Source organism: Dendrobates tinctorius, unplaced genomic scaffold (assembly GCF_039654945.1).
Source record: "Dendrobates tinctorius isolate UK_male_01 unplaced genomic scaffold, ASM3965494v1 ptg000126l, whole genome shotgun sequence".
Lineage (NCBI taxonomy): Eukaryota > Metazoa > Chordata > Amphibia > Anura > Dendrobatidae > Dendrobates > Dendrobates tinctorius.
Genome location: NW_027361794.1, coordinates 28,482,595 through 28,554,683, shown reverse-complemented (window position 1 = coordinate 28,554,683; position 72,089 = coordinate 28,482,595). Strand labels below are relative to the sequence as shown.

The window sequence follows — 72,089 nt, the reverse complement described above, 5'->3', positions numbered from 1 at the left end:
GACAAGGGTCCCTCTAACCCTCCGTCATATCAAAATAGGCTTAACTAAAATCAAAAGATCCACATCAGTCAGGGATGAATCATCCATTTTCACGGGATCTCACTTCCTCTATTGTCCTCAGAATTCCTCGGTGACTGGCGAGCTTCAGAGCTTCTCAGGGAGTGGTTGTTCTTGGGGAGGTTTTTTTAATTTGAACAGCTCTCTAGTAAAAGCTTCTGCTTTGTCAGGGGAGACAAAAGTGTGAGATAATCCCAATCTCTCTCTGCCCAACAACGTTGCAGGGTATTCAAGTTGATATCGGATGCCTTCCTTGTACAATTTCGTACAGATAGGGCTAAAAGCCTTGCGCCTCCTTATAACTTCAGCTGAGAAATCATCAAAGATGAGAGTTTTGTGGCCACAGATCATCAAAGGTTGGTTGCATCTCTGGTATGCTTGCAATATATCAATTTTGTCATTGTAATCCAAAAAGCGCATGATCGTCCGGCGTGGGCACTTCGGGGCCCTTCCCTCAGATGTAGTCGAGGGTGCCATAGGCGCTACTCTGTGGGCCCTCTCCACTTTTTGTCCCGTGGAAAGATGCAAGGCCTTGGGAAGATCAATTTCACAGATTGGCTTTAGATCCTTAGGTAGAAAAGATTCTGGCAGGCCCACCAAGCGGAAATTATTATGTAGGGAACGATTTTCCAGGTCATCAATTCTATCCCATAGTAAGGTGTTTTCTTTTGCAAGCGCCAAGAGCTTATTATGGTCACTATAGGTGTCATCTTCAAGATTTGACAGTCTTTTTCCTATTTCAGAGATACTTTCGGCTTGTTCGTCCTGTCTGTCTTGCATTCCCTTTAAGGTGGAATTTAATGAATCTTCAATAGTAGATTTGATTTCCGGCAGAATTTTAGCCATAATGTTATCAACTATAGAGGGGATATTTATTTGCAAGTCTGAGTTACCAGGTGATGGCAAAGAGGTGGAAATGGGCATCACAGCTTCCCTGACAGAGGTCATATTGGAAGAAGTCATGTTAGCGGACTCCCCAGAAGGCTGGCGCTGTTTCTGCCTGCTGTGCAAAAGGTATCGGTCCATATAAAGATATGTTGTAAATGCAGATTATTGCACGTCTTTAATTCTAAGCAGGTCACCAGGTCGTATTTGCAAGGAAAGCAAGATGCAGATGTTTCCACAGGGTTAACGGAGGGCAAGGGACACCAACTACACAACTCTCACATGACCGACGCACGACTCGGAAGCCACACAATCAAAGTGGTCTGTTTCTGTTAGGTGGAAAACAAACTGCAGCAAGATTCACATTTGTCAGGCTGTGAGTGACCTCGTGGATCACAAGAGGGGGTAGACATTTGCAGTAGAGCAGCGAAGTATTGTACAATTTTATGGCAGCAGGAAGATGCAGGCTCTTCAATACAGGACACTTTCCTCTGCTGTCCAGGGAGAGGGGGACAAAACCCTTCCCAGGGAGGGTAGCTGACATTATCACCCCAGATTAGGATTTCCCTCCCTTATAATGATCGCTCTTTCCCCTTATAGCTCAGCTATCCAAAGGATAAGTGTCTCACCTCAGCCAGCAGTGTGTACTTAAGATCAACTTCGTAACATCAGCCTTGGAAAGTTCGGTGATTACAGAGAGGTAAAGCTCAGTTCTGTGTTGTATAAGAGCAAGTACAGTCCCTCATATGAGGAGAGGGGAGAATGCTCTTCCTGGCTTTAGCTGTATGAAGACATCCCGGCAGATATGCCGGGCAGGGAAGCAGCAGTGCAGTCCGATTAGATTCTGTCGTGGGTATCTCTGCGTTGCTTGATCCCACAGGTCTGATTAAGGTCTCAAAATGATCATGGGATAAGTGGCAATAATCCCTCAGTGAAAGAAGATGAAGTGGAACCTCAAAGTCTGCTTTTTTGTTGCCCTTCAGGGAAGTCCTGTGGGAGCTCCAGACCCCTACTTCCCCACACAACAAGAGCCAGATCACGCCTCTGTAGAACGTATTTGTGACCAGCTGTTAGTCCTTAAAAGGTTAGTCCAAAACCAAAAAGTATACTTCAATTAATAAATCTTTCAAAACTAATAACTTTTGTAATTCAAGTCATTTCTTGATTCCACACCATTCACTCTGTACTGAACTTCGGGTTCTGCTTATATTACCCGCCTCCTGTGATGATTCATATGAGAATCCTCAGTGCATGATGGGATATTCAACCAATTCATCATCTGCTGGCTGACACTGCTGTCACTCCCCTTTCTACCCTGAAATGTAGCATCATTGAAGGGGGCTGGGACATCCCAACACTCCGCTTACTTAGTTTTCCCCCCTGAAACGAAGCATTATCAGTCACGCTCCTTTCATGGGCTGGTCCCTGGATCGTCTCCCTTGTGCAATGTCTCCCTCAGCGTCCTGTGTGATGAGAGCAGCGTCCAGGCTGTTGTCTGCTTAGCTGAATACTAATACGCCGGCTCTGCTTACAGTCAGAAATAAAATACAACAGTGCACTTATAGTATCTGAGTGCTTACTTTATGATTCATAGCTGTTCATCTGTTCCCCCAACAAATGATTTCAGTGATAAAAACTGACATCCTGCCAAGTTTGATATACATAGGACAAGCTGTGTATTTTGTGAAGTAGGGTTATCTTGCAGGCCTCGGATGAAGGCAAGGACAGACAGAGACAGGTAGACCGATAATAAAAGAGGGGAGTTGTCAAAGAAAGGGTTAATCCTAGTTCTCTAAACTCTAGAAAAATAACTGAAAAACAACTTGTAACCCATGACACCATTTTAATTGCTATCATCTGTCTACGTGGTTAGATAATTCTGCCAATGGTCAGTTCCAAATAAATGTCTAAATATGTTGAGGCCAAATCTATTTCCTGGCAAAGCACATCAACAGGATACTGTTCCACGAATTGTTAAATTAATACAAGGGAAATGCCAAAACCCCTCCATATCCCTGTCATCCAATTTAGTGATATCTCATAACTCATCATATAGTTGACATGCCGTTATATAACTAACTTTCTTTGCCAAGATATCCTCCATTTTGTTAATTGTTACACAATAATACGGAATTGTCCATATTTGTTCATTTCCTCTTTCTGGCTCACTATAAAAGATCTACCCTGACCCTCCCAATAAAGGAGATTAACTTGAAAGACAAGCAACCTGTGTCTCTCTTTTTCTCTTTTTATTTCTCCACTCCTAGGATCCTAGGTAACAGAAGCTCTAAGTGAGCTTTACCCGAGGTTGGTGACTAGAAAAAAATCCCGACGCTGACACCCCAAAAATGATTTCAGTGATAAAAACTGACATCCTGCCAAGTTTGAGCAAGGTCTACTACCTCCCGAATGCCTCTTCTGCACAGTACAAACATAAGAAAAACTTTATAAATGCCGGCATCACAAGAAAGATTTTGGAGTGGAAGCTGAATGGCCTTTTTCGCCACAGGTCATGACAAATGTGGATGTGATGATTTAGGATGCCCCGTGAAACATTTTGTAGCTCGGGCTAGCCTCCAGAGGACATATTCAGACCAAATCTTATCTCCTCTGCAACTTTTCAACCGGAGGGAGAAAATTATTCCTAACATCCAGATCATGTAGTGTACAAACCAGGACTGTGAAGACGAGGAGAGTTTGTAAAACATTGATTTCTGTAAGCAGAGCCCATCAGAGAGACCCAGCAATACTGGACTGTCATCGCAGGTAAGTGAAAAAGAAAAAATAACAATGAATTTATCATTCAACAGTGACGTCCATGAAGGGATTGAAGGTGGCACAAGATTGGCAATGCATGACGTAACTGGTGATGTGATTTGTGAATATGATCGACACCGCTGGCAGCTGACGGACTCTCCAAAGATTAATGAAGAAGTAGAAGTGACTTTTCTGCACCTTCCATCAACGCCTTTTGTGTATCCAAGAAAACCAGATATTTTAAAAGTAAAAAAAATCAGGTATAATTCAAGTGGAGCCAAACCCCATAACAGCCGGACATACTGTCACGGGGTTACCGCAACAGTGCGGAGCCAGAAGACTGCAGTGTCTGATTGCTCCTTCTCCGGCGCTGAGAAAAAGAACTCCTGCTTCATTTTAAATGTGTTTATTCCTTCTGGCAGAACAGGGGTTAATCGGCCTTGTTGGAAATCCCTGTGCTCACAGTTGTGCTCCGTTAGCCACTCCCTTCCCCTTTATAATCTGGGTCCTGTTGCAAATCCTTGTGTGAACTACCATTTGCTGCATGGAGAGGAGTTCATATGAGAAGGAGATTTGGAAGAGTTATCTGTGACTGTCGCTTGGTTGGTATGTGTGGTAGTTCCCTATCCTTCTCTATTTTGGTTTATTCCCCTACCTCCACGCCCTGGTTCATTCCTCTGTTATATGTGAGTGAATATCTTATATGCCTGGAGTATTCCATTTACCCTTGTTTGTGCTGCCTTGTTTGTCGGGTTGGTGTACTACGGTGCACAGTAGCGCCCCCTCTTCCCTGAGTGGGAGAAGAGAGCCTTATCTAATGTAAATAATTAGTACAGAAGTGTTAGGACTGCTCACCTAATAGGGATGTGTGAGACACAACACATAGAAAGCTCTGAATCCAGATGCTGCGGCTTCCTGGGGATGTTAGAAATAGATGCCGGGAAAGGAAGTTGTTCTGCGCTCTCTGGAGTCACCACAAGCCAGTAGTGAGGATAAAAATATAGGTTTATTTGTCTACGTGTTTCACCAACTCCTTCCACAGGACGACCATACATAACAATGAGATAATCAACATACATGGTATCAATATAAAACTCTAGGAAAAGGAACAGAGGGCGGGGTGTATACAGTCACGTGTCTATTACAGTCACATGTCTATTATAGTCACGTCTCATTACAGTCGCATTTCTATTTCAGTCACATGCCTATTACAGTCTCGTGTCTATTATAGTCACATATCTCATTACAGTCACTTGTCTATTAGAGTCACATGTCTCATTACAGTCACATGCCTATTACAGTCACATGCCTATTACAGTCGCATGTCTATTACAGTCACGTCTCATTACAGTCACATGTCTTTTACAGCCCCATGTCTCATTACAGTCCCATGTCTATTACAGTCACATGTCTCATTACAGTCCCATGTCTAGTACAGTCCCATGTCTATCAGTCACATGTCTTATTACAGTCACATGTCTATTACAGTCACATGTCTCATTACAGTCACATGTCTATTACAGCCCCATGTCTCATTACAGTCCCATGTCTATTACAGTCACGTCTCATTACAGTCACATGTCTATTACAGTCACATGTCTCATTACAGTCCCATGTCTATTACAGTCACATGTCTATCAGTCACATGTCTTATTACAGTCACATGTCTATTACAGTCACATGTCTCATTACAGTCACATGCCTATTACAGTCACATGTCTATTACAGTCACATGTCTCATTAAAGTCACATGCCTATTACAGTCACATGTCTATTACAGTCACATACAGTCATATGTAAAAGTTTGGGCACCCCTATTAATGTTAACCTTTTTTCTTTATAACAATTTTGTTTTTTGCAACAGCTATTTCAGTTTCATATATCTAATAACTGATGGACTCAGTTATATTTCTGGATTCAAATGAGGTTTATTGTACTAACAGAAAATGTGCAATCTGCATTTAAACAAAATTTGACCGATGCAAAAGTATGGGCACCCTTATCATTTTCTTGATTTGAACACTCCTAACTACTTTTTACTGACTTCCTGAAGCACTAAATTGGTTTTGTAACCTCATTGAGCTTTGAACTTCATAGCCAGGTGTATCAAATCATGAGAAAAGGTATTTAAGGTGGCCACTTGCAAGTAGTTCCCCTATTTGATTTCCTATGAAGAGTGGCATCAAGGGCTCCTCAAAACAACTCTCAAATGATCTGAAAACAAAGATTATTCAACATAGCTTTTCAGGGGAAGGATACAAAAAGTTGTCTCAGAGATTTAACCTGTCAGTTTCCACTGTGAGGAACATAGTAAGGAAATGGAAGAACACAGGTACAGTTCTTGTTAAGCCCAGAAGTGGCAGGCCAAGAAAAATATCAGAAAGGCAGAGAAGAAGAATGGTGAGAACAGTCAAGGACAATCCACAGACCACCTCCAAAGACCTGCAGCCTCATCTTGCTGCAAATGGTGTCACTGTGCATCGGTCTGCAATACAGCGCACTTTGCACAAGGAGAAGCTGCATGGGAGAGTGATGCGAAAGAAGCCGTTTCTGCAAGCACGCCACAAACAGAGTCGCCTGAGGTCTGCAAAAGCACATTTGGACAAGCCAGTTACATTTTGGAAGAAGGTCCTGTGGACTGATGAAACAAAGATTGAGTTGTTTGGTCATACAAAAAGGCGTTATGCATGGAGGCTAAAAAACACAGCATTCCAAGAAAAACACTTGCTACCCACAGTAAAATTTGGTGGAGGTTCCATCATGATTTAAGGCTGTGTGGCCAATGCCGGCATCAGGAATCTTGTTAAAGTTGAGGGTCGCATGGATTCAACTCTGTATCAGCAGATTCTTGACAATAATGTGCAAGAATCAGTGACGAAGCTGAAGTTATGCAGGGGATGAATATTTCAGCAAGGCAATGATCCAAAACACCGCTCCAAATCTACTCAGGCATTCATGCAGAGGAACAATTACAATGTTCTGGAATGGCCATCCCAGTCCCCAGACCTGAATATCATTGAACATCTGTGGGATGATTTGAAGCGGGCTGTCCATGCTCGGCGACCATCAAACTTAACTGAACTGGAATTGTTTGGTAAACAGGAATAGTGACAAATACCTTCATCCAGAATCCAGGAACTCATTAATAGCTACAGGAAGCGACTAGAGGCTGTTATTTTTGCAAAAGGAGGATCTACGAAATATTAATGTCACTTTTATGTTGAGGTGCCCATACTTTTGCACCGGTCAAATTTTGTTAAAATGCAGATTGCACATTTTCTGTTAGTACAATAAATCTCATTTGAATCCAGAAATATAACTGAGTCCATCAGTTATTAGATATATGAAACTGAAATAGCTGTTGCAAAAAACAAAATTGTTATAAAGAAAAAAGGTTAACGTTAATAGGGGTGCCCAAACTTTAACATATGACTGTATGTCACTACAGTCACAAGTCTATTACAGTCCCATGTCTATTACAGTCACATGTCTCATTACAGTCCCATGTCTATTACAGTCCCATGTCTATTACAGTCCCATGTCTATTACAGTCATATGTCTATCAGTCACATGTGTTGTGAACTCATTTTCTGGTCTGCCTCTGGTTTCTGGTGAGGGAGCTGGTTGTGCTGACAGAGGAGTTGTGAGATCTCTTTCCGTGAACCCTCTGGTGGTGGCAGGAGGTAGTGAAGCTGATCTAATTAACAGAGACCTGCCACCTGATAATGAGGAAGAGGATTTGACATCTGGAGTCTCAGACTGGATTTAAGACAGCCGACTCCCTATTTTCATGCTGGTGATTTTTTCCTGCCTCCTGAGGTCTTAGTTTCCAGCTCAGTTCCTGCCTTCTCAAGCTAAGTTGTCTTTGCTAATGTTCACATTTGATTTGGTTTGGTTTATTCAGTTTTTTGTGTGGTCAGCCAGCCCCGGCTGGGGCTGTGCTAAATTTCCACTCTTTTGTCATTGTATGTGCCAGTTTGCTTTTTGTCCCTTATTAGATTGGCCTATTTTTGCTCTGTTCTCAGAATATGCCAGAGTGCTGATATAGTGGGAGAAGTCTAGTGACTTCAGGGTATTTTTGGCTACCAGAAGTGTTGGATATTTTTGCAGGGTTTTTGGCGTGATTGCAGACAGTATCTTTCCTTTCCTGTCCTTTCTAGCTAGTGTGGGCCCCATAGTTTGCTCAGCCTATTTTCCTACCTGTGTTTGTGTTTTCATCTTGTCTTACCGTCAATACATGTGTAGGGGCTGTCTATTCCTTTGGGGTCTGCTCTGGGGCAGTTTTAGATTTCCCCTTTTCTTGCTTTAGGCTTATTTAGTCCTCCGGCTGTGACGAGGTGTCTAGAATCATCGTAGGTACGCTCCACGGCTGCTGTTAGTTGTGTGGGTAGGCTCATGGGTCTGCAATCTGCGTAGTTACCAACCTCTCTGGTTTTCTGTGACTTGGCTTGGTCTTGTTTTCCTCCTCCGTGACCCATTCATAACAGAATCACCAGCCTAAACCGCAGATTCTAGGGTATTCCATAGCAGGAAAAAATTGTTAAAAAAAGTGTCATAATTTTTTTTATATGTATTTTTTCCTTTTTTTCTCTTGGGGCCGTAGGAGGATTTTTTTCTCTAATGGAGATTAAGCAATTGTCTGATCGTGTGGAGCAAGCTCGCTGCTGAAGTGCGGGGAATTTCCGCCTATCTCGCTAAATTTTTGAATTTTAAGAATAATTGTAAATTATTTTGTGCCTGGAAGCCTAACTTATCGGGGAGCTCTGTGCAGCAGGTTAAAATTGTCATCTCCTTGCTGCACGGCAATCCTCAGGATTGGGCTTTTTCTCTGACACCTGAAAAAACTATTCTGACTAATGTGGACGCATTTTTTCAAGCCTTGGGGTTGTTGTTTAATGAACCTAATGCTATTGATCAAGCTGACAAAACCCTGTTGGCATTAAACCAGGGTCAGGATTCTACAGAGTTATACTATCAAAAATTCTGAAAGTGGGTGGTCCTTACTACATGGAATGATGGTGCATTGGCAGCTCTCTTTCGGAAGGGTTTATCAGAGACTGTAAAAGACATGATGGTGGGATTTCCTGTTCCCTCTGGTCTTGATGATTCTATGTCATTAGCCATTCAAGTGTTTACGTAAACTTAAAACTACACGAGAGGCGTTGCCATCTTTTGAACAAACATCTGAACCTATGCAATGTGATAGGGTTTTGTCTAGGGCGCAACGTCAGGAGTTTAGAAGGCGTAATAAGCTGTGGTTTTTCTGTGGAGACGCCTCTCATACTATTTCTATCTGCCCTAACTGATAGAAACTATTTGCACACACATTTGCTGTGGGCAGTGTATAACCTAAGTTTCTTTTGGCAATTACTCTGATCTGCTCCTTATCCACATTTTCCGCTAAGGCTTTTGTAGATTCAGGAGCAGCTTTGAATCTGATGGATTTGGACTTTGCTAAACATTGTGGTTTTCCTATGATACCTCTGCGGACGCCTATTCCTTTGAGGGGCATTGATGCTACTCCTTTGGTGGAGAATAAACCTCAGTTTTGGACCCAGGTGATTATGCGAGTTGCCCCAGACCACCAAGAAAATTGTAAATTTTTGGTGCTGCCCAATTTGCATGATACTATTGTTCTGGGTTTCCCTGGTTGCAAACTCATAATCCAGTTTTGGATTGGAAATCTGTGTCTGTGGTGAGTTGGGGTTGTCAGTGTGTTCTTAGGGACATTCCTGTTTTCTCCACCTCTCCTCAGTCTCATGATATTCCTGTTTATTTGGCTGATTTTTCTGATGTATTTAGTGAGAGTAAGTCTGCGTCTTTGCCTCCTCATAGGAGTTTTGACTGTGCAATTGAGTTGATGCCTGGGTGTAAATTTCCCAAGGGTCGGCTTTTCAACTTATCATTACCCGAACATTATGCTATGCGATCCTATATTAAGGAGTCGTTGGAGAAGGGTCATATTAGACCATCCTCTTCACCCTTAGGTGCTGTGTTTTTTTTGTGGCCAAGAAAGATGGTTCATTAAGACCTTGTATTGACTATCGTTCCCTAAACAAGATGACGGTTAAATATCAGTACCCGTTACCCCTGATGTCTGATTTATTCTCCAGAGTTAAAAGTGCCTGCTGGCTTACTAAGCTGCCTCAGGGGTGCGTATAATCTTATTCGCATCAAGCACGGGGATGAATGGAAGACGGCGTTTAATACTCCGGAGGGACATTTTGAGTACCTGGTGATGCATTTTGGGCCCACTAATGCCCCTTCTGTCTTCCAATCCTTTATGAATAATATTTTCAAGGACTTTGTGGATACGTTTTTGATCATCTATCTGGATGATATTTTGATCTTTTCCAGTGATTGGGCTTCTCATGTAGAAAATGTCCGGACTGTTTTCTGGATTTTGAGGGAGAATTCCCTGTTTGTTAAGGGATCAAAATGCCTCTTTGGTGTACAGAGGATTTTATTTTTGGGATTTATTTTGTCTCCGTCGACTAATGAAATGGACCCGGCCAAGGTACAGGCCATTTATGATTAGGTTCAGCCCACTTCTTTGAAGGCTCTCCAGAAGTTTTTGGGTTTTGCTAATTTCTATCGTAAATTTATAGGTAATTTTTTCTGGCATTGTCAAACCCCTGACTGATCTGACCAAGAAGGGCGCTGATGTGCTGAATTGGTCTCCAGGGGCTGTCTCGGCATTTCAGGAGCTTAAGCGGAGATTCACTTCTGCTCCGGTTTTACGGCAACCTGATGTCTCACTTCCATTTCAGGTGGAGGTAGATGCTTCTGAGATTGGTGCGGGAGCTGTTTTGTCCCATAAAGATCCTGTGACTTCTAAAATGAATCCCTGTGCCTTCTTTTCTTGAAAGTTCTCCCCATCTGAACGAAACTATGACATGGGGAATCGGGAATTGTTGGCCATGAAATGGGCATTTGAAGAGTGGAGACATTGGTTGGAGGGAGCTAGACATCAAGTTGTGGTCCTCACCGACCACAAGAATTTGAATTATCTGGAGTCGGCCAAATGCTTGAATCCTAGACAGGCTAGGTGGGCCTTGTTTTTCATGCGTTTTAATTTTGTGGTCTCTTTTTTTCCTGGCACTAAGAATGTTAAGGCAGACGCCCTTTCTTGGAGTTTCTTTGATGATTCTCTTATTGTAGCCGAGCCTACTACCATCCTAGGTGAGGGGGTAGTTCTTTCTACCATTTCACCCGATTTGAGACGCACCCTGGAGGAATTTCAGGAGGATAAACCTGAGCGTTGTCCTATGGGAAAATTGTATGTTCCTGACCAGTGGAGGAAGAGAGTGATGTCTGAAGTTCATTGCTCCGCATTGGCTGGTCATCCAGGTATTTTTGGTACCAGAGATTTGGTGAGTCGTTCTTTTTGGTGGCCTGCCTTATCTCGTGATGTCAAGAATTTTGTCCTGTGGGACTTGTTCTCGGTCTAAACCCTGTTCTCATTCTAGTAGGTTGTTGATGTCCCTGCCGGTGCCCAAGAGGCCATGGACCAATATCTCAATGGATTTTATTTCTGATCTTCCTGTCTTTCAGAGAATGACTGTTATCTGGGTGATTTGTGATAGATTTTCTAAGATAGTCCATCTTGTACCACTCTCAAAGTTGCCATCTTCCTCAGAGTTGGTGCCCTTGTTTTTACAACAGGTGGTTCGGTTGCATGGGATTCCTGAGAACATTGTGTCGGACAGAGGAGTCCAGTTTGTTTCCAGATTCTGGAAAGCCTTTTGTTCCAATCTGGGAATTCAGTTATCTTTCTCCTCTGTGTTTCATCCTCAGACCAATGGGCAGACTGAGAGAACAAACCAGACTTTGGAGTCCTATTTGAGATGTTTTATATCTGCTGACCAGGATGACTGGGTCTCATTTTTGCTCTTGGCCGAATTCGCGCTAAACAATAGAGCTAGTTCTGTCACTTTGATGTCGCCCTTTTTCTGTAACTTTGGGTTTCATCCTCGATTTTCTTCAGGGCAGGTGGAATCTTCAGCCTGCCCAGGTGGGGACACTGTGGTAGAGAGAATGCAGCAGATTTGGGACCAAGTGGTGGATAAGTTGTCACTCTCTCAGGAAAAGGCCCAGCGGTTTTTCAACCAGCATAGGACCAATGGTCCATGGTTTAAAGTGGGTGATATGGTTTGGTTGTTGTCAAAGAATATCTCTATGAAGGTTGCGTCTCCAAAGTTCAAGCCAAGATTTATTGGACTTTATAAGATCTTGGAGATTCTTAATCCTGTTTCTTTTCGATTGGCTCTTCCAGTTACGTTTAAGATCCATAACGTATTTCACAAATCTCTGTTGAAGAGGTTTGTTGAGCCAGTAGTTCCTGCGGTGGTGCCTCCTGACCCTGTATTGGTTGAAGGCAATGTGGAATATGAGGTAGATAAAATATTGGATTCTCGTTTGGCTAGACGGAGACTCCAGTATTTGGTCAAATGGAAGGGTTATGGCCAGGAGGATAATTCTTGGGTCTCTGCCTCTGACATTCATGCCAATAGATTGGTTTGTGCTTTTCACCGGACCCATCTGATCGGCCTGGTGGCGTGGATGAGGGTTTGGTGACCCCTCCTAAAGGGGGGTACTGTTGTGAACTCATTTTCTGGTCTGCCTCTAGTTTCTGGTGAGGGAGCTGGTTGTGCTGACAGAGGAGTTGTGAGTTCTCTTTCCGGGATCCCTCTGGTGGTGGCAGGAGGTAGTGAAGCTGATCTAATTAACAGAGACCTGCCACCTGATAATGAGGAAGAGGATTGGACATCTGGAGTCTCAGACTGGATTTAAGACAGCCGACTCCCTATTCCCATGCTGGTGATTTTTTCCTGCCTCCTGAGGTCTTAGTTCCCAGCTCAGTTCCTGCCTTCTCAAGCTAAGTTGTCTTTGCCAATGTTCACATTTGATTTGGTTTGGTCTATTCAGTTTTTTGTGTGGTCAGCCAGCCCCGGCTGGGGCTGTGCTGAATTTCCACTCTTATGTCACTGTATGTGCCAGTTTGCTTTTTGTCCCTTATTAGATTGGCCTCTTTTTGCTTTGTTCTCATAATATAATAATAATAAATAATACATTTTATTTCTATAGCGCCGACATATTCCGCAGCACTTTACATTTCAGAGGGGATTTGTACAGAAAATAGACATTACAGCATAACAATAATCACATAGATTATAACAAATTCCATGAGGAATGAGGGCCCTGCTCGCAAGCTTACAGTCTATGAGGAAAGAGGCAGACATGAAAGGTGGGTGGTAACGGTTGCCCTGATTGTATGGACCAGCCATGTTAAGTGTGTAACAGTACAGACACAGAGGGCTAATGGATGCATAAAGCATGTGGGAACATGATGCGGGGAACCTGGTTATGGTAAAACTTTTGGCTGTGCCACACAGGAATAGATTAGGTTAATGTGGTGAGGCGATAGGCCAGTCTGAATAAATGCTTTTTCGGACGCTTAAAAGTGTGGGGATTGGGGACTAATCGTATTGACCTGGGAAGTGCATTTCAAAGAATTGGCACAGCACGTGTAAAGTCTTGGAGACGGGAGTGGGAGGTTCTGATCATTGAGGATGCTAACCTCAGGTCATCAGCAGAACGGAGGGCGCGGGTAGGGTGGTATACTGAAACAAGGGAGGAGATGTAGGGTGGTGCTGAGCCATGGAGGGCTTTGTGGGTGAGGGTAATAAGTTTATACTGAATTCTGGAGTGGATGGGTAGCCAGTGTAATGACTGGCACAAGGTAGAGGCATCGGTGTAACGATTGGTGAGGAATATGATCCTGGCTGCAGCATTCAATACAGATTGGAGAGGGGAGAGTTTGGTAAGAGGGAGACTGATTAGAAGAGAGTTACAATAGTCGAGACGAGAATGAATAAGAGAAACAGTAAGAGTTTTTGCAGAGTCAAAAGTAAGAAAAGGTCGAATTCTAGAAATGTTTTTGAGGTGCAGATGACAAGAGCGAGCCAGTGATCGAATGTGGGGGGCAAAGGAAAGCTCGGAGTCAAGTATGACCCCAAGACAGCGGGCATGTTGCTGGGGAGTAATAGTGGAACCACACACAGAAATGGCAATGTCGGGTATAGGTACATTTGTAGAGGGAGGAAACACAAGGATTTCAGTCTTTGACAGGTTCGGTTTCAGATATAGTGAGGACATGATGTTAGACACATCGTTTAGACAATCGCCGGTGTTTTCTAGAAAGGCTTGCGTGATGTCAGGAGAAGAAGCGTATAATTGGGTGTCATCAGCATAGAAATGGTACTGGAAACCAAATCTGCTGATTGTTTGACCAATAGGGCAGTGTACAAGGAGAAGAGGAGGGGGCCTAGAACCGATCCTTGAGGAACCCCAACAGTAAGGGGAAGGTGAGAGGAGGAGGAACCGGCAAAAGATACAGTAAAGGAGTGGTTAGAGAGATAGGAGGAGAACCAGGAGAGAACGGTGTCCTTGAGGCCAATGGAACGGAGCATAGTGAGGAGGAGCTGATGATCCACAGTGTCGAATGCTGCAGAGAGATCCAAGAGAATTAGAATGGAGTAATGACCATTTGATTTAGCTGTTAGTAGATAATTAGAGACTTTAGTGATGGCAGTTTCAGTAGAGTGTAAAGAGCGGAACCGGATGGGAGAGGGTCGAGAAGAGAGTTATCAAAGAGGTAGCGGATAAGACGGGAGTGGGCCAGGCGTTCCAGGAGTTTAGAGATGAAGGGAAGATTACAGACAGGTCTATAGTTAGCGGCACAGTTTTGGTCGAGAGATGGTTTATGCCAGAGTGCTGATATAGTGGTAGAAGTCTAGTGATTTGCAGGGTTTTTGGCGTGATTGCAGACAGTATTTTTCCTTTCCAGTCCTTTCTAGCTAGTGTGGGCCCCATTGTTTGCTCAGGCTATTTTAATACCTGTGTTCGTGTTTTCATCTTGTCTCACCGTCAATACATGTGTGGGGGCTGTCTATTCCTTTGGGGTCTGCTCTGGGGCAGTTTTAGATTTCCCCTTTTCTTGCTTTAGGCTTATTTATTCCTCCGGCTGTGATGAGGCGTCTAGAATCATTGTAGGTACGCTCCACGGCTGCTGTTAGTTGTGTGGTTAGGCTCAGGGGTCTGCAATCCACATAGTTACCAACCTCTCTGGTTTTCTGTGACTTGGCTTGGTCTTGTTTTCCTCCTAGGTGACCCATTCATAATACACATGTCTTATTACAGTCACATGTCTATTACAGTCACATGTCTATTACAGTCACATGTCTTATTAGTCATATGTCTATCAAAAAAAAAGAGGAAAAGAATCATGCTCTCATGGACTCTTAACATCACCACTGACCGCACCGCTGCTATTCAGATGACTGGACGACTGACTGGTTCCCCCAATCACTATCATATAGGGTGACGTTTTCAGCTTCTGTAGCCCAGCATGCAGGATGCATTTGGCATCATTGTGTATTCACTATTAACCCCTTTCTTGTGGCATTCAGCCGTTTGGCTTTTGGTAATAATCAGGGTTTAACTTTTGCACTGCATGCTCCATATATGGGGGCTACACTGGTTTATAATCTAAGATTGTTGGTTATATGCTAGCAGCATTTATTCAGAGTTATTTTTCTCTGTGCACTTTCAGCATTTGCGGTCTATTGATACATTAAAGTCTATTATGTTATATTCTGTCATCTTTTGGAAATTCCATTTATGATCTTTTGGATGTTTTAAATGTTTTTAAATGTGTGCTTTTTTTTTGGCTTGTCACTAATAAAATTTGCTCATAGTTTGTACCTATTGATACTGAGTGGTGATCCTATTTTTTTGCATGATTCTTTTTCTCTTTTTTTCTGGTTTCCATACTCATCATGCAAGACATCCCCCAGTGACTATAGACTCTAATTATTACTGTTGTGATAGTGCCTGCTTGCTCTTTTTATATTAGTCATATGTCTATTACAGTCCCATGTCTATTACAGTCCCATGTCTTATTACAGTCACATGTCTATTACAGTCAAAAGTCTGTTATAGTCAAATGTCTATTACAGTCACATGTCTATTATAGTCACATGTCTATTACAGTCATGTCTTATTAGTCACATGTCTTATTACAGTAACATGTCTATTACAGTCACATCTTATTACAGTCACATGCCTTTTACAGTCACATGTTTATTACAGTCATGTCTTATTACAGTTACATGCCTTTTACAGTGAAATGTCTATTACAGTCACATGTCTTATTGCATTCACATGTCTATTACAGTCATGTCTTATTAGTCACATGTTTTATTACATTCACATGTCTATTACAGTCACATCTTATTACAGTCACATGCCTTTTACAGTGAAATGTCTATTACAGTCACATGTTTATTACAATCACGTCTTATTACAGTTACATGTTTATTATAGTCACATGTCTATTACAGTCACATACCTATTACAATCACATCTTATTACAGTCACATGTCTATTACAATCACGTCTTATTACAGTCACATGTCTAATAATGGGCCACCTGAAGATATGCAATTACAAGTGTTTTCTACTTGGTAAGGATAATAAATATATTTTGAAACCAGAGAGGTAATATACCAGGGTTATGGACAGGAAAAGAGATAGGTAATATACCAGGATCATGGACAGTAAACCAGAAAGGTAATACTGTATACCAGGGTCATGGACAAGAAACCAGAGAGGTAATATACCAGGGTTATGGACAGGAAACCAGATAGGTAAGATGCCAGCGTCATGGACAGGAAACCAGAGACGTAACATACCAGGGTCATGGACAGGAGCATAGAAACGTAATATATCAGGGTCATGAACAGAAAACCAGAGAGGTAATATACCAGGGTCATGGACAGGAAACCAGAGAGGTAATATACCAGGGTTATGGTCAGGAAACCAGATAGGTAAGATGCCAGTGTCATGGACAGGAAACCAGAGACGTAATATACCAGGGTCATGGACAGGAAACCAGAGAGGTAATATACCAGGGTCATGGACAGGAAATCAGAGAGGTACTATACCAGGGTCATGGACAGGAAACCAGAGAGGTAAGATGCCAGTGTCATGGACAGGAAACCAGAGACGTAATATACCAGGGTCATGGACACGAAACCAGAGAGGTAATATACCTGGGTCATGGACAGGAAATCAGAGAGGTACTATACCAGGGTCATGGACAGGAAACCAGAGAGGTAAGATGCCAGTGTCATGGACAGGACACTAGAGACGTAATATACCAGGGTCATGGACACGAAACCAGAGAGGTAATATACCAGGGTCATGGACAGGAATCCAGAGAGGTAATATACCAGGGTCATGGACAGGAATTCAGAGAGGAAATATACCAGGATCATGGACAGTAAACCAGAAAGGTAATACTGTATACCAGGGTCATGGACAAGAAACCAGAGAGGTAATATACCAGGGTTATGGACAGGAAACCAGATAGGTAAGATGCCAGTGTCATGGACAGGAAACCAGAGACGTAATATACCAGGTTCATGGACAGAAGCCTAGAAACGTAATATATCAGGGTCATGAACAGAAAACCAGAGAGGTAATATACCAGGGTCATGGACAGGAAACCAGAGAGGTAATATACCAGGGTCATGGACTGGAAACCAGAGGGGTAAGATACCAGGGTCATGGACAGAAAACCAGAGAGGTAAGATACCAGGGTCATGGACAGAAAACCAGAGAGGTAATATACCAGGGTCATGGACAGGAAACCAGAGAGGTAATATGCCAGGGTCATGGACAGGAAACCAGAAAGGTAATATACCAGGGTCATGGACAGAAAACCAGAGGTAAGATACCAGGGTCATGGACAGAAAACCAGAGAGGTAATATACCAGGGTCATGGACAGGAAACCAGAGAGGTAAGATACCAGGGTCATGGACAGGAAACCAGAGAGGTAAGATACCATGCTCAAAATTATGAGGTCCAGAATAAATGCCTGAATCATTTCTTATGTACTGATGAGTATTTTTGTGGCTATTTAAATGTATAAATATTTTAACCATGTTAATTTTATGTAGATTTTATTCTAATTGTTTAAAAGAAAATAATTCTAAGCTCAAACTTCACAGAGTGAGGAGCAGGCACAGAGGGCAGTAAATCACCAGAATGAGCCGAACGCTGCATCACTTCAGAAATTGAGGTGAACGGAGTCCAATATTTTGGGATTCCGTTCTGCTCACTAATAGCAGTATGGACCGGAGACCAGAAGCACAGTGTACTAGGGCACAGAGAGAAACATGGGTTCCAGGACATATCGGCCCCCGATGTCCTGTTAAAAAACTGGAAATCCGGAATATCAAGGAATTTATGGAAAAAAGAAGAAAAGAGAAAATGTTGATGGGTAAGTTTTTCATATTAGGCTCAATATATACTTGGCTTGGTTTTAATAAGGTGGAAATATAATTTTCCCACCAGGTTCAGGAATTGACAAGGAAGTTATCGATTGTAACCTGAACCTTGGAAATTTTGGGATATTACAGACCCGCTTTTTAGTTTGACATATGTTAAATCTACCGATCTCAAAGAACAACTGCCCATAATAATATATGCTATTCACCATAAATACTGGACGTGAGGCACCATGTATCTTATCAATGGTATCTAGTGGAGCAGAAGCTATCCTCCAGGAACACAGACCAATATAGTATATCATTAATCTGCAGAGAGTTTATCACTATAGTCGGATGGTAGATATATATCTAGATGGGAAAAGATGGCTGGGGGGGAAAGGGGGAGGATGGAAGTAAGATGGGGAATTGTGGCCAGGGAGAGAGCACAGTAGGTGCTCATCCGCGCTGATTCTACCGGCAAGAATCTTCTTATGGGAGAGAAAGAAGGGGGAACGAACATATATTTGATCATATATTTTATATTTATACCTAATTTATAACCCACTTGCTGATTGTCTCTCTTAGGCCAGACACATCACACAATCACAGGGATTGAGTGTGAGGACAAAATAGTACTGTGACCCGGTCACTGCTTCACATAGAGTCTATGGTGCCTGCAGTTTAGGTGCTTCCTATGTGGGCTACGGGATCTGGCAATAAAGGCTGGTTCCGTAGTGCCAATAGGACAAGCACCCCCTTTAGGACTGTGGGTTTCGGTAACTGCGGCCGGCTCGCGGCCTTGCAACATTGTTTTTCAGGGGTACTTTCTGCTCCCCATCCGGGTTCCAGCATTGTCAGCAGGTTCTTGGCAGTGCCATTGGCTCTTGTTCCTTCTGCTGCCCCTCCGGGTTCCAGCACCATCAGCTGGTTCTCGGCAGTGCCTTTGGCTTAGGTACCTCCATCTCGGTATCTGAGGTCCAGCAACATCTGCTGGTCCTTGGTAGTGCTTTCTAGCACAGGTACCTCCTGCTTAGTAACGGTGTTCCAGTACCCTCAGCTGGTCCTCGGTAGTGCCATTGGCTCTTGTTCCTTCTGCTGCCCCTCCGGGTTCCAGCACCGTCAGCTGGTTCTCAGCAGTGTCTTTGGCACGGGTACTCCCTCCTGCCCAGCCTGGTTCCAGCACGCCAGCTGTTTCCGGGAAGTGTCAACGTCACTTTGGCACCAATACATTGTCCTGTCATGTTGCGGTCGGGTTAGCCGAATCTATGGTGCCTGCAGTTTAGGTGCTTCCTATGTGGGCTGCGGGATCTGGCAATAAAGGCTGGTTCCGTAATGCCAATAGGACATGCACCCCCTGTAGGACTGTGGGTTTCGGTAACTGCGGCCAGCTCGCAGCCTTGCAACGTTGTTTTTCAGGGGTACTTTCTGCTCCCCATCCGGGTTCCAGCATTGTCAGCAGGTTCTTGGCAGTGCCATTGGCTCTTGTTCCTTCTGCTGCCCCTCCGGGTTCCAGCACCATCAGCTGGTTCTCGGCAGTGCCTTTGGCTTAGGTACCTCCATCTCGGTATCTGAGGTCCAGCAACATCTGCTGGTCCTTGGTAGTGCTTTCTAGCACAGGTACCTCCTGCTTAGTAACGGTGTTCCAGTACCCTCAGCTGGTCCTCGGTAGTGCCATTGGCTCTTGTTCCTTCTGCTGCCCCTCCGGGTTCCAGCACCGTCAGCTGGTTCTCAGCAGTGTCTTTGGCACGGGTACTCCCTCCTGCCCAGCCTGGTTCCAGCACGCCAGCTGTTTCCGGGAAGTGTCAACGTCACTTTGGCACCAATACATTGTCCTGTCATGTTGCGGTCGGGTTAGCCGAATCTATGGTGCCTGCAGTTTAGGTGCTTCCTATGTGGGCTGCGGGATCTGGCAATAAAGGCTGGTTCCGTAATGCCAATAGGACATGCACCCCCTGTAGGACTGTGGGTTTCGGTAACTGCGGCCGGCTCGCAGCCTTGCAACGTTGTTTTTCAGGGGTACCTTCTGCTGCCCCTCCGGGTTCCAGCACCGTCAGCAGGTTCTCGGCAGTGCCTTTGGCTTAGGTGCTTCCATCTCGGTATCCAAGTTACAGCAACGTCTGCTGGTCCTTGGTAGTGCTTTCTAGCACAGGTACCTCCTGCTTAGTAACTGGGTTCCAGTACCGTCAGCTGGTCCTCGGTAGTGCCATTGGCTCTTGTTCCTTCTACTGCCCCTCCGGGTTCCAGCACCGTCAGCAGGTTCTCCGCAGTGCCTTTGGCTTAGGTGCTTCCATCTCGGTATCCGAGTTCCAGCAACGTCTGCTGGTCCTTGGTAGTGCTTTCTAGCACAGGTACCTCCTGATTAGTAACTGGGTTCCAGTACCGTCAGCTGGTCCTTGGTAGTGCCATTGGCTCTTGTTCTTTCTGCTGCCCCTCCGGGTTCCAGCACCGTCAGCTGGTTCTCGGCAGTGCCTTTGGCTTAGGTGCCTCCATCTCGGTATCCGAGTTCCAGCAACGTCTGCTGGTCCTTGGTAGTGCTTTCTAGCACAGGTACCTCCTGATTAGTAACTGGGTTCCAGTACCGTCAGCTGGTCCTTGGTAGTGCCATTGGCTCTTGTTCTTTCTGCTGCCCCTCCGGGTTCCAGCACCATCAGCTGGTTCTCGGCAGTGCCTTTGGCTTAGGTGCCTCCATCTCGGTATCCGAATTCCAGCAACGTCTGCTGGTCCTTGGTAGTGCTTTCTAGCACAGGTACCTCCTGCTTAGTAACTGGGGTCCAGTACCGTCAGCTGGTCCTCTCTTGTTCCTTCTGCTGCCCCTCCGGGTTCCTGCACCGTCAGCTGGTTCTCGGCAGTGCCTTTGGCTTAGGTGCCTCCATCTCGGTATATGAGTTCCAGCAACGTCTGCTGGTCCTTGGTAGTGCTTTCTAGCACAGGTACCTCCTGCTTAGTAACCGGGTTCCAGTACCGTCAGCTGGTCCTCGGTAGTGCCGTTGACTCTTGTTCATTTTGCTGCCCTTCCGGGTTCCAGCACCGTCCCGTCAGCTGGTTCTCGGCAGTGCCTTTGGCTTAGGTGTCTCCATCTCGGTATCCGAGTTCCAGCAACGTCTGCTGGTCCTTGGTAATGCTTTCTAGCACAGGTACCTCCTGCTTAGTAACCAGGTTCCAGTACCGCCAGCTGGTCCTCGGTAGTGCCATTGACTCTTGTTCCTTCTGCTGCCCATCCGGGTTCCAGTACCGTCAGCTGGTTCTCAGCCTTCTTGTACCTTCTGCTACATTTCCAAGTTCAAGCTTTTACCACCATAGAGTCTATGGTGCCTGCAGTTTAGGTGCTTCCTATGTGGGCTACGGGATCTGGCAATAAAGGCTGGTTCCGTAGTGCCAATAGGACAAGCACCCCCTGTAGGACTGTGGGTTTCGGTAACTGCGGCCGGCTCGCGGCCTTGCAACGTTGTTTTTCAGGGGTACTTTCTGCTCCCCATCTGGGTTCCAGCATTGTCAGCAGGTTCTTGGCAGTGCCATTGGCTCTTGTTCCTTCTGCTGCCCCTCCGGGTTCCAGCACCATCAGCTGGTTCTCGGCAGTGCCTTTGGCTTAGGTACCTCCATCTCGGTATCTGAGGTCCAGCAACATCTGCTGGTCCTTGGTAGTGCTTTCTAGCACAGGTACCTCCTGGTTAGTAACGGTGTTCCAGTACCCTCAGCTGGTCCTCGGTAGTGCCATTGGCTCTTGTTCCTTCTGCTGCCCCTCCGGGTTCCAGCACCGTCAGCTGGTTCTCAGCAGTGTCTTTGGCACGGGTACTCCCTCCTGCCCAGCCTGGTTCCAGCACGCCAGCTGTTTCCGGGAAGTGTCAACGTCACTTTGGCACCAATACATTGTCCTGTCATGTTGCGGTCGGGTTAGCCGAATCTATGGTGCCTGCAGTTTAGGTGCTTCCTATGTGGGCTGCGGGATCTGGCAATAAAGGCTGGTTCCGTAATGCCAATAGGACATGCACCCCCTGTAGGACTGTGGGTTTCGGTAACTGCGGCCAGCTCGCAGCCTTGCAACGTTGTTTTTCAGGGGTACCTTCTGCTGCCCCTTCGGGTTCCAGCACCGTCAGCTGGTTCTCGGCAGTGCCTTTGGCTTAGGTGCTTCCATCTCGGTATCCGAGTTCCAGCAACGTCTGCTGGTCCTTGGTAGTGCTTTCTAGCACAGGTACCTCCTGCTTAGTAACTGGGTTCCAGTACCGTCAGCTGGTCCTCGGTAGTGCCATTGGCTCTTGTTCCTTCTACTGCCCCTCCGGGTTCCAGCACCGTCAGCAGGTTCTCGGCAGTGCCTTTGGCTTAGGTGCTTCCATCTCGGTATCCGAGTTCCAGCAACGTCTGCTGGTCCTTGGTAGTGCTTTCTAGCACAGGTACCTCCTGATTAGTAACTGGGTTCCAGTACCGTCAGCTGGTCCTTGGTAGTGCCATTGGCTCTTGTTCTTTCTGCTGCCCCTCCGGGTTCCAGCACCGTCAGCTGGTTCTCGGCAGTGCCTTTGGCTTAGGTGCCTCCATCTCGGTATCCGAGTTCCAGCAAAGTCTGCTGGTCCTTGGTAGTGTTTTCTAGCACAGGTACCTCCTGATTAGTAACTTGGTTCCAGTACCGTCAGCTGGTCCTTGGTAGTGCCATTGGCTCTTGTTCTTTCTGCTGCCCCTCCGGGTTCCAGCACCATCAGCTGGTTCTCGGCAGTGCCTTTGGCTTAGGTGCCTCCATCTCGGTATCCGAGTTCCAGCAACGTCTGCTGGTCCTTGGTAGTGCTTTCTAGCACAGGTACCTCCTGCTTAGTAACTGGGGTCCAGTACCGTCAGCTGGTCCTCTCTTGTTCCTTCTGCTGCCCCTCCGGGTTCCTGCACCGTCAGCTGGTTCTTGGCAGTGCCTTTGGCTTAGGTGCTTCCATCTCGGTATATGAGTTCCAGCAACGTCTGCTGGTCCTTGGTAGTGTTTTCTAGCACAGGTACCTCCTGCTTAGTAACCGGGTTCCAGTACCGTCAGCTGGTCCTCGGTAGTGCCGTTGGCTCTTGTTCCTTCTGCTGCCCTTCCGGGTTCCAGCACCGTCCCGTCAGCTGGTTCTCGGCAGTGCCTTTGGCTTAGGTGTCTCCATCTCGGTATCCGAGTTCCAGCAACGTCTGCTGGTCCTTGGTAGTGCTTTCTAGCACAGGTACCTCCTGCTTAGTAACCAGGTTCCAGTACCGCCAGCTGATCCTCGGTAGTGCCATTGGCTCTTGTTCCTTCTGCTGCCCATCCGGGTTCCAGTACCGTCAGCTGGTTCTCAGCCTTCTTGTACCTTCTGCTACATTTCCAAGTTCAAGCTTTTTGAAATGGTTTTTGGTAATCACTCTGGATCTCCCTGACGACGACCCTGAAGACCACCCCAAAGAAGACCAAAAAGATGACCCTGAAGAAGATGACCAAGAGGACAAAGAACATGAAGACAACCACCAAGATACAGAACAACAAGAGACAGAAGACCAAGAAGCAGAAGAAAAAAAAGCAGAAGAACATTAAGCATAAGACTAAAAATCAGAGCAAAAGATATTATCTAAATTATAAGCAGAAGAAGACTAAACAGTGTATGGGGGTGAGTCCATTCTTCCTCGTGGTGCCCCTGGAAAATGCATGCTGCTGCAGGCCAAATTGAACGCGGACAAATCCTGTTGTAAATCTTTTGTGACAGGCAGAATGGAAGGTGTAATCTTCAAACTTTTATAGATAACAACTACAGGAATGCCTGTCACAAATAAGAATATGATGAAGAAGAAAAATAGGAAGAAGATGAAGAAATAGAAAATGAAGAAGAATAATAGTTGAATAAGAAGAATATGAAGAATGTAAAAAAAAGAATAATTGGAAAAAGGTGAAGAAGAAGAAGATGAATAAGGTGAAGAAGAAGTTGATGAAAACGATGAAGAGAGAAGGAAGATCCGGCACTGGAGACTTGATAAAATCCACGATAAGTTTTATTCACATAATTTCATGATAAAACCATAAAGGGGAAAACAGACCCCCCACGCCTGATGCGTTTCGAACCTTACACCAGGTTCTTCCTCAGAGACATGTCTCTGAGGAAGAATAAAACTTATCGTGGATTTTATCAAGTCTCCAGTGCCGGATCTTCCTTCTCTCTTCATGTTTGCAACACATGGTGGTCAGCCATTTGATCCCTAGGCACGACCGGCTTACAGGGCTATTTTGGTGAGCACAAATTTCCCTTTCCCCTTCCTAATTTTCCAAATATGATGAAAACGATGCTGCTGCTGCTGCTGCTGCTGCTGAGGATCATGAAGGAGAAAGTGTGGGAGAGTAAAAAAGAAGGTGAAGAGCATGGAAGTAGTGAAACATACATATCTGACAAAATATAAAAAAGGTTAACATAGTCAATATCTTTGTAACTCCGAACGTCTTAAAAAAAAAAATTATTTCTGCTATTCCATTTGATTGGGCTAAACCTCTATGCCTTTAATGTCTCCTCCACCTCCCCCAATACATTCTACATTATTCTTAGTTGTTTTTCTTTATGTAGAATTAACCTACAAGGAAGGAAAGGGTTTATTTTAATTCCGATATTTCTGTCCCATTGACTTGCATTGGTTTCCTGTATCGGAATCGGCGATATACGATACTTTTTGGGTATCGGTCCGATCTAATCCGATCCGATATTTCACGATATCGGAAGGTATCGCTCAACACTACCAACTACTACAGACAATTCATTCCTAACTTTTCCACCTGAGTGGCGCCCATCTCAGCCCTGACCCGGAAAGGTAAAATTCCCAAGGATTGGCCTCCTGATGCAGAGGAGGCTTTTGTTTCTCTCAAGAAGGCCTTTGCTGTCGCACCTGTCCTCCATCGTCCTAAATCTAATGAGCAATTTTTTCTTGAGGATGATGCTTCCTCCGTAGGTGCGGGAGCAGTACTTACCCTGAAATCGTCCACTGGTCGAATGAACTCATGTGTTTTTTTTCCAAGGTTTTTTCTTCCGCAGAGAGGAATTATTCCGTTGGAGATCGGGAATTGCTGGCTATCAAATTGGCTCTGCAGGAGTGGAGGCATCTTCTTGAAGGAGCTCTTCATCAGGTAGTCATATACACCGATGACAAAAGCCTTGCTTACCTTCAAACTGCACAGAGGCTGAAACTACATCAAGCCCGCTTGGCTTTGTTTTTTGCTTGATTTAATTTTGTTCTTCATTTTCGTCCAGCTGACAAAAATGTCAAGGCAGACACACTTTCCAGAGCCTTTTTGCCTCCTGATCAAGAGGAAGAACCTCAGCACATCACTGAACTCTCAAGGTTAGTTGCTGTCGCTTCTGCTGATCTTACCCGGCTACCCCCTGGGAAAACTTTCGTGTCTGCTCCTGAACGTACTCGTGTCTTTCGGTGGGGTCACGCTTCCAAGTCGGCTGATCATGCCGGTCAGAGGAAGACTCTGCAACTAATCACCCGATACTACTGGTGGCCTGCTATGGCTAAGGATATCCAGGAGTACGTCGTAGCCTGTCCTTCCTGTGCCCGTAACAAGACTGTCAAACGTCTACCTGCTGGTAGGCTTCAGCCTCTACCAATTCCATCCGCCCCCTGGCAGCACATCGCAATGGACTTCATCACCATCCCAGATCTTCCAATCTCATCTGGCTGTTCTGTGGTGTGGGTAGTGGTGGACCGCTTTTCTAAGATGGCTCATTTCATTCCGCTACCCGGTCTTCCTACTGCTTCTGAACTGGCAGATCTGTTCATCCGACACATCTTCGGTCTCCATGGTTTCCCTTTCCACATTGTGTCCGACAGAGGAGTCCATTTCACCTCAAAATTCTGGAGAGCAGTTTGTAAACTGGTAAGAATTGAACGGGATTTTTCCTCGGCATACTATCCCAAATCCAATGGTCAAGTGGAGAGGACTAATCAGATCCTGGCTGGATTCCTGCGTCATTTCGTCAATGAGCTTCACGACGACTGTGTAGACTTACTGTCCTGGGCTGAATTTTCCTACAACAACCAAGTAAGTGAATCTTCTGGAAAGTCTCCCTTTCAGATTGTCTTTGGACTGCAACCCGGAATACCTCTTCCCATCTCCGGATCATCTGGCGTTCCGGCTGCCAATCCTTTCTCTGAAGACTTTTCTAAGGTTTGGAATGACACCAAAACTGCTCTGGAGAAAACCTCCCTGTGCATGAAGAGGCATGCGGACAAGAGACGTTTGGATGCGCCTATCTTTTGCCCCGGAGATGAGGTATGGCTCTCCTCCAAGTATATCCGTCCGAAGTTGCCATCCTACAAATTGGGTCCCCCGTTGATTGGACCATTTGAAGTCTTGAAACAAATCAATCCAGTCTCTTATAAGCTGAAGTTGCCTTCTTCTTTACGTGTGCCTAACTCCATTCATGTTTCTCTCCTCAAACCAGTAGTTTTGAGCCCCTTCTTTAAGGATCCGGGTACCACTCCTGACCCTGTCTCGGAGGATAATGTTTTTGAGGTAAAACATATTCTGGCCATTAAGAAAGTAAGGGGTAAGATATATTACCTGGTGGACTGGAAGGGCTTTGGTCCTGAGGAGAGATCTTGGGAGTCTAGGGAGAACATCCAGGCTCCTCTTCTTAAAAGATTTCACACAGGCTTGAAAAAGAGGAGGCGTAAAGAGGGGGATACTGTTACACCCGGTCCCTGTCCTGGCTCTGCTCCCCGGTCTGCCGCTGCTCCCCATTCAGGGCACTCACCTCGTGCCTTCCACGCTGTCCCTGTGCAGCAGCCAACTCCCTGTATGTCCCATCCTGCTTCTCAGCGTTCAGTTCTCTCCCCTTCCCCCACCTCCTGGCGTCCCGTCGGCAGATCTTCAGCCAGAGCTATTAGGGCAAGCGCACACGCCCCCCTGGCTTCTTAAAGGGACAGCGTGCATTTTTCAAAATTTGTAATTATCCAATGGCAATGCACTGGCTGCTATTTCTGGCCTCTCCTTCATAGGGAGAGCGCCAGCGCAACGAGTATCAGTCATTTCTACATCCGGTTCTGTTGCTAACCTGTCTGTGCTGCGTTAGCAGTCTCTGTGCATTTTCTCATGCTATCTGTCTCCACAGAAATATCCGTATCCTGATAACCCTGGTTATATCTGCAACCATCTGAGCGAAAGCCATCCCGTTCCTCCAACAGCCATCCGAGTCCAAGGACTGTGTCAAGGTTAGCGGAGCCAGCTATTCACCAACTACCCGGATCCAGGACCCGTCTCATTATGGACTCTGCTGTCACTTGTTATCCCTTTTGGTCCCGCTGGGAGAGCTGCCACGTGTCCGGGGTCTAACTGGAGGTAGCACCTGTGTCCTCCGGGTATTCCATTCTGGTCCTGTCTGAGGGGCTTTACTACAGGTACCCGGGGCTCACTAGTTACGCCCCCTTTGGAGCCCCCCGGTCTGTGGTCCCGAGATTCCACTTTAAAAATAAATCTCTGCCTCCGCTTCCATTTGTTACAGCTATTTACCATACGGCAGAGACCTTACACCTGAGATATGTAACGATATAGGATGATATGCTATATACAGTGCCTTGCAAAAGTATTCAGCTCCCTGGAACTTTTCAACCTTTTCCCACATATCATGCTTCAAACATAAAGATACCAAATGTTAATTTTTGGTGAAGAATCAACAACAAGTGGGACACAATTGTGAAGCTGAACGAAATTTATTGGTTATTTTAAATTTTTGTGGAAATACAAAAACTGAAAAGTGGGACGTGCAATGTTATTCAGCCCCTTTAACTTAATACCTTGTTGCGCCACCTTTTGCTGCGATTACTCTGCAAGTGGCTTGGGGTATGTCTCTATCAGTTTTGCTCATTGAGAGACTGAAATTCTTGCCCATTCTTCCTTGGCAAACAGCTCGAGCTCAGTGAGGTTGGATGGAGATCGTTTGTGAATAGCAGTTTTCATCTCTTTCCACAGATTCTCGATTGGATTCAGATCTGGACTTTGACTTGGCCATTCTAACACCTGGATACATTTATTTGTGAACCATTCCATTGTAGATTTTTCTTTATGTTTGGGATCATTGTCTTGTTGGAAGACTAATCTCCATCCCAGTCTCAGGTCTTTTGCAAACTTCAACAGGTTTTCTTCAAGAATGGTCCCATATTTGACTCCATCCATCGTCCCATCAATTTTAACCATCTTCCCTGTCCCTGCTGAAGAAAAGCAGGCCCAAACCATGATGCTGCCACCACCATGTTTGACAGTGGGGATCGTGTGTTCATGGTGATGAGTTGTGTTGCCTTTACGCCAAACATATCGTTTGGCATTATTGCCAAAAAGTTCGATTTTGGTTTTATATGACCAGAGCACCTTCTTCCACATGTTTGGTGTGTCTCCCAGGTGGCTTGTTGCAAACTTTAAACGACACATTTTATGGATAACTTTGAGAAATGGCTTTCTTCTTGCCACTCTTCCATAAAGGCCAGATTTGTGCAGGGTACGACTGATTGTTGTCCAATGGACAGACTATCCCACCTCAGCTGTAGATCTCTGCAGTTCATCCAGAGTGATCATGGGCATCTTGGCTGCATCTCTGATCAGTCTTCTCTTTGCTTGAGATGAAAGTTTAGAGAGACGGCCGGGTCTTGGTAGATTTGCAGTGGTATGATACTCCTTCTATTTCAATATGATTGCTTGCACAGTGCTCCTTGGGATGTTTAAAGGGAACCTGTCACCCCCCAGGCGTTTTTAAGTAAAAGAGCCACCTTGTGCAGCACTAATGCTGCATTCTGTCAAGGTGGCTCTTTTATTTAACGTCCCTTCCACCGCAGAAATAATTGTTTTAAAAATTGGTCAGACATACCTGATATTTGACAGAGGGGCAGGTCTTTCCCCTCTGGACACAGACGCCTCACATAAGTCATAAGAGAAAAAAGGAACAGCATCCAATCCAGGTGATAGCCGTATCAAAGGTTTATTCTGCCAGTATAAAATACAATGTTTTGGCCATATTGTGGCCTTCTTATTCATCTGGGTTCATGAACTTTGAGCTTGCATCCACTTAGTCCCTGCTGTGCAGTCGGCTGCTTTTTTGCCTCACATAAGTCAGTCATGTCATGCTTTTGAATTTGGCGCCAACTCCTCAGCGTATTCTGACGTCACCACACATCTTGCTGCACTGCTGCCCTGCTCAGCTCTGCCCCTACAGGTCACATGGTGCTGACATCATCACAGGTCCTGCTGCACCACTGCTTTGCTGAGCTCCGCCCCTATTGGTCACATGGGGCTGACGTCATCACAGGTCCTGCTGCACCACTGCTCTGGTGAGCTCCGCCCCTACTGGTCACATGGTGCTGATGTCATCACAGGTCCTGCTGCACCACTGCTCTGGTGAGCTCCGCTCCTACTGGTCACATGGTGCTGATGTCATCACAGGTCCTGCTGCACCACTGAAAGAATATTACAGCGTAGGCTTGAAAAAAAGAAATGAATGCTGAGGAGGCTGCGCCAAATTCAAAAGCTGGACATGACTGACGTATGTGAGGCGTCTGTGTCCAGGGGGGAAAGACCTGCTCCCCTGTCAAATATCAGGTATGTCTGACCAATTTTAAAAACGATTATTTCGGCGGTGGAAGGGACGCTAAATAAAAGCGCCACCTTGACAGAATGCAGCATTAGTGCTGCACAAGGTGGCTCTTTTACTTAAAAATGCCTGGGAGGTGACAGGTTCCCTTTAAAGTTTTGGAAATCATTTTGTATCCAAATCCGGCTTTAAACTTCTCCACAACAGTATCACAGACCTGCCTGTTATGTTCCTTGGTCTTCATGATGCTCTCTGTGCTTCAAACAGAACCCTGAGACTATCACAGAGCAGGTGCATTTATACGGAGACTGGATTACACACAGGTGGATTATATTTATCATCATTAGTCATTTGGGACAACATTGGATCATTCAGAGATCCTCAATGAACTTCTGGAGTGAGTTTGCTGCACTGAAAGTAAAGGGGCCAAATAATATTGTATGTCTCACTTTTTAGTAAATTTCGTTCAACTTCACAATTGTCTCCTACTTGTTGTTGATTCTTCACCAAAAATTTACATTTGGTATCTTTATGTTTGAAGCATGATATGTGGGAAAAGGTTGAAAAGTTCCAGGGAGCTGAATACTTTCGTGAGGCCCTGTAATTGTTATACTTCTTCCATATGGTCTTTCAACTTATATACAGTATATATATATATACTGTATATACTGTATGTAAAGGATTTTTCTAAACTATATTTTGGGACAGATTTAGATATGTTTTATATACATACCTGATGATTTCTCTCTACATAATCTCTTGTCTTTACATTTTTTTATGTGTTTTGTTGAAATAAATATTTATTTCATACTGAAATGTTGTTTATGGGAGTAACGTTTGTAGGCCGTGTTGTTGATTTCTACTTCTGAATATATGGAGGACCTCATTTGGGCTTTTTATATATATGGTTAGACAAACGAAGTACATAGAGCGGTAAAAGGTGTATACATGATAACCTCATACTGCAGGGAAAGACATGTATTCTAGAATACTAAAGAAAGTGATAATACAAAATGACAATATTTAGGAGTATTTCACCAAACTCCATTACAGTCCATAAATCCCCATGTCCTTTTTATCTAATGTCATTACTCACATAACTCTTCAAATATTGACTACTGTATTGTCCTCATCACAGACACTACTTACTACCATGTGACACCATTATTTACTCTCACAATGCCCTGCAGCTACTCCTATTAACCTTTGTGTATGCCAACCATACCTGATAATTAGGGATGAGCGACTTTGCCTTTTTTAGGGTCGAGTCAGGTTTCATGAAACCCGACATTCTCAAAAGTCGAGTCGAACTAAATTGGCCGACTATCGTGAAACACGAAACCCAATGCAACTCAATGGGGAATAAAAGTCAGCAGTGAGTGGAGGACAGTAAACACACCTACATGCCGAACCGCTTTTTTAAAGTGCGCATGCCCGGAAGATTTTCGCCGGCATGAATTTTAACCCTAGAGGCGGTGAAATCTCTCTCTCTCCCCCCGGATGCTGCACATGTCATCTCATTGCCCACAGTTTACGTCCTTGCTCATTGGCTGAAAAAAGTCACATGCTGGCATTCTGGGAAAACCGACTTTGGCGCTTGGGTTGACGACCGCATGGCCAACTTTTGCATAAGTCGGCGACTTATGAATCTGGTCGACCTGTTTTGCTCAACTCTACTGCTAATGGCTCTGATGTCATTTTATGTCTAAATTCTGGCTAGAGCTCCCATAAGGTCATCTCATTAGCTGCAATGTTTAGTTGGCAAAAGTTTTTCTAACATGGCAGCTCAGTCTGACATGGCTGTTCAATATATTTAGTACTGATCATTCTCGCACAATGAGTGTTTTTATTTTAACATTGCCAAACATGAGTAATGACAAGGGGTTGTCCGAGTAGTGGTCAACACATTTAAGAAGATACAATTTTGAGTTAAAATATTTCCAACATTTTGAACATGAAAAAAGCTTCTCCCCGTATGACTTCCCTGACGTTTATTAAGAGTTGATTTAGATAGAAAACATTTCCCACATTAAGGACATGAAAAAGGTTTCTCCCCTGTGTGAGTTTTTTGGTGACTAAGAAGAGATGATTTCCTCACAAAACATTTCCCACATTCTGAACAGGAAAAAGGCTTCTCCCCTGTGTGAGTTCTTAGGTGCTTAATCAAATATGATTTCTGGGTAAAACATTTCCCACATTCTGAACAGGAAAAAGGCTTCTCCCCTGTGTGAGTTGTTTGGTGCTTAACCATATCTGATTTCTTTGTAAAACATTTCCCACATTCTGAACAGGAAAAAGGCTTCTCCCCTGTGTGAGTTTTATGGTGAGTAACGAAATGTGATTTATCTGCAAAGCATTTCCCACATTCTGAACAGGAAAAAGGCTTCTCCCCTGTATGAATTTTTTGGTGCCTAACCAAATCTGACTTCTTTGTAAAACATTTCCCACATTCTGAACAGGAAAAAGGCTTCTCCCCTGTGTGAGTTCTATGGTGAGTAACAAAATGTGATTTATGTGCAAAACAGTTCCCACATTCTGAACAGGAAAAAGGCTTCTCCCCCGTGTGAGTTCTTTGGTGCTTAAACAAATCTGATTTCCAGTTAAAACTTTTCCCACATTCTGAACAGGAAAAAGGCTTCTCCCCCGTGTGAGTTCTATGGTGATAAACCAATTGTGATTTCCAGTTAAAACATTTCCCACATTCTGAACAGGAAAAAGGGTTCTCCCCTGTGTGAGTTCGTTGGTGCTTAACCAAATCTGATTTCTTCATAAAACATTTCCCACATTCTGAACAGGAAAAAAGCTTCTCCCCTGTGTGGATTCTCTGGTGCTTAACACAATCTGATTTATTGCTAAAACATTTCCCACATTCTGAACAGGAAAAAGGCTTCTCCCCTCTGTGAGTTCTCTGGTGCTTAACACAATTTGATTTTTTGCTAAAACATTTCCCACATTGTGAACAGGAAAAAGGCTTCTCCCCAGTGTGAGTTCTATGGTGCTTAACCAAATCTGATTTCTGGCTAAAACATTTCCCACATTCTGAACATGAATATGGCTTCATTGCTGTGTGAATTCTCTCATGTGTAACAAGATGTGAATTCTGAGTAAAACATTTCCCACATTCTGAGCATGAATATGGCTTCATTGCTGTGTGAATTCTCTCATGTGTAACAAGATGTGAATTCTGAGTAAAATATTTCCCACATTCTGAACAGGAAAATCTATTCTCTGCTATATGAATTTTTTCATGTTTAAGAACAGTCTTTTCAAGAAAACTATTTCCATATTCTGAGTATGAAAATGTCTCCTTTCCTTTAGAATCAATTAATTTTTTAATGCCTATATTGTGACTTTGATTTTCCTTAGTAGTTGGTAATGAACCAAAAGATGGGACCTGTTTCATAGGATCAGATGACAGATCTTTGCTATGAAGGGATGATGGTATATCTGGAGTAATGTCATTAACTTCAATTGGGTCCTGTGAGATCTCAAGATCATCAGATATAAAAATTGAAGATGTCAGCGTTCCCTCTGATCTCCTGGTACAGTCATCTGCTAAAAATAAAACCAATTAATAATTTTGAATAAAATATCTTCACATTTTATACTTTTGAACATTTCTACTTAAGCTGTCCATAAAAAATAGAAGCTTTTTATAAATATTGAATTATTCTCCAAGACAATGACAGTTCACAGTCTAATCGAAAGCCTCATAGCATGACCAGTGCATCATGGTGTTCAGTGGTTTGTTCATTCTGCCTCCCAAACATGGAATAAAAAGCCAAAAAACAATATTATATAGGCAAAAATTATACCAATAACACATCTACTCATCTCACGGAAACACAAGACACCACTAAGGTCCATCATCTGTCAGAGGAAAACCAAAAGGTTTCCACAATATTTGTGGCTCAAAAGCTCTTGAAAAGCAACATGGCTTCCATAAACCAATCCAGCAATATCCGCTCTCCCAAAGTCAAATATCCACTCTCTTCTGAGCCTTGTAGTGCGCCCAAACCATATTTAGCATCCGTATATTTGGCATTACTATAGTGAGAAGAACCCACTGAATTTACGGTGTGTGTTTCCTGGAGCACAATCCGGGCATTATGTGTTGGATAATAAAATGGCAAATGTGCAATTTTCATGTTGCAACATCCAGTGCGAGCTAATTTCCGTAAAGTGTCACTACTCCCATAGAATAATTCACTGAGGGTTATAATTTCCATAATGGAGCCACTTTATGGGGATTTCTACTGCTTCAGTTCCCTGTAATTTTGCTATATTAGGGCATCTGCAGATGGTGTGTCCCCTCTCCACTGGAATCTGCTCCTGCGATGTTTGATTCCATCACCAAGCAGCGCCTTATTTATTGTGCAGGCGTTGCTGGTAATAGAAGAGACGTCGAAACCAGAAGTTCTGGGCGGCGCTGGCTCTGTCCAGCCAATAAGATTAGGGTGCCTGAGACCAGTAGTTTCATCCAGCCTGGCAGTATGGGTTTGTGTGCTGTCCAGCAATCTGGTAGCAATCTGCTACCTGCTTAAGCCAATTAGAAAGCACCAAACCCTACTAAAGCTTGAAGCATATTCCCGGAATCTGCCAGATACAGCCTTGTTCTCCTCTGGTTCAGTCCTCTGTGCTCAGCTGGTGTATTTGTTTCCTGGTGTAATCCCAGCCCGCTTACTGACTACACTTGTGTCTTCTGATTTTGTACTTTCTCTGCCCTCCTGGTTATGACCAACTACCTGACTATTCTTCTTGCCATCTCACCCCACAGAATAGCAGGTAACACCTTGGCCCAAGCCTAGGGGTCTCTGTGTAAGTCCAGATCCATGAAGAGGGGTTAAAGGATGATGAGCAAGGCAATCACTGGGATCTGGAAAATAGAGTAGATAGAGCCAAGCCTTCTCGTGGTGGCCATCTTTTCATCTGCCAGGTGATCACTAACAGTGCTCCCAATACATTGTGTCTGCAAAGTATTCCATCAAGATCTGGGTACGAATAGCTAAATGGCGCTCCTTCCTTTCTTACCCTACCATGTGCCCAGAGAGTAGTGTACAAACATATCTGGTGGATTGTTGGATTCAAGAGACATTGGGAAATCATTTGTAAGGTCCATTTGTTTCCTATTATCCTGGTGAACACTCTCTGGGTAATTAGAGTATGGGGCTCGGTGGCTCTTGGCAATCTAAACCATCGTAAGGGCCAATATTTTCTGTCAGATGAGTTTCAAGAAATATTAGACATTTACGGATAACTTCTTATAATAGTGCAGAGCTGATGTGTCTTAAATTTAGATCTCAGGCATTTGGCAGAGGTAATGGAGACCTTATTTTAAAGGCTACCAGGTAGTTGCAGACTCACATAAGTGAGGCAGGCCGATCCCACCATCATCAGACTACCATACAAAATGAACCTGTACAAAAAGAACTAGAATAAAAAAACATGTTACCGTATTTTTTGGATTATAAGACGCTCCGAATTATAAGACACACCCCAAATTGTGAGGAGAAAAATAGGAAAAATTATTTTTAATAACACGGTGGTGCTTCTTATAATCCATGCGTCTTATTGCTGTGGTGAAGTGGGGTCCCATAGTTGCTGCTGGAGGAGGCAGGAGTGGGGTGATGCTGCAGGCCACAGGGTGGGATGAGGGGGTGTCCGATGAGTAGTGCGCCACTGAGAGAGTTTGGTGCTGCTGGAGTGCCTGGCACTGCTGCCCAGGGTGTCCGCTGCTGCTGCCTGGTGTGTCCGCCGCTGCTGGGGGCTCTGCTGACATTTTGTGAAAGGCCAGAGCCCCCCGCATATCCGTGGTTTCCTCCTGTGCGGAAGACTCCGTGAACATGGCAGCCTGGGGGCGACGCATGCGCAGATGGAGATCTCGGTATCAAGATCTCGGGAGATGAGATTTCAGCTCTGAAATTAGATCTTCGGATTCTAGGAAGACAACAGCATCATTACCCTCCGCTTTCTCTTAGAGGCCCATCATAATATTTTTCTTCAAGTGATTTTCTATCTTGTCAGCACATTCTACGTACGCTGTCATTTGGCTTTATAGTTACAGAACTGGGCAGGTAACGGTCAGCATTTTGAGGTGGATGGATCCTCCAGGTTCTAAGTTCTATAGAAAAGGGCTTTCAATGCCCAAAGTCATTTGAACAGTTTTGGGTGGAGGAGAATGTTGTGGTCTAGAGGCAAAATGGTGACCATGGTAATACGGCCGGACTACACCACCGATAAAACAGCCACAGCCGGTGACTGAGAGGAATCTGTGACTTCTCTGCATTCAGTGGTTACTACTCACCTGGGTAGTCATATGTGGGAATCTCCTCTTTACACCGCTCATCACCCCTCACATATGTCTCTGTAGTATTAATATGGGTCAGATCTTCACCCTGAAACAAATATTGTAAAAGTCACCGACAGATGGAGAAGTCCCATCTATGATCAGCTCTAATCCTACCATCTCCACCGTTCTCATTACACAAGTTGTTGAAATATGTTTAGTGCAACAACTCCATTCCTGTCAATGAGTGTTTTGTTTCTAGATTTGTATGCTGTCTATAAAGTTTAAAAAAAAAACTCCCAGAGGCTCACACGGGAAGAGCATGTGACTGTATTTCCTGTTTACCTGCTGGATGTAGAAGGACATAGATCTGGGGATTTATTCTGACGGAATATAGGCTGAACTGGATGGACACATGGCTTTTTTCGGCCTTGCTAACTATGTTATTATGTTTAAGAGCACCTTGTTTGTAAAATGCAAAAATCTCTCTATGGACTTAAGCAGTCGGCAAGAGCTTGGAACTCGAAAATGAACAAGGATTTGAGGGATGAAGGATTTAAGAGATCTCAAGCTGATCCATGTTTGTACACGAAAAATGTAGCGGCGAAGGAGTGGATGTATGTTCTCCTATATGTAGACGATGTAATCATGTCTCATCAAGATGAAAAAGAAATTGCAAAGCTAGGAGAAATTCTCAACCAGCACTTTTGAGACTAAGGACCTTAGAAATATGACGTATTATTTGGGAATCCAAATCCATAGAGATGAAGATGGGAGTTTTCTTCTTGACAAAAGTTCTAAAATTTCCGCAATCCTAAACCAGTTTGGAATGTCAGAAAGCAAAGGTGCGTCAACACCAATGGATCCATCCTACTTAAAGTTAGAAGGAGATCTGCTACCCAGCAATGAGAGTTAAAGACAAGCAGTGGGGGCGCTTCTGTACATAGCAACCGCAACTCGTTCGGATATCACAACCACAGACTGTCGTCGTGTAAGCAAGCCACGCCAAAGAGAGTGGAATGCAATTAGGAGAATTCTTTGAGAAACTCTAAGGCTAAATCTTAGGATTTCTGCATCAGGAGATCTCACTCTCAGAGGTTATGTGGATGCAGATTGGGCTGGAGATTCAAGCGATCGGAAATCAACAAGTGGTTACTTGTTCTAATTAGGAGAAAATTTAATTTCTTGGTCCAACAGAAAACAAGTGCCAGTCGCATTATCTTCTACAGAAGCAGAATATATGTCTGCTGCTTATGCAAGTCAAGAAATAATTTGGTTGAAACAACTTTTGGAAGATTTTGGCAAGCCATTAGCTCAACCAACAGTTACCTTGCCAGCAGTAAGATTAGTGCAAGGACTAAGCACATTGATGTAAAACATCACCACTTACGTGACTTAGTAGAACGTGGTTTACTCGAGTTTGTTTATTGCGAGTCTGACAAGATGATAGCTGATGGTATGACAAAGCCATTATCAAGAGCCAAGTTTGTGGACTTCAGAACCGCAATGGGACTAACAGGGTAAGTCGTTGTTGAGTGGGGTGTATGAGTGTTTAGTTGACAGTTTTGTATGATGTTTTAAAAGTTAAAAAAAACCTCCCAGAGGCTCACACAGGGAAAGCATGTGATTGTATTTCTTGTTTTCCTGTCTGTGTATGAGAGAAGCAACCTTCTGTAGATGCTGCATAGATAGAGACACAGAAATGATTTATTCCTGATCTATTAAGCTGATCATATATTGTTCCTGATTGTTCTCGAATAAACAAGTTCTGTTGTCACACTCTTGGAGAGAATCATGAGTAATCCGCTGCCAACATAAGTTCTGTGACGTATTTAGAGAAGTATAGAGTCTAAATCACGTCAAATAATTATTCTCGTCTACTCCTTCTTGGTCAGATCTCTTCTGAAACACTGTGTCCAGTTCTGGGCACCACATTTTAAAAAAGCATTGAAAAGCGAGATCAAGTTCAGAGAAGAGCTACCAGGATGGTGAGATAAAACAAGACTGAGCACAAGACCTTCACAGCCGTCTACACATCATAGGGGGGGATCTCCTGACACCTTATCTCCACCTACCTGATGATCCTGAGGGACATTGGGATCTTCTTGGTTACAGTCCTGTGGAAGAAGAGGACGGGGACATCTCTCTGGTGTTGTCCTCTTACTGGATAGATCTGGAGGAAACACATGCAGGGACTGAATTCATTCTCTACATACAGATAACTATAGGCCGTGTGTATTTAGGCTGAGTTCACATGTGGCTTTTTTTCGCGTTTCCGCAGCGGTTTTAACCGCGCGATTTTGCCGCGAAAAATAAGCATCCCATGCATTCCGCAATGCTGTGGTTTTCACCGCGGCGGAATCGCTTCACGGTAAAAAACGCAGCATGCTCATTAATTTCGCGGAATCGCGGCGATCCCGCACCCATAGGGATGCATTGTTCTGCTTACTTTCTGCATGTGGCTGTGCACACCATGCGAAATGAACATTTGCGGATGGTACCCACGGTCCGGAGGAGAGGAGACTGTCCTCCGGGCTTTGGGCACCACATCACTGTAAAAAATAGAATTTAAAATAAAAAATATTGTTATTCTCACCTTCCGACATCCCGCGCAGCCTTCCCGCCTCTCTCCACGCTCCCGGTCCCAGTAAGCCTTTGCGAGCGATGATGTCCGTTCTCGCGGGATCGCGAAGTCTCGCGGTCATTTGCGTGACGTCATCGCAAAGGACCGCGAGACGTCGCGATCCCACGAGAACAGACGTCATCGCGGTAATTGTCGCAAAGGATTACTGGGACCGGGAGCGTGGAGAGAGGCGAGAAGGCTGCGCAGGACATCGGAAGGTGAGAATAACAATATTTTTTTTTTTATTACTATTTTTTACATTCCATCTTTTACTATTGATGCCGCATAGGTGGCCTCAATAGTAAAAAGTTGGTCACACTCGTCAAACTCTATGTTTGATGTGTGTGACCAACCTGTCAATCAGTTCTCCAAGCGATGCTCCAGATCACTTGGATAACGCTAGCAATTCTGCAAGCTAATTACGCTTGCAAAATGCTAGTTTTTCCGTGGGAAAATCGCGAGAATTTAAAATGCAATTTTCCCGCGGAATGGAATTCCGAAATTTTCGCGGGAATTTCCGCGAGAGTTCCGCTACGTGTGAACCCAGTCTTAGTCCTATTACCTGGAGATGTGAGGGGCTGGGGAACCTCCATTATGACATTCTTGTACAGATCTCTGTGTCCTTCTAAATACTCCCACTCCTCCATGGAGAAATAGACAGCGACATCCTGACACCTTATAGGAACCTGACACATACAATGATACCATCATCCCCCCGATCTCTTCATAGCGTTACTGTATAATGTCCCAGCATTCCCAGCAGTGTCACCTCTCCAGTCAGCAGCTCAATCATCTTGTGGATGAGTTCTAAGACCTTCTGGTCATTCATGTCCTCATGGATCAGGGGGTGAGGTGGAGGCCCCGTGATTGGGCTCAGGGGTCTTCCCCATCCCTCAGACACAGGGTCCTGACAGCGATCACTAGAGGTCTTCTTCACCACGGTGTAATCCTGGTTATGGAGAGACACATTAATAAATCTCACTACAGACATTCCCAGAGTCCTCACCTCTCCAGTTCTGTCCATCTGTTATTCCCATAGATAAGAATGATGTAATGTGACGTCATCAGAATCTCTCACCTCTCCAGTGAGACGGAAGAGGATCTCTAGGGTGAGGTGTAACATCCTCTCCGCCATCTTGTCTCTGTCCATATCCATCCTTGATGGGTAAATTAGGAAAACTCTCTTTTGTAGAAGATCTTCACTGAGAGGATCCAATATTGTAGAGACCTGAATGAGAAGATGATCCGATGTAACATCATAAGAATCCTGTGTAATAATACAATTACTGGAGATAATAAGGGAAACATAGGAGGAGATTTATTATCTTACAGGGTTTAGTTTTCTCCCCTGACATCTACTAATAAAACCTATATATTTAGGCCCCAGACAACAAGCAGTTTCCTCCTCGGAGTCGGCAGCTGAACACGTTCCTCATAGACTCATCTTCCATAACGCTAATTCTCGTCTCATTACCGGCACTGGAATCGGCATTAGCAATACTGCAGGAGATATTCATTACACGCGACATGAGAAATAACTCCTTCATGATGGGGACGACATCTTCATCTTCTACTGCGGCTCTAGAGACAGATGTGGCCAGAGTCCCCACCGGCCGTCTATATGAAGGTTTCCCGTCTTCCCCGCACTGGAATCTTCTCTCACGTTAGATCTCAGCTCTGAGTCACACACAGAAGTTTGAGGCTTTTCTGGAAGAACAGGACAGGAGAGATCTGAGGCCGATGTCTCCATGTACAGGGTTTCCCCTCGGGATAAGAGGCTTTTCTATCCCTTTCCCCCAATTAGAGGGGACACCTGTGGATATCGGGGTCTTTACCGGCTGCAGTCCTGGGGGGATTTCCTCGGTAACGTGGACGTTGGACAATCGTCACCATCAATTCCCATCAGAGTGAAGGAACATCGCTCCTCTATTCAGCTCTATGGATCCAGGATGAAATCCACTGCGGCCCCTGCAAGAAAAGAGCGAAGTCTGGTGAGACCCCCGAGGCCGGAGATTTCTACAGCTGCTCTGTGCGCACAGGACCTGTGATGAGGTCACAGGAGGGGAGGAGTCAGGAGTCACATGATCAGGGGCCTCAGTGTGTGCAGGACTCTGCTGTGCTGGTTGTCATGGTGCTGGATGAGGGGAAGTTTCTGTGTGGAGTCAGGAGGGGTTTATAGGGTGGATGTAGCAGAGGCGCGTGTGTACGAGGTGTATGGAGCGGAGCCGTGTATGTACGAGGTGTACGGAGCGGAGCCGTGTGTGTGAGGTGTACGGAGCGGAGCCATGTGTGTACGGGGTATACGGAGCGGGGCCGTGTGTGTACGAGGTGTACGGAGCAGAGCCGCGTGTGTACAAGGTGTACGGAGCGGAGCCGTGTGTGTACAAGGTGTACGGAGCGGAGCCGTGTGTGTACGAGGTGTACGGAGCGGGGCCACATGTGTACGAGGTGTACGGAGCGGAGCCGTGTGTGTACGGGGTGTACAGAGCGGGGCCGTGTGTTTACAAGGTGTACAGAGCGGAGCCGTGTGTGTACGAGGTGTACGGAGCGGAGCCGTGTGTGTACGAGGTGTACGGAGCGGAGCCGTGTGTGTATGAGGTGTACGGAACGGAGCCGTGTGTGTACAAGGTGTACAGAGCGGAGCCACGTGTACGAGGTGTACGGAGTGGGGCCACGTGTACGGAGCAGAGCCGCATGTGTACGAGGTGTACGGAGTGGAGCCGCGTGTGTACGAGGTGTACGGAGCGGAGCCGTGTTTGTACGAGGTGTACGGAGCAGAGCTGTGTGTGTACGAGGTGTACGGAGCGGAGCCCTGTGTTTACGAGGTGTACGGAGCAGAGCCACATGTGTACGAGGTGTACGGAGTGGAGAAGTGTGTGTACGAGGTGTACGGAGCAGAGCCCTGTGTGTACGAGGTGTACGGAGCGGAGCTGTGTGTGTACGAGGTGTACGGAGTGGAGCCCTGTGTTTACGAGGTGTACAGAGCAGAATCGCTTGTGTACGAGGTGTACGGAGCAGAACAGTGTGTATGAGGTGTACGGAGTGGAGAAGTGTGTGTGCGAGGTGTACAGAGCGGAGCTGCGTGTGTACGAGGTATACGGAGCGGAGCCCTGTGTGTATGAGGTGTACAGAGCAGAATCGCTTGTGTACGAGGTGTACGGAGCAGAACCGTGTGTATGAGGTGTGCGGAGCAGGGCCGTGCGTACAAGGTGTATGGAGCGGAGCCGTGTGTACGAGGTGTACAGAGCGGAGTCCTGTTTATACAGGGTGTATGGAGCAGACCCGTGTGTACGAGGTGTACGGAGCGGAGCCGCGTGTGTAGGAGGTGTACGGTGCGGAGCCGCATGTGTGTGAGATGTACAGAGCGGAGCCTCATCTGTACGAAGTGTACGGAGCGGAGCCCTGTGTACAGGGTGTTTGGAGCGGAGCCGCATTTGTGCCGACCCATCTGTGTACTCTGTATACCCCATCTTCAGTCACAGACCCATCTGTGTATGCTGTATACACCCGTATACCCCAAGCTTTGGTCACAGACCCCTCTGTGTATGCTGTATACACCCAAATACCCCAGCTTTGGTTGAGGACCCCCCTGTGTACGCTGTATACACCCGTATATCCCCAGCTTCAGTTGGAGACCCTTCTGTGTATGCTGTATACACCTGTATTCCCCCAGCTTCAGTTGCAGACCCCTCTGTGTACTCTGTATACACCCGCATACCCCCAGGTTCGGTTCCAGACCCCTGTGTGTAAGCTGTTGTGAATTCGCTTTCTGGCCTACCTCTGGTTACTACTGAACATAGTGGAGCTGGTCAAATTGACAGAGGGGTTGTGAGTTCTCTTTCTGGGCTCCCTCTGGTGGTTACTGGAGGTAATGGAGCTGATCTGATTAACAGAGGCTTGCCACCTGATAATGAGGACGACGATTGGAGATCTGGGGTTTCAGACTGAATTTAAGACAGCCAACTCCCTCTATCCCTGCTGGTGATTTTTTCCTGCCTCCTGAGGTCTTAGTTTCCAGCTCAGTCCCTGCATGTTCAGCTAAGTGTTCTTTTGCTATTCTGTTCACATTTGATCTGGTTTTGTCTATTTCAGTTTTGTGCGGGTCAGCCAGCTCCGGCTGGGGCTGTGCTGAATCTCCATCCATATGTTACTGCTTGTGCCAGTTTGTTTTCATCCCTTATTAGATTGGCCTCTTTTTGCTCTGCTTTCAGAATATACCAGAGTGCTGATATAGTGGGTGAAGTCATGCAACTTCAGTATTTTTTGCATCAGACGTGTTGGACTTTTTGGCAGGGTTTTTTGCGTGATTGCAGACAGTGTCTTTCCTTTCCTCTCCTGTCTAGTTAGTGTGGGCCCCATCATTTGGTCAGTCTATTTTCCTGCCTACGTTTGCGTTTTCATCTTGTCTCACTGACAATATGTTTGGGGGCTATCTTCCTTTGGGGTCTACTTCGGGGCAGTTTAGATTTCCCCTTTCTTCCTTTAGGCTTAGTTAGCTCTCCGGCTGTGCCAAGGCGTCTAGGATCATCGCAGGCACCCTCCACGGCTACTGATAGTTGTGTGGATAGGATCAGAGGTCTGCAATCTGTCTAGTTACCAACTTCTCTGGTTTTCTGTGGCTTAGCTTGGGCTTGCTCTCCTCCTCGGTGACCCAATCATAACAGTATGCTGTATACAACCATATACCCCCAGGTTTGGTTGCAGACCCCTGTGTGTATGCTGTATACATCTGTATGCCCCCAGCTTCGGTCGCAGACCCCTGTGTACACTGTATACACACGTATACCCACAGCTTCTGTCGCAGACCCCTGTGTACACTGTATACACCCATATACCCCCAGCTTCGGTCACAGACCCCTGTGTGTAGGCTGTACACACCCGTATATCCCCAGCTTCAGTCGCAGACTCCTGTGTACACTGTATACACATGTAGACCCCTAGCTTTGGTTGCAAACCCCGGTGTACACTGTATACACCTGTAAACCCCCAGCTTCGGTCATAGACCCCTCTGTGTATGCTGTATACACCTGTATACCCCCAGCTTTGGACGCAGACACCTGTGTACGCTGTATACACCCGTATACCCCCAGCTTCGGTAGCAGACCCCACAGTGTACACTGTTTACACCTGTATATCCCCAGCTTCGGTCACAGACCCTGCATCTCTCACACTGTAGAACTGAACCCGGACACACACGGTAAAACTGCGGTCGTTGGTCTCTCGCACTTATACCGATAACATAAGATGGAGTCAGACGAACCCTCCTACAAAACTTGAGAACAAAGTCATTACTACAGGACTGTGTGAGAAAGGGATTTATTCTACAAGAAATGCTGGGGCCACAAATGAGAGAATCCGGGCCCCGTGGCTGGATACTCCGGGCCCCCAGCGTGTTAGGACCAGACGGGGTCTTTGTCTCTGGAGCTTCTCTACTAGGGATAATGAGACTCTGATCTTGGTCATCCATATGGATAATGGAATTACAAAGCTTCTCATATAATTTCCGTGTTAAACACGAATGGCACATCTACAGCACACGGACGGCTCATGTACAGCACACGTACGGCACATTTACAGCACACGGACGACACATGTACAGCACACAGACGGCACGTTTACACGGACTCATAGACTTGTATTGGCCCTTTGTCATCTGTGCTGCTGGGAAAACATGGACATGAGAGCAGCACCATAGGTCAAATAGGGGACACGTGGCATCTGTGAAAAACATGACAGGTCGTGTGAAGGTGCCGTACAATCACATAATAGAAAACATTAGCAGAATTACCATCTTTTTGTACATCCTACCTCACAAACAGCAGAATAAAAAGTGATAAATAACAAGTCCTACATGTCCCCCAAACTACTCTGCTAAATCCCCTCTGGCTCTGTGGATGATGGTTGGAAAAATAAGAATTGAGGGTGAAAAGATCATTTTTGAGGAAAAAATTTCATTTTTTAATTGTACGACTGTACGTTATAAACTTCTGTGAAGCCCATGGGGGTTCAAAGTTCTCACCACACATCTACAGTTGTGGCCAAAAATATTGACACCCCTGCAATTCTGTCAGATAATACTCAGTTTCTTCCTGAAAATGATTGCAAACACAAATTCTTTGGTATTATCTTCATTTAATTTGTCTTAAATGAAAAAACACAAAAGAGAATGAAGCAAAAAGCAAAACATTGATCATTTCACACAAAACTCCAAAAATGGGCCAGACAAAAGTATTGGCACCCTCAGCCTAATACTTGGTTGCACAACCTTTAGCCAAAATAACTGCGACCAACCGCTTCTGGTAACCATCAATGAGTTTCTTACAATGCTCTGCTGGAATTTTAGACCATTCTTCTTTGGCAAACTACTCCAGGTCCCTGATATTTGAAGGGTGCCTTCTCCAAACTGCCATTTTTAGATCTCTCCACAGGTGTTCTATGGGATTCAGGTCTGGACTCATTGCTGGCCACCTTAGAAGTCTCCAGTGCTTTCTCTCAAACCATTTTCTAGTGCTTTTTGAAGTGTGTTTTGGGTCATTGTCCTGCTGGAAGACCCATGACCTCTGAGGGAGACCCAGCTTTCTCACACTGGGCCCTACATTATGCTGCAAAATTTGTTGGTAGTCTTCTGACTTCATAATGCCATGCACACGGTCAAGCAGTCCAGTGCCAGAGGCAGCAAAGCAACCCCAAAGCATCAGGGAACCTCTGCCATGTTTGACTGTAGGGACCGTGTTCTTTTCTTTGAATGCCTTTTTTTTCTCCTGTAAAGTCTATGTTGATGCCTTTGCCCAAAAAGCTCTACTTTTGACTCATCTGACCAGAGAACATTCTTCCAAAACGTTTTAGGCTTTTTCAGGTAAGTTTTTGCAAACTCCAGCCTGGCTTTTTTATGTCTCGGGGTAAGAAGTGGGGTCTTCCTGGGTCTCCTACCATACAGTAACTTTTCATTCAGACACCGATGGATAGTACGGGTTGACACTGTTGTACCCTCGGACTGCAGGGCAGCTTGAACTTGTTTGGATGTTAGTCGAGGTTCTTTATCCAACATCCGCACAATCTTGCGTTGAAATCTCTTGTCAGTTTTTCTTTTCCGTCCACATCTAGGGAGGTTAGCCACAGTGCCATGGGCTTTAAACTTCTTGATGACACTGTGCACGGTAGACACAGGAACATTCAGGTCTTTGGAGATGGACTTGTAGCCTTGAGATTGCTCATGCTTCCTCACAATTTGGTTTCTCAAGTCCTCAGACAGTTCTTTGGTCTTTTTTTTCTCCATGCTCAATGTGGTACACACAAGGACACAGGACAGAGGTTGAGTCAACTTTAATCCATGTCAACTGGCTGCAAGTGTGATTTAGTTATTGCCAACACCTGTTAGGTGCCACAGGTAAGTTACAGGTGCTGTTAATTACACAAATTAGAGAAGCATCACATGATTTTTCAAACAGTGCCAATACTTTTGTCCACCCTCTTTTTTATGTTTGGTGTGGAATTATATCCAATTTGGCTTTAGGACAATTCTTTTTGTGTTTTTTCATTTAAGACAAATTAAATGAAGATAATAATACCAAAGAATTTGTGTTTGCAATCATTTTTAGGAAGAAACGGAGTATTATCTGACAGAATTGCAGGGGTGTCAATACTTTTGGCCACAAGTTCCTTGGGGGGTCTAGTTTCCAAAATGAGGTCACTTGTAGGGGGTTTCCACTGTTTAGGTACATCAGGGGCTCTCCAAACGTGACATGGCGTCCAATCTGAATTCCAGCCAATTTTGCATTGAAATAGTCAAACGGCACTTCTTCCCTTCTGAGCTCTGCCATGAGTCGAAACAGTGGTTCCCCCCACATATCAGGTATCAGCGTACTCAGGACAAATAGCACAATAACTTTTGCAGTCTAATTTCTCCTTTCACACTTGGTAAAATAAAAAAAATTGAACCTGAAGGGTTTTTTTGTGAAAAAGTTAAATGTTCATTTTTTTTAAATATTCAAAAAGTTCCTGTGAAGCACCTGAAGGGTTAATAAACTTATTGAATGTGGTTTTGAGCACCTTAATGGGTGCAGTTTTTAGAATGGAATCATAGAATCGTAGAGTTGGAAGGGACCTCCTGGGCCATCTGGTCCAACCCCCTGCTCAAAGCAGGATTCGCTAAATCATCCCAGTCAGATGTCTATCCAGCCTCTGTTTGAAGACTTCCATTGAAGGAGAACTCACCACTTCTCGTGGCAGCCTGTTCCACTCATTGATCACTCTAACTGTCAAAAAGTTTTTTCTAATATCTAATCTGTGTCTCCTCCGCTTCAGTTTCATCCCATTGCTTCTAGTCTTTCCATGTGCAAATGAGAATAAAGTTGATCCTTCTACAATGTGACAGCCCTTTAGATATGGTGTCACTTTTGGGTATTTTCTATCATATAGACCCCTCAAAGTGACTTCAAATGTGATGTGGTCCGTAAAAATAAAATGGTGTAAAAATAAGAAATCGCTGGTCAACTTTTAACCCTTATAACTTCCTAACAAAAAAAAATTTGGTTCCAAAATTGTGCTGATGTAAACATGTAGGAAATGTTACTTATTAAGTTTTTTGTGTGACATATCTCTGTGATTTAAGGGCATAAAAATTCAAAGTTGGAAAATTGCGAAATTTTCAAAATTTTCGCCAAATTTCCATTTTTTTCACAAATAAACGCAAGTTATATGAATGAAATTTTAACACTAGCATGAAGTACAATATGTCACGAGAAAACAGTGTCAGAATCACCGGGATCCATGGAAGCGTTTCAGAGTTATTACCTCATAAAGGGACAGTGGTCAGAATTGTAAAAATTGGCCCGGGCATGAACGTACAAACCACCTTTGGGGGTTAAGGGGTTAAAACATTTGCTTTTCCCATATCGCTCTCTATGATTTCACCCTCATTGTTCTTTAAAGGGCCGACACCATCAATTTTAATCTTTTTACTGTTTATATAATTAAAGAATAGTTTGGGGTTTGTTTTACTTTCCTTAGCAATGAGTCTCTCAGTTTCCACTTTTGCTAAATGTATTTGTTTTTTGCACATTTTATTTTTTTCTCTATAACTTTTTAATGCTTCTTCATTGCCTTCTTGTTTTAGCTTCCTAAATGCCTTGTTCTTGTTAGTTATTGCCCTTTTTACATCCTTATTTAGCCACATTGGTGTTCTCCTGTTCCTAGCCCTTTTATTTCTGTACGGTATGGCTAGCTCGCAGTGGGGGTGTAAAACTGATTTAAATATTTCCCATTTATTTTCTGTGCTCCTATTTTTGAGGACATTGTCCCAATCAATTCGGCGAAGGTCCTATCTAAGCTGATCAAACTTTGCTTTCCTGAAATTCAGCGTTTTGGTAACCCCCTTCCAGGGCTCCTTACTGAAGGACAAGTGGAATTGTATTCTATTGTGGTCACTGTTCCCTCGGTGCCCATCGACTCGGACTTCTGTTATTCTATCTGGCCTGTGGCTTAACATTTAGTCCAGAAGGGCCGTCCCTCTAGTTGGGCCCTGCACAAGTGGGGACAGATAATTATCCTTGGTCACTGACAGAAATTGGTTTCCTCTCTGAGATCCGCAGGTTTCCGTTTCCCAGTCTATGTCGGGGTAGTTGAAGTCCCCCATAATAATCACCTCATTGGGATTTGCTGCTTTGTCTCTTTGTTTCAATAATACATTTTCAGTGGTTTCTGTTATATTTGGTGGCTTATAACAAACCCCTATGAGGATTTTATAACTTTTCTCTCCTTGTATCTCCACCCATAGAGACTCCACCTCTTCATTTCCCTCTTGTATATCTTCTCTTAGTGTGGGCTTTAAAGTGGACTTTATATATAGACAGACTCCGCCCCCTTTCCTTTTTTTACGATCCCTCCTAAACAAATCATATCCTTGCAAGTTAGCCGCCCAGTCATAGCTGTCGTCTAACCATGTCTCAGTTATTCCTACTATGTCGTATTTTTCCTCATACATTACCAACTCCCGATCTTCAATCTTATTGGTCAGGCTTCTTGCGTTGGTCAGCATGCAGGAAAGAAGTTTTCCTTCCTTTTTCTTAGCTTCCTTCTGAGTACCCCGTCTTTGGTCCTCGGTACCACATCTAGTATCCTTGATTAGTTTGTCTATATTCAAGCGGGACTAGACGAAGAAAACCCTAAAATCATGAATCATGTTATCCGAAACAGTCAGAAAACTAGCCACATATTGGCAGATCCCAGACCTCAGACTATATACTGTGTAAGTTTATAAGCCACTCCAGTGTCAGGAATAGATAGTATGTGATAATACCGTATATACCGCTCAGGGAACACTTACCTTTCAGAGATAATTTCCATATTCATACTAATTAATGGCACAGATCTCCCAGACATTATGACTGCACATATCCCTAGTCTTTATACCGATATTGCACTCATTCCCTGACAGACCGCAGCATGGCCATTAGTTAGAAGCTGCTAATGATCTTTGGAGCAGGTAAGTTTTCCCTGAGTGGTACATATTGGGCCGTCTGAAGACTGAGTTTAGTCTAGGACAATTTGTCTGCACTACTAATTAACAGCAGTTACATTACCAAACTAGGGCAGTCCCTATAGGAGGAAAACACAAGAATTATACTGTATTGTCACATACTATCTATTCCTGACACTGGAGGGGCTTATAAACTTACACAGTATATAGTCTGAGGTCTGGGATCTGCCAATATGTGGCTGGTTTTCTGACTGTTTCGGATAACATGATACATGATTTTAGGTTTATTTGTCTAGTCTCGCTTGAATATAGGTCAATATTATATAGTCTCCTGAAGACGCCTTTGGTGAGGACGATGAAGCCTGCAGAAATAAGAGGCTTGGACAGTGACTGTCTATACGTCACCTCACACTATATACTGAACTGTGGGGCACATGTTTTTTCTATTAGTCACCTATTGACTAACCTTCAAGGGGTGAATTATGGGTATAGTTTTACATTTGGAATTAATAAAGTTTAGTTTTATCTTTTTGTCAGCAAACATGAGGAATGACAAGAGACAACCCATTTAAAAAGATTCAGTTTTGGTTAAACTATTCCAACACTATGAACATAAAAAGGCTTCCCACTATGTGACATCTCTGATGTTTATTAACAGTTGATTTCCAAGTAAAATATTTCCCACATTAAGAAAATGAAAACGGCTTCTCCCCTGTGTGACTGCTCTGATGTCTAACAAGAAGCGCTTTCCGGTTAAAACATTTCCCACATTCTGAACATGAAAAAGGCTTCTCCCCTGTGTGCGTTCTTTGGTGAGTAACAAAATTCCCTTTATGGTTAAAACATTTCCCACATTCTGAACAGGAAAAAAGCTTCCCTGTGTGGGTTATTTGATGGTGATCAAGATCTATTTTCCATTTAAAACATTTCCCACATTTTGAACATGAATATGGCCTCTCTCCTGGGTGAATTCTCTCATGTCTAACAAGATGTGAATTCTGAGTAAAACATTTGCCACATTCTGAACATGAAAAAGGCTTCTCCCCTGTGTGAGTTCTATGATGTTCATTAAGACACCCTTTCTGGTTAAAACATTTCCCACATTCTGAACAGGAAAAAGGCTTCTCTCCTGTGTGAGTTCTCTGGTGTGTTACAAAATGTGATTTCTTGTTAAAACATTTCCCACATTCTGAACATGAAAATGACTTCTTTCCTGTGTGAGTTCTTTGGTGTATATCAAGATTCCCTTTCTGGTTAAAACATTTCCCACATTCTGAACAGGAAAAAGGCTTCACTCCTGTGTGAGTTCTTTGGTGTATATCAAGATTCCATTTCTGTTTAAAACATTTCCCACATTCTGAACAGGAAAATGACTTCTTTGCTTTAGGAGCAGTTTGTTTTATAATGCCTCTTTTGTGACTTTGATTTTCCTTAGTAGTCAGTAATGAATCAGAAGGTGGGACCTGTTTCATATAATCAGATGACAGATCTTTGCTGTGAATGGATGATGGTATATCTGGAGTAATGGCAATCACTTCTGTTGTATCTTGTAGGATCTCAAGATCATCAGATTTAAAAATTGAAGATGTCAGCTGTCCCTCTGATCTCCTGGTACGGTCATCTGCTAAGATAAAAAACAATTATTTATTAATAAAATATCCTTGAGTTTTATATTTTTGAACATTTCTACTTAAACTGTCCATAAAAATGGCAAACTACGTAAAAAACTTTATTTACCAAAACAATGACAGTTCACAGTCTAATAGAAAACCTTGTTGGATGAGCCAGTAGTGTGCGGTGTTCAACTGTTTGTTCATTCTGCCTCCCAAATATCGAATAAAAAGAAACCAATCAATGTTATGTAGGCGAAAATAATACCAATTCTCATCTCACAAAAAACAAGTCCCCACTCAGGTCCATCATCTGTCAATGGAAAAACAGATAAGGCAGGTTACAGTTAATGCTATAGTTAGGGTTAGTGTTAGGCTAAAGAATTAGGCTTTTCTCAATTGTCTCCCCAATAATTGGGTCCCGTCAGTCACGTCAGAGTTTTCTTTTTCCGAAAAAAAAAAAAAAAACGAATAAAATGGCCCTTAAGTTTTATAGTACAGAGGAGGCTTATGCACTTTTATGTTCTGACAGTGAAGAAAGTGCAGTGTCAGATGGCGATGAGGATTTCGAGGGCTTTAGTAGCAGCGACAGTGATAGCTCAGAAATGAGCAGTGATTCTGGTCCATCCTCACACACAAGGACCAGTACAACAAGAAGGACAAATAGCGCTTCTGGAGAAATGTCTCCAACTCAGGGAACAATGCCCAGTACTAGCGCTGTCCCTAGTGCTCGAGAATTGGCGCACACCAATGTCCAAGGGGCTTTGCCTCTTGATGTAGCATTTCCCAGATGGGAGGCTTCGGATTCGACTACTCCATTCATCCCTAATTTTAATGCCATTCCTGGTATAAATGTGGAGGAAAATTTTGCACCAATTAATTTTTTTAATTTGTTTCTGACAGATAGCTTGCTAGAGCATATTGTCCTACAAATTTATATGCGTCCCAATTCATCAGCCAGAATCCACGATCCTATTATGCTAGGTCAAATTTATGGACACCAACTAATGTCCTAGAAATGAAAACATTTTTAGGACTTACATTCATTATGAGGCTTGTTAAAAAAAATGAGCATTTGGTCTTATTGGTCCAACCGCCTGTTCAAGCCACCGCTATGATTTCTGCCGTTCTTCCTAGCACCTGTTATGAGATGCTCATGAGATTTTGGCATTTTAACGACAATAGTCAATGCCTGCCCAGAAATGTCCCAGAACATGACAGACTATTCAAAATCAGACCCATCATCGAAGACTTGACAGAAAAGTTCTTAAAGCTTTACACCCCAACAGAAAACATTTCCATTGATGAGTCCCTTGTAAAATTCAGAGGAAGACTGCACCTCAAGCAATTTATTCCTTCTAAGAGGGCAAGGTTCGGAATAAAGCTCTATAAAATGTGCGAGCGTTCAATCAGATACACATCAGCTTTACACATTTATGAGGGGAAAGATAGCCAACTACACCCACCAGGATGCCCTACTTATCTGGGGACATCTGGAAAAATCGTTTGGGAGCCGATAACTCCATTTTTACAAAAAGGCTGCAATCTGTATGTTGACAACTACTACACCAGCATACCTCTATTTAAAAGTCTGGTTGAACATAACATAGGGGCTTCTGGGACCATTCGAAAAAAACATCAGGGGTTTCCAGAATCATTGGTCAGCAAAAAGTTCTGAAAGGGGCAGTCAGGGGCTTTACGCAATGGAGAGCTGCTTGTCCTTAAGTATAAGGATAAAAAAGATATTTTTATCCTGAGCTCAATCCACCCAGATGCCACAAGGGCCACTGCAGACCAACAGGGATCCACTACTCCAAAACCTGTTTTTAGTCATTGACTACAACAAATATATGGGGGTGTGGACCTTGCAGATCAGGTTCTACAGCCATACCAGGTATCAAGAAAATCATATATCTGGTATAAAAAGTTAGTCATGTATTTGTTTCAGGTGGCCACATATAATTCTTTTGTGTTATACAAAAAAGCCGGAAATGCAGATACTTTCCTTGATTATCAGGAAAAGGTCACTGAAAATCTTGTTTTTGACAATGTTGTCCCCGCCAATCCTTTATAATGTGAAGATGTTAGAAGACTCACTGAGCGACATTTTATTGCACTCATCCCAGTAACTGAAACAAGAAAGAACCCCAGAGAAGATGTCGTGTATGTTCCTAGAGAGGAATGAGGCATGATCCCCGCTATTATTACCCACAATGCCCATCACTGCCAGCCTTATGCCTCCATGACGGCTTTACAATCTTCCACACAGAACCACGTTTTTGAACTGTTTTGACATTCAAGCATTTGGTTTATTTAGTGACAGACACATTTGAGTAGAGCTGACTTAACAATTTCCGGGGGTAGGTGGGGGGAGGTCTCCAGAGACACAAGCTGGACACAATATATTGGACATTACAATGACATTTTTGCAATTTTTGCTCTAAAACTTCCACTACGTGTTTCTGGAAATCATCCATGCAGTGAAAATGGTCACTATACCCATAGATGAATTCCCAGAGGGGTGTCATTTCCAAAATGGGGTCACTTCAGGGGGGATTCTGTAGTTCTGGCACTTAGCGGCTCTCCAAAGTGCCACAACAGCAGAATCCCCCCCTGAAGTGACCCCATTTTGGAAATGACACCCCTCTGAGAATTCATCTATGGGTGTAGGGACCATTTACCTATCTACCTATTTTCCAATGTAAATGTAAAATCTGGGGTTAAAAACATTTTAGTGGTAAAAATGTAATTATTTCTTCTTCACTGCCTAATGGTATAATTTTCTATGGAACAGCTGTGGTGTCAGTATGCTCACTGCACCACTGGAAGAATTCATTCAGGGAAGTATTTGGTAAAATGCAGTCACTTTTGGAGCTCATGCAGTTCTAGCACCTCAGGGGCTCTGACAACGTGACATGTCACCCACAAACAATTCCAGCAAAATCTGCTCTCCAATACGACACTCCTTCCCTTTGGAGCTCTGCCATGCGCCCAAACAGTCGATTACCCCCACATATGGGGTGTCAGAATACTCAGGACAAATTGCAAAACAACTTTTGGGGTCCAATTTCTCCTGTTAGCCGTTGGAAAAAACAATTGAGGGCGAAAAGTTCATTTTTTTGTGGAAAAAATGTTTTTTTATTTTCACGGCTCTATGTAATTAGCTTCTGTGAAGCACTTGGGGGTTCAAAGTGCCCACCTCATGTCTAGATAAGTTCCTTGGGGAGGGATTTAGTTTCCAAAATGGGGTCGGATTTCCACTGTTTAGACACGTCAGTGTCTCTGACAATGTGACATGTCAGCCACAAACAATTCCAGCAAAATCTGCTCTCCAATATGGCGCTCCTTCCCCTCTAAGCTCTGCCATGCGCCCAAACAGTAGTATTCTCCCACATATGGGGTATCGGCGAGCTCAGGAGAAATTGCATGGAGCAATCTCTCCTGTTACCCTTATGAAAATGCAAAATATGGAGCTAAAAAGATTTGTGAAAAATTGTATTTTTTTTTATTTCCACGGCTCTACATTATAAACTTCTGTGAAACATCTGTGGGTTCAAGGTGCTCAATACACATCTGGATAAGTTCCCTAAGGGGTCTAGTTTCCAAAATGGTGTCACTTGTTGGTGGTTTACACTGTTTAGGCAGATGAGGGGCTCTCGAAACGTGACATGGCAACCGCTAATTATTCCAGCATATTTTACATTCAAAAAGTCAAATGGCGCTCCTTCCCTTCCGAACCCTGCTGTGTGCCCAAACAGTAGATTTCCCCCACATATGGGGTATCGGCATGCTCAGGAGAAATTGCAAAACAAAATGTATAGTCCATTTTCTCCTATTACCCTTGCAAAAGTAAAAAAAAATTAGGTCTAAAGGAAAATTTTTGTGATGGTGGGATCTGACACTGATGTTCCTTGAGCTTGAAGTTCACCTTTTGTTTAGAAGTTTTTCTGGGCTCTTTTGTTACCATTCGTATTATCCATCTCTTTGATTTGCCATGAATTTTCCTCCTGTGGCCACGTCCAGGGAGGTTGGCTACAGTCTTATGGATCTTACATTCCTGAATAATATGTGCAACTGTAGTCACAGGAACATCAAGCTGCTTGGAGATGGTCTTATAACTTTTACCTGTAACATGTTTGTCTATAATTTTCTTTCTAATCTCCTGGGACATCTCTCTTCTTCGCTTCCTCTGGTCCTTGTTGAGTGTGATTCACACTATGTCACCAAACAGTACAGTGAGTATCTGTAGCCTCTATACAGGCCACTCACTGATTCCAGGATTGTAGACACCTGTGATGATAATTAGTGGACACATCGCGATTTAACATGTCCCTTTTGTTACATTATTTTCAGGGGTTCCATCATTTCTGTCCAGGCCTATTTCATGAGTTTTATTTATTTTTTAATTCTGTGGAAGCATGGTTGGAAAGCAATGTCTGACTTTCATTGTTCATTTTCACAGATTTATTATCTATTATTACTTTTGTCAGATTCAAGTTATTTCTGTGACCATTGTGGGTTTTTCTGTCATTAAACGAGGGGTAGCAACAATTTTGACCCCGTGTGTATAGATTATAACCCTCAGTGAATTAATTAATAACATGGAATCACTTTATGGGGATTTCTACTATTCTGGTTTTCTGTCATTTAGTTATATTAGGGCTTCAGCATATGGTGTGTCCAATCTCATCTGGGATCTGTTCCTGCTGTCCAGCTGGAGTAATCTGCTCCCTACTTCAACCAATTGGAAAGTACCACACCCTACTAAAGCGCAAAGCACATGGCCGGAATCTGCCAGATACAGTGTTGTTCTCCTCTGGTTCAGTCCTCTGTGCTCAGCTTGCGGCTTGTGTATTTGTTTCCTGCTGTGACCGTGGTCCGTTTACTGACTACTCTTGTGTCTTCTGATTCTGTATTCTGTTCTTCTGGTTCTGACCCAGCTACCTGACTATTCTTCTTACCATCTAACACCACAGAATAGCAGGTAACACCATGGTCCAAGCCTAGGGGTCCCTGTGTAAGTCCAGATTCCATGTGAGGGTGTTATAGGGCGATGAGCAAGGCAATCCTTGGGATATGGAAAGCAGAGAAGATAGTGCCAACCAGCAAAATGTCACCGGTGATGGCGGCGCCTGCGCAGTAGCATCTATAAGTAAGAGACAGAGGCTACTGGACAGGCGCCGCTGGTGTCATTTTGCTGGATGTAATTTTTTTTCTAAGCCTCACAATAGCCACAATATTATAGGCATTATCAACAATAATATCAATGCTATTATATGCATTATGTAATAATGGGGGCAGGTCAGTGAGGGGTCAGCGACCTGTCATAAGCCAATACAGATGAATATGTAATCAGCGCAACACATAAAGCCCCGCCCACAGCCCCGCCCCAGAGCACGAGAATCTCATTACTGAAAACTACAAATACAGATTACACAACAGTAAACCAGAGTTGCCCTCATTTATGGTGGAGCATTGGAGCTACTATGAATCCTGAGCAGAAGATTAGAGAAAATAATATTGCTCCCCATTTCAGGAGAGATTGTGCAGTAATCTGAATTCCTTAGGATCAGAAACAATGTAATTTATGATGTGGAGTGACTCCATGACACCAGGGCTGGAGCCAACACATCTCCTGCAGGCGGGAATAAATGTATATTACAGCCATCAGCCACGCACAGCTTAGAGAGGAGAGTTGTGAAATACTCGCCAGGATTCGAGTACCGCATTACTCGCCGAGTATAATGAGTATACTCGCTCATCCCTAGGAACCATGAGACATTCAGCAGCACAGAAGGGAGAGAAGATTCATCCGATAAGATCTCAGGGATCTAGGAAGCCAACAGCATCATTACCCTCCGCTTTCTCTTACAGGCCCAGCATAAGATTTTTCTTCAAGTGATTTTCTATCTTGTCAGCACATTCTACGTACGCTGTCATTTGGCTTTATAGTTTAGAAGGCTCTGGCCATTACCTGTCTAATTCCTGTCTCTTTGTCTGGAGAATAAACTTTAGGATTTCTATGCAGCCGCAGCTCCAGTCTCGATGAGCGGCAGCAGTGACGGGTGTTGATGCGAGAGACTCGTGCAAGTTTCTTGCATCACAACAGTAGTGTGATCCCGGCCTAACTTTGCGTTCAGTGTGACCCTTTAAGCGCGCACTTGGCCTATATTGGGTCAGGTACAAGCAATCATATAGATCTCGCTTTAAGGGATCACCCTCACACTAATCCCAGGGGGTAGGTGGATCCTCCAGGTTGTAAGTTCTATAGAAAAGGGCTTTCAATGCCCAAAGAAATTTGAAGAGTTTTGGGTGGAGGAGAATGTTGTGGTCTAGAGGGAAAATGGTGAACATGGTAATACGGCCGGACTACACCACCGATAAAGGAGCCACAGCCGGTGACTGAGAGGAATCTGTGACTTCTCTGCATTCAGTGGTTACTACTCACCTGGGTAGTCATATGTGGGAATCTCCTCTTTACACCACTCATCACCCCTCACATATGTCTCTGTAGTATTAATATGGGTCAGATCTTCACCCTGAAAAAAATATTGTAAAAGTCACCGACAGATGGAGAAGTCCCATCTATGATCAGCTCTAATCCTGCCATCTCCACCGCTCTCATTACACAAGTATAAAACATATAATACTGGTGGATAAAACAAGACTGAGCACAAGACCTTCACAGCCGTCTACACATCATAGGGGAGATCTCCTGACACCTTCTCTCCATCTACCTGATGATCCTGAGGAGCACTGTGATCTTCTTGGTTACAGTCCTGTGGAAGAAGAGGACAGGGACATCTCTCTGGTGTTGTTCTCTTACTGGATAGATCTGGAGGAAACACATACAGGGACTGAATTCATTCTCTACTTACAGATAACTATAGGCCGTGTGTATTTAGTCCTGTCTATTACCTGGAGATGTGAGGGGCTGGGGAACCTCCATTATGACGTTCTTGTACTGATCTCTGTGTCCTTCTAAATACTCCCACTCCTCCATGGAGAAATAGACAGCGACATCCTGACACCTTATAGGAACCTGACACATACAATGATACCGTCATCCTCCTGATCCCTTCATAGTGTTACTGTATAATGTCCCAGCATTCCCAGCAGTGTCACCTCTCCAGTCAGCAGCTCAATCATCTTGTAGGTGAGGTCTAGGATCTTCTGGTCATTGATGTCCTCATGGATCAGGGGGTGAGGTGGAGGCCCCGTGATTGGGCTCAGGGGTCTTCCCCATCCCTCAGACACAGGGTCCTGACAGCGATCACTAGAGGTCTTCTTCACCACTGTGTAATCCTGGTTATGGAGAGACACATTAATAAATCTCACTACAGACATTTCCAGAGTCCTCACCTCTCCAGTTCTGTCCATCTGTTATTCCCATAGATAAGAATGATGTAATGTGACGTCATCAGAATCTCTCACCTCTCCAGTGAGACGGAAGAGGATCTCTAGGGTGAGGTGTAACATCCTCTCCGCCATCTTGTCTCTGTCCATATCCATCCTTGATGGGGAAATCCGGAAAATTCTCTTTTGTAGAAGATCTTCACTGAGAGGATCCGATATTGTAGAGACCTGAATGAGAAGAAGATGATCCGATGTAACATCATAAGAATCCTGTGTAATAATACAATTACTGGGGATAATAAGGGAAACATATGAGGAGATTTATTATCTTACAGGGTTTAGTTTTCTTCCCTGACATCTACTAATAAAACCTATATATTTAGGCCACAGACAACAAGCAGTTTCCTCCTCGGAGTCGGCAGCTGAACACGTTCCTCATAGACTCATCAACGTCACCATCAATTCCCATCAGAGTGAAGGAACATCGCTCCTCTATTCAGCTCTATGGATCCAGGATGAAATCCACTGCGGCCCCTGCAAGAAAAGAGCGAAGTCTGGTGAGACCCCCGAGGCCGGAGATTTCTACAGCTGCTCTGTGCACAGGACCTGTGATGAGGTCACGGGAGGGGAGGAGTCAGGGGTCACATGATCAGGGGCCTCAGTGTGGGCAGGACTCTGCTGTGCTGGTTGTCATGGTGCTGGATGAGGGGAAGTTTATGTGTGGGGTCAGGAGGGGTTTACAGGGTGGATGTACAGAGCAGGCTCGTGTGTGAACGAGGTGTACGGAGCGGAGCCCCGTGTGTACAAGGTGTACGGAGCGGAGCCGCGTGTGTACGAGGTGTACGGAGCGGAGCCGTGTGTGTACGAGGTGTACGGAGCAGAGCCGTGTGTGTACGAGGTGTACGGAGCGGAGCCGTGTGTGTACGAGGTGTACGGAGCGGAGCCATGTGTGTACGAGGTGTACGGAGTGGAGCCGTGTGTGTACGAGGTGTACGGAGCGGAGCCGCGTGTGTACGAGCTGTACGGAGCGGAGCCGTGTGTGTACGAGGTGTACGGAGTGGAGCCGTGTGTGTACGAGGTGTACGGAGCGGAGCCGTGTGTGTACGAGGTGTACGGAGAGGAGCCGTGTGTGTACGAGGTGTTCGGAGAGGAGCCGTGTGTGTACGAGGTGTACGGAGCGGAGCCGCGTGTGTACGAGATGTACGGAGCGGAGCCGCGTGTGTGCGAGGTGTACGGAGAGGAGCCGCGTGTGTGCGAGGTGTACGGAGCGGAGCCGTGTGTGTACGAGGTGTACGGAGCGGAGCCGTGTGTGTACGAGGTGTACGGAGAGGAGCCGTGTGTGTACGAGGTGTACGGAGAGGAGCCGTGTGTGTACGAGGTGTACGGAGCGGAGCCGCGTGTGTACGAGGTGTACGGAGCGGAGCCCTGTGTGTACGAGGTGTACGGAGCGGAGCCGTGTGTGTACGAGGTGTACGGAGCGGAGGCCTGTGTGTAAGAGGTGTACGGAGAGGAGCCGTGTGTGTACGAGGTGTACGGAGCGGAGCCCTGTGTGTACGAGGTGTACGGAGCGGAGCCGTGTGTGTACGAGGTGTACGGAGCGGAGCCCTGTGTGTACGAGGTGTACGGAGAGGAGCCGTGTGTGTAAGAGGTGTACGGAGCGGAGCCCTGTGTGTACGAGGTGTACGGAGCGGAGCCGCGTGTGTACGAGCTGTACGGAGCTGAGCCGTGTGTGTACGAGGTGTACGGAGCGGAGCCGTGTGTGTACGAGGTGTACGGAGAGGAGCCGTGTGTGTACGAGGTGTTCGGAGAGGAGCCGTGTGTGTACGAGGTGTACGGAGCGGAGCCGTGTGTGTACGAGATGTACGGAGCGGAGCCGTGTGTGTACGAGGTGTACGGAGCGGAGCCGTGTGTGTACGAGGTGTACGGAGAGGAGCCGTGTGTGTACGAGGTGTACGGTGCGGAGCCGCGTGTGTACGAGGTGCACGGAGCGGAGCCCTGTGTGTACGAGGTGTACGGAGAGGAGCCGTGTGTGTACGAGGTGTACGGAGCGGAGCCGTGTGTGTACGAGGTGTACGGAGAGGAGCCGTGTGTGTACGAGGTGTACGGTGCGGAGCCGCGTGTGTACGAGGTGCACGGAGCGGAGCCGTGTGTGTACGAGGTGTACGGAGCGGAGCCCTGTGTGTAAGAGGTGTACGGAGAGGAGCCGTGTGTGTACGAGGTGTACGGAGCGGAGCCCTGTGTGTACGAGGTGTACGGAGAGGAGCCGTGTGTGTACGAGGTGTACGGTGCGGAGCCGCGTGTGTACGAGGTGCACGGAGCGGAGCCGTGTGTGTACGAGGTGTACGGAGCGGAGCCGTGTGTGTACGGAGCGGAGCCGTGTGTGTACGAGGTGTTCGGAGAGGAGCCGTGTGTGTACGAGGTGTATGGAACGGAGCCGCGTGTGTACGAGATGTACGGAGAGGAGCCGCGTGTGTGCGAGGTGTACGGAGAGGAGCCGTGTGTGTGCGAGGTGTACGGAGCGGAGCCGTGTGTGTACGAGGTGTACGGAGCGGAGCCATGTGTGTACGAGGTGTACGGAGAGGAGCCGTGTGTGTACGAGGTGTACGGAGAGGAGCCGTGTGTGTACGAGGTGTACGGAGCGGAGCCGCGTGTGTACGAGGTGTACGGAGCGGAGCCCTGTGTGTACGAGGTGTACGGAGCGGAGCCGTGTGTGTACGGAGCGGAGCCCTGTGTGTACGAGGTGTATGGAGCGGAGCCCTGTGTGTACGAGGTGTACGGAGCGGAGCCCTGTGTGTACGAGGTGTACGGAGCAGAGCCATGTGTGTACGAGGTGTTCGGAGAGGAGCCGTGTGTGTACGGAGCGGAGCCCTGTGTGTACGAGGTGTATGGAGCGGAGCCCTGTGTGTACGAGATGTACGGAGCGGAGCCGCGTGTGTGCGAGGTGTACGGAGAGGAGCCGTGTGTGTACGAGGTGTACGGAGCGGAGGCCTGTGTGTAAGAGGTGTACGGAGAGGAGCCGTGTGTGTACGAGGTGTACGGAGCGGAGCAGCGTGTGTACGAGATGTACGGAGCGGAGCCGCGTGTGTGCGAGGTGTACGGAGAGGAGCCGTGTGTGTGCGAGGTGTACGGAGCGGAGCCGTGTGTGTACGAGGTGTACGGAGCGGAGCCGTGTGTCTACGAGGTGTACGGAGAGGAGCCGTGTGTGTACGAGGTGTACGGAGAGGAGCCGTGTGTGTACGAGGTGTACGGAGCGGAGCCACGTGTGTACGAGGTGTACGGAGCGGAGCCGCGTGTGTGCGAGGTGTACGGAGAGGAGCCGCGTGTGTGCGAGGTGTACGGAGCGGAGCCGCGTGTGTACGAGGTGTACGGAGAGGAGCCGTGTGTGTACGAGGTGTACGGAGCGGAGCCGTGTGTGTACGAGGTGTACGGAGAGGAGCCGTGTGTGTACGAGGTGTACGGTGCGGAGCCGCGTGTGTACGAGGTGCACGGAGCGGAGCCGTGTGTGTACGAGGTGTACGGAGCGGAGCCCTGTGTGTAAGAGGTGTACGGAGAGGAGCCGTGTGTGTACGAGGTGTACGGAGCGGAGCCCTGTGTGTACGAGGTGTACGGAGAGGAGCCGTGTGTGTACGAGGTGTACGGAGCGGAGCCGTGTGTGTACGAGGTGCACGGAGCGGAGCCGTGTGTGTACGAGGTGTACGGAGCGGAGCCGTGTGTGTACGAGGTGTACGGAGAGGAGCCGTGTGTGTACGAGGTGTACGGTGCGGAGCCTCGTGTGTACGAGGTGCACGGAGCGGAGCCGTGTGTACGAGGTGTACGGAGAGGAGCCGTGTGTGTACGAGGTGTACGGAGCGGAGCCGTGTGTGTACGAGGTGTACGGAGAGGAGCCGTGTGTGTACGAGGTGTACGGTGCGGAGCCGCGTGTGTACGAGGTGCACGGAGCGGAGCCGTGTGTGTACGAGGTGTACGGAGCGGAGCCCTGTGTGTAAGAGGTGTACGGAGAGGAGCCGTGTGTGTACGAGGTGTACGGAGCGGAGCCCTGTGTGTACGAGGTGTACGGAGAGGAGCCGTGTGTGTACGAGGTGTACGGTGCGGAGCCGCGTGTGTACGAGGTGCACGGAGCGGAGCCGTGTGTGTACGAGGTGTACGGAGCGGAGCCCTGTGTGTAAGAGGTGTACGGAGAGGAGCCGTGTGTGTACGAGGTGTACGGAGCGGAGCCCTGTGTGTACGAGGTGTACGGAGAGGAGCCGTGTGTGTACGAGGTGTACGGAGCGGAGCCGTGTGTGTACGAGGTGTACGGAGAGGAGCCGTGTGTGTACGAGGTGTTCGGAGAGGAGCCGTGTGTGTACGAGGTGTACGGAGCGGAGCCGTGTGTGTACGAGATGTACGGAGCGGAGCCGTGTGTGTACGAGGTGTACGGAGCGGAGCCGTGTGTGTACGAGGTGTACGGAGAGGAGCCGTGTGTGTACGAGGTGTACGGTGCGGAGCCGCGTGTGTACGAGGTGCACGGAGCGGAGCCCTGTGTGTACGAGGTGTACGGAGAGGAGCCGTGTGTGTACGAGGTGTACGGAGCGGAGCCGTGTGTGTACGAGGTGTACGGAGAGGAGCCGTGTGTGTACGAGGTGTACGGTGCGGAGCCGCGTGTGTACGAGGTGCACGGAGCGGAGCCGTGTGTGTACGAGGTGTACGGAGCGGAGCCCTGTGTGTAAGAGGTGTACGGAGAGGAGCCGTGTGTGTACGAGGTGTACGGAGCGGAGCCCTGTGTGTACGAGGTGTACGGAGAGGAGCCGTGTGTGTACGAGGTGTACGGTGCGGAGCCGCGTGTGTACGAGGTGCACGGAGCGGAGCCGTGTGTGTACGAGGTGTACGGAGCGGAGCCGTGTGTGTACGGAGCGGAGCCGTGTGTGTACGAGGTGTTCGGAGAGGAGCCGTGTGTGTACGAGGTGTATGGAACGGAGCCGCGTGTGTACGAGATGTACGGAGAGGAGCCGCGTGTGTGCAAGGTGTACGGAGAGGAGCCGTGTGTGTGCGAGGTGTACGGAGCGGAGCCGTGTGTGTACGAGGTGTACGGAGCGGAGCCATGTGTGTACGAGGTGTACGGAGAGGAGCCGTGTGTGTACGAGGTGTACGGAGAGGAGCCGTGTGTGTACGAGGTGTACGGAGCGGAGCCGCGTGTGTACGAGGTGTACGGAGCGGAGCCCTGTGTGTACGAGGTGTACGGAGCGGAGCCGTGTGTGTACGGAGCGGAGCCCTGTGTGTACGAGGTGTATGGAGCGGAGCCCTGTGTGTACGAGGTGTACGGAGCGGAGCCCTGTGTGTACGAGGTGTACGGAGCAGAGCCATGTGTGTACGAGGTGTTCGGAGAGGAGCCGTGTGTGTAAGAGGTGTACGGAGCGGAGCCGCGTGTGTACGAGATGTACGGAGCGGAGCCGCGTGTGTGCGAGGTGTACGGAGAGGAGCCGTGTGTGTACGAGGTGTACGGAGCGGAGGCCTGTGTGTAAGAGGTGTACGGAGAGGAGCCGTGTGTGTACGAGGTGTACGGAGCGGAGCAGCGTGTGTACGAGATGTACGGAGCGGAGCCGCGTGTGTGCGAGGTGTACGGAGAGGAGCCGTGTGTGTGCGAGGTGTACGGAGCGGAGCCGTGTGTGTACGAGGTGTACGGAGCGGAGCCGTGTGTCTACGAGGTGTACGGAGAGGAGCCGTGTGTGTACGAGGTGTACGGAGAGGAGCCGTGTGTGTACGAGGTGTACGGAGCGGAGCCACGTGTGTACGAGGTGTACGGAGCGGAGCCGCGTGTGTGCGAGGTGTACGGAGAGGAGCCGCGTGTGTGCGAGGTGTACGGAGCGGAGCCGCGTGTGTACGAGGTGTACGGAGAGGAGCCGTGTGTGTACGAGGTGTACGGAGCGGAGCCGTGTGTGTACGAGGTGTACGGAGAGGAGCCGTGTGTGTACGAGGTGTACGGTGCGGAGCCGCGTGTGTACGAGGTGCACGGAGCGGAGCCGTGTGTGTACGAGGTGTACGGAGCGGAGCCCTGTGTGTAAGAGGTGTACGGAGAGGAGCCGTGTGTGTACGAGGTGTACGGAGCGGAGCCCTGTGTGTACGAGGTGTACGGAGAGGAGCCGTGTGTGTACGAGGTGTACGGAGCGGAGCCGTGTGTGTACGAGGTGCACGGAGCGGAGCCGTGTGTGTACGAGGTGTACGGAGCGGAGCCGTGTGTGTACGAGGTGTACGGAGAGGAGCCGTGTGTGTACGAGGTGTACGGTGCGGAGCCTCGTGTGTACGAGGTGCACGGAGCGGAGCCGTGTGTACGAGGTGTACGGAGAGGAGCCGTGTGTGTACGAGGTGTACGGAGCGGAGCCGTGTGTGTACGAGGTGTACGGAGAGGAGCCGTGTGTGTACGAGGTGTACGGTGCGGAGCCGCGTGTGTACGAGGTGCACGGAGCGGAGCCGTGTGTGTACGAGGTGTACGGAGCGGAGCCCTGTGTGTAAGAGGTGTACGGAGAGGAGCCGTGTGTGTACGAGGTGTACGGAGCGGAGCCCTGTGTGTACGAGGTGTACGGAGAGGAGCCGTGTGTGTACGAGGTGTACGGTGCGGAGCCGCGTGTGTACGAGGTGCACGGAGCGGAGCCGTGTGTGTACGAGGTGTACGGAGCGGAGCCCTGTGTGTAAGAGGTGTACGGAGAGGAGCCGTGTGTGTACGAGGTGTACGGAGCGGAGCCCTGTGTGTACGAGGTGTACGGAGAGGAGCCGTGTGTGTACGAGGTGTACGGAGCGGAGCCGTGTGTGTACGAGGTGCACGGAGCGGAGCCGTGTGTGTACGAGGTGTACGGAGCGGAGCCGTGTGTGTACGAGGTGTACAGAGCGGAGCCGTGTGTGTACGAGGTGTACGGAGCGGAGCCCTGTGTGTACAAGGTGTACGGAGAGGAGCCGTGTGTGTACGAGGTGTACGGAGAGGAGCCGCGTGTGTACGAGGTGTACGGAGTGGAGCCGTGTGTGTACGAGGTGTACGGAGCGGAGCCGTGTGTGTACGGAGCGGAGCCGTGTGTGTACTAGGTGTTCGGAGAGGAGCCGTGTGTGTACGAGGTGTACGGAACGGAGCCGCGTGTGTACGAGATGTACGGAGCGGAGCCGCGTGTGTGCGAGGTGTACGGAGAGGAGCCGTGTGTGTGCGAGGTGTACGGAGCGGAGCCGTGTGTGTACGAGGTGTACGGAGCGGAGCCATGTGTGTACGAGGTGTACGGAGAGGAGCCGTGTGTGTACGAGGTGTACGGAGAGGAGCCGTGTGTGTACGAGGTGTACGGAGCGGAGCCGCGTGTGTACGAGGTGTACGGAGCGGAGCCCTGTGTGTACGAGGTGTACGGAGCGGAGCCGTGTGTGTACGGAGCGGAGCCCTGTGTGTACGAGGTGTATGGAGCGGAGCCCTGTGTGTACGAGGTGTACGGAGCGGAGCCCTGTGTGTACGAGGTGTACGGAGCAGAGCCATGTGTGTACGAGGTGTTCGGAGAGGAGCCGTGTGTGTACGAGGTGTACGGAGCGGAGCCGCGTGTGTACGAGATGTACGGAGCGGAGCCGCGTGTGTGCGAGGTGTACGGAGAGGAGCCGTGTGTGTGCGAGGTGTACGGAGCGGAGCCGTGTGTGTACGAGGTGTACGGAGCGGAGCCATGTGTGTACGAGGTGTACGGAGAGGAGCCGTGTGTGTACGAGGTGTACGGAGAGGAGCCGTGTGTGTACGAGGTGTACGGAGCGGAGCCGCGTGTGTACGAGGTGTACGGAGCGGAGCCCTGTGTGTACGAGGTGTACGGAGCGGAGCCGTGTGTGTACGGAGCGGAGCCCTGTGTGTACGAGGTGTATGGAGCGGAGCCCTGTGTGTACGAGGTGTATGGAGCGGAGCCCTGTGTGTACGAGGTGTACGGAGCAGAGCCGTGTGTGTATGAGGTGTACGGAGCGGAGCTGTGTGTGTACGAGGTGTACGGAGCGGAGCCCTGTGTGTACGAGGTGTACGGAGCGGAGCCGTGTGTGTACGAGGTGTACGGAGCGGAGCCCTGTGTGTACGAGGTGTGCGGAGCGGAGCCGTGTGTGTACGAGGTGTGCGGAGCGGAGCCGTGTGTGTACGAGGTGTACGGAGCGGAGCTGTGTTTGTGTGGACCCCTCTGTGTACACTGTATACCCCCAGCTTTGGTCGCAGACCCCTGTGCACACTGTATACACCTATATACCCCCAGCTTCAGTCTCAGAACCCTGTGATTTTGCTGTATACAGTCATGTTAAAGTTTGGGCACCCCTGTTAATGTTAACCTTTTTTCTTTATAACAACTTTGGTTTTTGCAACAGTTATTTCAGTTTCATATATCTAATAACTGATGGACTCAGTTATATTTCTGGATTCAAATGAGGTTTATTGTACTAACAGAAAATATGCAATCTGCATTTAAACAAAATTTGACTGGTGCAAAAGTATGGGCACCTCAACATAAAAGTGACATTAATATTTCGTAGATCCTCCTTTTGCAAAAATAACAGCCTCTAGTCGCTTCCTGTATCTATTAATGAGTTCCTGGATGAAGGTATTTGTGACCATTCCTGTTTACAAAACAATTCCAGTTCAGCTAAGTTTGATGGTCACCGAGTATGGACAGCCCGCTTCAAATCATCCCACAGATGTTCAATGATATTCAGGTCTGGGGACTGGGATGGCCATTCCAGAACATTGTAATTGTTCCTCTGCATGAATGCCTGAGTAGATTTGGAGCGGTGTTTTGGATCATTGTCTTGCTGAAATATCCATCCCCTGCGTAACTTCAACTTCGTCACTGATTCTTGCACATTATTGTCAAGAATCTGCTGATACTGAGTTGAATCCATGCGACCCTCAACTTTAACAAGATTCCCAGTGCCAGCATTGGCCACACAGCCCCAAAGCATGATGGAACCTCCACCAAATTTTACTGTGGATAGCAAGTGTTTTTCTTGGAATGCTGTGTTTTTTAGCCTCCATGCATAACGCCTTTTTGTATGACCACACATCTCAATCTTTGTTTCATCAGTCCACAGGACCTTCTTCCAAAATGTAACTGGCTTGTCCCAATGTGCTTTAGCAGACCTCAGGCGACTCTGTTTGTGGCGTGCTGGCAGAAACGGCTTCCTTCGCATCACTCTCCCATACAGCTTCTCTGTTGTGAGTTCATTTTCCCCTTCGTCACTGAGGTCTGGTGAACTCCCTATTCTGGTGAAGGAAGGTAGTGAGCCTGATTATCAGGCACCTGAGTCTAATGATGATGACTGGCTGAGTGGAGTCACGGACTGGATATAAGGCTGCCGGCGCCCTTCTGCCCTGCGGGTGATTTCTCTGTGGACTTCTAGGAAACCAGTCTGATTCCTGCTCCTCTAAAGCTAAGTTTTCTGCTTTGCCTTTTAGCATTTGTGTTTTGTTTTTGTTTGCCTTGCTTTTCTGGATTCTGCCATTCCTGCTGGAGTGAGCTGAATCTCCTTTTGCCGGTTTCTCTGTCTTCAGAATATTCCTGAGTACTGACATAGCTTTTTGAAGCCTAGCGTCTTCAGGGCCTTTTTCACTGTCAGTCTGTTGGCTCTTACTTTCATAGGGTTTTTCACGGATTGCAGACAGCAGCCTTCCTGTCCTTTCCTATCTAGTTAGCTTGGGCCCCGTCTTTGCTCAGTCTATCTTTCTGTCTGTGTTGTGTTCTTTCTTCTTGCTTCACCGTCATTATTTGTGGGGGGCTGCATTTTGCTTTGGCGTCTGCTCTGGGGCAGTTTAGATTTCCTTTTCTGTCTTTAGGCTATTTATCTCTCCGGCTGTGATCGAGGGGTCTAGGGCTCCGTAGGAACCCCCCACGGCTACTGCTAGTTGTGTTGATAGGTTCAGGGGTCTGCAATCTGATAGTTGCCAACTTCTCTGGTTTTCTGGACATAGCTTCTATTTTTGTGTCTGCCTCCTACGGTGACTCTATCATAACAGAATCACCCGCCATACCGCAGATCCTAGGGTACTCAATAGCAGGAAAGAATTGTAAAAAAAAAAAAAAAAAGGGTGTATATTTTTTCCTCTATATCTCTGAGGCCGTAGGGGGAATTTTTTTTTTCTCTCAATGGAGATAAAGCAATTGTCTGATCGTGTGGAGCAGCTCGCTGCGGAAGTGCGGGGAATTTCCGCCTACCTTGCTCATTCACATGCTGCTGAACCAAAGATTCCTACACCTGATGTATTTTTTGGGATCGGTCTAAATTTTTGAATTTCAAAAATAATTGTAAATTATTTTTTGCCGTGAAGCCTAACTCGTCAGGGTGCTCCACGCAGCAGGTTAAAATTGTCATCTCTTTGCTGCGTGGCGATCCCCAGGATTGGGCGTTTTCTTTGAAACCAGATGATCCTATTCTGACTAATGTGAACGCATTCTTTCAAGCCTTGGGGTTGTTGTATGACGAACCTAATGCTATTGATCAGGCTGAAAAGACCCTGTTGGCATTGAACCAGGGTCGAGATTCTGCAGAGTTGTACTGTCAAAAGTTCCGAAAGTGGGCGGTCCTTACTACCTGGGATGATAATGCCTTGGCTGCTCTTTTTCGGAAGGGCTTGTCAGAAGCCGTAAAAGATACTATGGTGGGATTTCCTGTTCCCTCTGGTCTGGACGATTCTATGTCATTAGCCATTCAGGTTGATCGGCGTTTACGCGAACGCAGGATTGCACGAGAGGTGTTGCCACCGGTAGAACAGACGTCTGAACCTATGCAATGTGATAGAGTTTTGTCTAAGGCGCAACGTCAGGAGTTCAGAAGGCGTAATAAGCTGTGTTTTTTCTGTGGAGATGCCTCGCATATTATTTCTGTTTGTCCTAAACGAGAGAAACGCTTTGCACACACGTTTTCTGTTGGTGGTGTTCAACCTAAGTTTCTTCTGGCAATTACTCTGATCTGCTCCCTGTCCACATTTTCCACCAAGGCTTTTGTGGATTCGGGAGCAGCGCTAAACCTAATGGACTTGGATTTTGCTAAACGTTGTGGATTTCCGATGACACCTCTGCAGATGCCTATCCCTTTGAGGGGGATTGATGCTACTCCTTTGGCGAAAAATAAACCTCAGTTTTGGACCCAGGTGGTCATGTGGGTCGCCCCAGACCATCAAGAAAATTGCAGATTTTTGGTGTTACATGGTCTGCATGATGCCGTTGTTCTGGGGTTTCCCTGGTTGCAAATTCATAATCCAGTCTTGGATTGGAAATCTGTGTCTGTGGTGAGTTGGGGTTGTCGGTGTGCCTGTAGTGAGGCTCCGGTTTTTTCCACCTCTCCTCAGTCGCATGATGTTCCTGACTATTTGGCGGACTTTTATGATGTATTTAGTGAGAATGAGTCTGCGTCCTTGCCTCCTCATAGGAGTTATGACTGTGCAATTGAACTGAGCCCGGGGTGTAAATTTCCCAAGGGTCGGCTCTTCAATTTATCTGTACCCGAGCACGAGGCTATGCGGTCCTATATTAAGGAGGCGTTGGAGAAGGGTCATATTAGACCATCCTCTTCACCCTTAGGTGCCGGGTTTTTTTTTGTAGCCAAAAAGGATGGTTCTTTAAGGCCTTGTGTTGATTATCGTGCCCTCAACAAAATTACTATTAAATATCAGTATCCGTTACCCCTGATTTTGGATCTATTCTCTAGAGTTAGAGGTGCTTGCTGGTTTACCAAGCTTGACCTCAGGGGGGCTTATAATCTTATCCGCATTAAGCAGGGGGATGAATGGAAGACGGCGTTTAATACTCCGGAGGGACATTTTGAGTACCTGGTGATGCCTTTTGGGCTCACTAATGCCCCTTCTGTCTTCCAGTGCTTCATGAACGATATTTTCCGAGACTTTGTCGATAAATTTTTGATTATCTATCTGGATGATATTTTGATCTTCTCCAAGGATTGGGATTCTCATGTGGAACATATTCGGACTGTGTTCCAGATCTTGAGGGAGAAGTCCCTGTATGTCAAAGGATCGAAATGCCATTTTGGAGTACAGAGGATTTCATTTTTGGGATTTATTTTGTCTCCATTAACTATTGAAATGGACCCGGCCAAGGTACAGGCCATTTATGATTGGGTTCAGCCCACTTCTTAGAAGGCCCTCCAGAAGTTTTTGGGTTTTGCTAATTTTTATCGGAAATTTATAGCTAAATTTTCTAGTATTGCCAAGCCATTGACTGATCTGACTAAGAAGGGTGCTGATGTGTTGAATTGGTCTCCGGAGGCTGTTGCTTCCTTTCAGGAGCTGAAGCGAAGATTTACCTCCGCCCCGGTTTTGCGGCAACCTGATGTCTCACTCCCGTTCCAGGTAGAGGTGGATGCTTCTGAGATTGGTGCAGGAGCTGTTTTGTCCCAAAAGGATCCTGTAACATCTAAAATGAATCCCTGTGCTTTCTTTTCCCGAAAGTTCTCTCCATCTGAACGTAACTATGATGTGGGGAATCGGGAACTGTTGGCAATGAAATGGGCATTTGAGGAGTGGAGACATTGGTTGGAGGGAGCTAAACATCAAGTTGTGGTCCTCACTGACCACAAGAATTTGATTTACCTAGAGTCGGCTAAACGCTTGAACCCTAGACAGGCTAGGTGGGCCTTGTTTTTTACACGTTTTGATTTTGTGGTCTCTTTTCTTCCTGGAACTAAGAATGTCAAGGCAGACGCCCTCTCTAGGAGCTTCTTTGCTGATTCTCCTGTGGTGACCAAGCCTGCTACCATCTTAGACGAAGGGGTAGTTCTTTCTGCCATCTCGCCTGATTTGAGACTTGCTCTGCAAGAGTTCCAGGAGGACAAACCTGAGCGTTGTCCCAGTGGAAAGTTGTATGTTCCTGACGAGTGGAAGAAGAACTGGCCAAGTTCTCCAAAAAAAAAAAATGGACAAGTTCTCCAAAAAATATGACATAGTTGTCATGGGAGATTTCAACTATCCAGACATTTATTGGGAATTTCTCTCAGGCAAAACTAACAGGTCAAGGAAATTCTTATCCTCTCTTGCTGACAACTTTATCTTCCAAAAGGTAAGGGAGAAAACAAGGGGAACTGCTACCTTGGATCTAATCCTTATAAACAGGGAGGAAATGGTTGAGGAGGTAAAAGTGGCTGGGACCCTAGGAGGTAGCGACCATGCTATTTTAGAATTTTGGATAACTAGAGGCGGAAGACCTGTGAAGACTCAGACGTCAAGGTTAGATTTCAGAAAGGCAGATTTTAAGGGATTCAGAAAGAGAATTGGAGGGATCCAATGGCTGGATATCCTTAAAGACAAAAATGTCCAGGAAGGATGGGAAATCTTGAAAAATGAAATTCTCAAAGCACAGTTGTTAACAATTCCGTAAAGAGGGAAGAATAGGAAGCATTTAAGGAAACCAGGATGGATGAACACAGAACTTAAGCACATGCTAAAAAGGAAGAAAAAAATGTTTATAAAATGGAAAGAGAGAGGCATATCTAAAGAAGAATATAATGCTGTCTGCAGAACCTGCAGGGCACAAATCAGATTATCTAAAGCTGAAAATGAATTGAGGCTTGCAAGAGATGTCAAAAGCAATAATAAAGGATTTTGGGTATATGTCAAAAGTAAAAGAAAAGTCAAAGATGCTATAGGATTTTTACAGGATGAAAATGATGAAATGGTAAGACAGGATGTTGAGAAGGCTGAACTTTTAAATTCCTATTTTGCATCTGTTTTCTCTCAGAAAGGAAATGTAACATCAACTGTTATTCACTGTCCTATTAGGGAATAGAAGAATCCAGGATATCTATAAACAGAAAGATAGTGAGGAAACACTTAGCTAACCTAAATGAATTCAAGTCTCCAGGTCCAGATGAATTACACCCCAGAGTACTTAAGGAGATAGCAGAAGAAATTTTTGAACCCCTCTCCATAATCTTTGAAAATTCTTGGAGAACAGGAGAAGTGCCAGAAGACTGGAGAAGAGCAAATGTTGTTCCTATCTTCAAAAAGGGGAAGAAGGTGGACCCAGGCAACTATAGGCCGGTGAGTCTGACTTCTATACCAGGAAAGATCTTTGAACAAATTATTAAACAACATGTATGTCAATACCTGGATAAGAATGAAGTGATTAAACAGAGTCAGCATGGGTTTGTAACTAATAAGTCATGTCAGACTAACTTAATTTCCTTC

General features: G+C 46.1%; 1 protein-coding gene across 1 annotated transcript; it reads right to left on the bottom strand.

Moving 5' to 3' along the window:
- Positions 1-31,411: 31,411 nt before the first annotated feature.
- On the bottom strand, positions 31,412-44,297 carry LOC141047153 (uncharacterized). The gene is made up of 6 exons (XM_073542111.1): positions 44,283-44,297; positions 39,264-39,443; positions 39,057-39,180; positions 37,947-38,044; positions 35,890-35,980; positions 31,412-33,137 (listed from the first exon to the last, which is right to left on the bottom strand). Exons 1-6 carry the CDS (start codon positions 44,295-44,297, stop codon positions 31,615-31,617), a joined length of 2,031 nt encoding a protein of 676 aa, XP_073398212.1. The 3' UTR covers positions 31,412-31,614.
- Positions 44,298-72,089: the final 27,792 nt, after the last annotated feature.

Coding starts and splice junctions, on each gene's coding strand:
- LOC141047153 (XM_073542111.1), bottom strand. Junction 39,181..39,263: donor TTGAGCTGCTGACTGGAGAG/GTGACACTGCTG, acceptor TGTATGTGTCAG/GTTCCTATAAGGTGTCAGGA. Junction 38,045..39,056: donor CCAGCCCCTCACATCTCCAG/GTAATAGGACTA, acceptor TGTTTCCTCCAG/ATCTATCCAGTAAGAGGACA.